Here is a 72089-nt window from a genome sequence, read left to right on the forward strand (position 1 = left end):
CACATGTGAAACCTCAAAAGGGAAAGTGAACTGGTTTCCAGACCAAAAAGCCTTTCTGGAAGAACTCAAGGATGACTTTAAAAACCAAATTAGGGAGGCAAAAGAAAAAATGGAAAAAATGGAAAAAAATTCAAGGAGGAAAACAAATCTTTAAAAGGTAAAATCAGTGAAATGGTTAAGGAAAATCAGAATATAAATGGAGAAAATGTCTCAATTGAAAGTAAAATCAAACAAATGGAAAAAGAGATAGAGAAGATAAAGGAAGAAAATAAAACACTAAAAATTAGAATTGGGCAAGTAGAAGCTAATGACTCTATGAGACATCAAGAATCAGTCAAATAAAATCTAAAAAATGAAAAAAAAAATATATGAAAATGTGAAATATCTGATTGGAAAAACAACCGACCTGGAAGACAGATCCAGGAGAGACAATCTAAGAATTATTGGTCTACCTGAAAGCTATGATGAAAAAAAGAGCCTGGACAGTGTCTTCCATGAAATCCTTAAGGAAAATTGCCTGGAAGTCCTAGAGCCAGAGAGTAAAATTGTCATTGAAAGAATCCATTGATCACCCCCTGAAAAAGATCCCAAATTGGAAACTCCAAGAAATATTATAGCAAAATTCCAGAACTACCTGATCAAGGAGAAAAATCTGCAAGCATCTAGAAAGAAAAAATTCAAATATTATGGAACTACAGTCAGCATCACACAGGATCTTTCAGTTTCTACATTAAATGACAGGAGAAATTGGAATATGATATTCTGAAAGGCAAAGGAGCTTGGATTGCAACCAAGGATCAACTACCCAGCAAAACTGAGCATAATTTTCCAGGCAAGGAGATGGACATTCAATGAAATAAGGGAATTCCAGAACTTCCTGAAGAAAAGGGCAGAGCTCAATGGAAAATTTGGTCTCCAAATACAAAACTCAAGAGAGACATAAAAAGGCTCAATGGAAAATTTGGTCTCCAAATACAAAACTCAAGAGAGACATAAAAAGGTAACCAGGGGGAAAAACCCAGTTAATCAATAAGGCTAATTAGTTACATCCTTATATGGGATTGTTTTTTATATATGTTTTATATATATATATATATATATATATATATATATATATATATATATATATATATATACACATATATATACATATACATATGTATATATATGTATATATACACACACACACATATATATATGTATGTATACATACATATATATGCATGTATATGTCAATCTTGAGAATAGTATACTTATTATGACAATTGAATGGGATATTCAAAGACTGTGGATATCAGTACAAAATAACCAATATAACGATAAAAATATAATTAAGAGATATAAAGGGATAGTTCTGTGGGAAGAGGTCAGAAGGTAGTTGAAAAGGGTAAATTACATCACGTGAAGAGGCACAAAAATACATTGTAGTAGAGAGAAAAAAGGGGGGGAAGAAGAGCAGTATTTGAGCTTTGCTCTCATCAGATTTCGTTCAAGAAGGGAATAAAGTACCATGATAAGTATGGAAATCTAATTTGTCCTACAGACAGTAGAAGGGGAAAGGGGAAAAAAGGGAGGGGGTGGTCAGAAGGGAGGGAAGAAGCAGCAAGGGGAAAAGGGTAAGATAGGCAGGGGAATCAAGAGGGTAGGTAAACTGAGTAAGTCTGTGGTCAAAAGCAAAACTGTTGAGGATTGGAAGGGGAAAGGGAGAAACAAAAGCATAAATGAGGGGGAAATAGGATGGAGAAAAAGACACAGATAGTAATCATAACTGTGAATGTGAATGGGATGAACTTTTCCATAAAACGGAAGCAGATAGCAGAATGGATTAAAAACCATAATCCTACAATATACTGCTATGAGAAACACATTTGAAACAGGGGGATATGCATAGGGTAAAGGTAAAAGGCTGGAGTAGAATATATTGTGCTTCAGCTAAAGTAAAAAAAAAAAAAAAGCAGGGGTAGCAATCCTAATCTCAGACAAAGCAAAAGCAAAGATAGATTTAATTAAAAGAGATAAGGAAGGACACTACATCCTGCTAATAGGCACCATAAACAAGGAAGCAATATTATTATTTAACATATACTCACCAAGTAGTATAGCATGCAGATTCTTAGACGAGAGGTTAAGGGAGTTACAGGAAGAAATAGACAGCAAAACCATAATAATGGGAGACATTAACCTCCCCCTCTCTGAACTTGATAAATCTAACCTAAAAATAAATAAGAAAGAAGTTAAGGTGAACAGAATTTTAGAAAAGGTTGAGATGATAGACCTCCGGAGAAAACTGAATGGCGATAAAAAGGAACATACTTTTTCTCAGCAGTATGTGGCACATACTCAAAAATTGACCATGTGCTAGGACATAAAATCCTCACGATCCAGTGCAGAAAGGCAGAAGTAGTCAAAGCATCATTTTCAGATCATGATGCAATAAAAATTATTTGTAATAAAGAACCATGGAAAAATAAGCTAAAAATTAATTAGAAACTAAATAATCTAATCCTAAAGAATAAGTAGGCCAAAGAACAAATCCTAGAAACAATTAATAACTTCATTCAAGAGAATGACAATAATGAGACAACATACCAAAACTTATGGGACGCATCAAAAGCAGTTCTTAGGGGAAGTTTCATATCTCTAAATGCTTACATGAACGAAATAGAGAAAAAGGAGATCAATGAATTGGGCATGCAACTGAAAAAGCTAGAAAAAGAACAAATTGAAAATCCCCAATTAAATACCAAATTAGAAATACTGAAAATCAAAGGAGAGATTAATAAAATTGAAATCAAGAAAACTATTAAATTCCAAGTGAAACCAAGATCTGGTTTTATGAAAAATAACAATGAAAGTGAGAAAGTTTTGGTCAATTTGATTTAAAAAAAAGAAAGAAGAAAATCAAATTACCAGTATCAAAAATTAAAAGGGTGAATTCACCTCCAGTGAAGAGGAAAATAAAACAATAATTCGGAATTATTTTGCCCAATTGTATGCCCATAAATTTGACAACCTTAGGGATATGGATGAATATCTACAAAAATATAAATTGCCCAGGGTAACAGAAGAGGAAGTTAAATTCCTAAATAACACCATCTCAGAAAAAGAAATTGAGCAAACCATCAATGAACTCCCTAGGAAAAAATCTCCAGGGCCAGATGGTTTCACATGTGAATTTTATCAAACATTTAAGGAACAATTAATTCCTATACTTTATAGACTATTTGGGAAAATAGGTGAAGAAGGAGTCCTACCAAATTCTTTTTATGACACAAATATGGTACTAATACCCAAACCAGGAAGAGTCAAAACAGAGAAAGAAAATTACATACCAATTTCCCTAATGAATATTGATGCAAAAATTTTAAATAAAATGTTAGCAAAAAGATTGAAGCAACTTATCATGAGAATAATACACTATGACCAGGTAGATTTATCCCAGGAATGCAAGGCTGGTTCAATATTATGAAAACTATCAGCATAATTGATCATATCAACAACAAAACTATCAGATGCAGAAAAAGACTTTGACAATATACAAGACCCATTCCCTTTAAAAACATTAGAAAGCATAGGAATAAATGGAACTTTCCTTAAAATTATAAATAGCATCTACCTAAAACCATCAAAAAGCATTATTTGTAATGGGGATAAGCTAGATGCATTTCCAATAAGATCAGGGATGAAACAAGGATATCCATTATCACCCCTATTATTCAATTTGGTACTAGAAATGTTAGCTGTAGCAATAAAAGAAGAAAAAGAAATAGAAGGAATTATAATAGGCAAAGAAGAAACTAAAATATCACTTTTTGCAGATAATTTACTTAGAGAATCCTAGAAAAATCTACTTGAAACAATAAACAACTTTAGCAAAGTTGCAGGATATAAAATAAACTCACATTAATCCTCAGCATTCCTATACATTACTAACAAATCCTAACAGCAAGAGATAAAAAGAGAAATTCTATTTAAAGTTACTGTAGATACTATAAAAATATTTGGGGAACTATCTGCCAAGACAAAGCCAGGACCTACAGAACATAATTACCAAACACTTTTCACACTAATAAAGTCAGATCTAAATAAATGGAAAAATATCAGTTGCTCATGGTTAGGCTGAGCTAATATAATAAAAATGACAATTTTACCTAAATTAATTTATTCATTCAGTGCCATACCAATTGAACTACCAAAAAATTATTTTATGGAGCTGGATAAAATCATAACAAAGTTCATCTGGAAGAACAAGAGGTCTAGAATATCTAGGGAATTCATGATAAGAAATGCTAGGGAAAGTAGCCTAGCCATACCAGATATTAAACTGCACTATAAAGCAGCAGTCATCAAAACTACCTGGTACTGGCTAAGAAACAGAGTCATGGATCAGTGGAATAGGTTAGGTACACAAGATGTAGCAGTCCATAACTATAGAATCTACTCTTTGATAAACCCAAAGAATCCAGCTTCTGGGCTAAGAATTTACTATTTCACAAAAACTGCTAGGAATATTGGAAAATGGTAGGGCACAAACTGGGCATAGACCAATATCTTACACCATATACCAAAATAAAGCCAAAATGGATTCATGATTTAGGAATAAAGGCTGATACTATAAGCAATTTGAGAGATCAAGGAATCGTTTACCTGTCAGATTTATGGAAAAGCAAAGAATTCATGACCCAACAAAAGACAGAGAGCATTACAAAATGCAAAATGGATTTTTTATTATGTTAAATTGAAATGCTTTTGTATAAAAAAAAGCTAATGCAACAAAGATTCAGAGGGAAGCAGAAAATTGGGAAGAAATCTTTACAACTAGTATCTCTGATAAAGGCCTCATCTCTGAAATATACAGGGAACTGAGCCAAATTGATAGGAATAGAAGTCATTCCACTAATTGCAAAATGGTCAAAGGATATAAAGAGGTAGTTTTCAGAGGAAGAAATTAAAGATATCTATAGGCATATGAAAAAATGCTCTAAATCCCTACTGATTAGAGAAATGCAAATCAAAACCACTCTTAGGTACCACACCTCTCTTGTCAGATTGGCTCAAATGACAAAACAGGAAAATGATAAATGCTGGAGAGCATGTGGGAAAATTGGAACACTGTTACATTGCTGGTGGAATTTTGAACTGATCCAGGCATTCTGAAGAGCAATTTGGAACTATACCCAAAGGGCTATAAAAATGTTCATACCCTTTGACCCAGGAATACCACTTCTAGGATTATATCCTAAAGAGATCACACAAGTGGGAAAAGGACCCATATGCACAAAAAATATTTATAGCAGCTCTTTTTGTGGTAGCAAAGAATTAGAAATAAAGGGGATGCCCATCAATTGGGGAATGGCTGAACAAGTTGTGGTATATGAATGTAATGGAATCCTATTGTGCTATAAGAAATGGGGAAGATACGGACTTCATAATAACCTGGAAAAATCTGCATGATATAAGGCTGAGTGAGTGGAGCAGAACCAGGAGAATATTACATACAACCATAGATATATGGATTCTGTGATGACTAACCCTGATAGACTTAGCTCTTCTCAGCAATACAAGGTTCAAAGACGACTCAAAAGGACTCATGATGGAGAGAGCTATCTACATCCAGAGAAAGAACTATGTAGACTGAATTCAGATTGAGCCACACTGTTTGCTCTCCTATTTTTTTTTCCTCTTTTTTTGGTTTTGTTTCTTCTTTCTCATGATTTATTCTATTGGTCATAATTCTTCTTTACAACTTGACTGTTGTGTAAATAAGTTCAATGGGAATTTATGTGTAGAAAATATATCAGATTCCATTCTGTCTTGGTGAGGGAGGGGGCAAGGGGGGGAAGAAAATCTGGAACTCAAAATCATGTGGAACCGATTATTATAAACTAAAAATAAAAAAAATCTTAATTAGAAAAAAAGAGCCTAACTGTAATGATTAAAGAGGTTTGAGAGAAAAAAAATGAAAAAAGATATTGAGCAAAGGATAAATGAGTGCTCTCTTTTTCTCTCTACATATATGTGTATATACACACACACACATATATATATATATATATATATATATATATATATATATATATATATACATATATACATACACACACATATGCACACACATCCATTCAACCATCCGCAGGACCAGGTGTATTTACAAATGAATTCTTCCAAATACACATGGAACAAAATTTTCTAATACTATATATACTATTGAAAAAATAGGTGAAGGATTCCTAACAAATTATTTGCATGACACAAATATGATTTTGATACCTTAATCAGGAAGAGCAAAAACAGAGAAGGAAAACTATAGACAAATTTCCTTCATGAATGTCTGTGCAAAAATTTTAAATAAAATCCTAGCAAGGCATTTACAGCAATATATCACAAAGGACATACCCTATAACCAGGTGGAATTTATGTCAGGAATGCAAGGCTGGTTTAATTTTAGGAAAACTATCAATGTAACTGAACATATCAATAAAATTCAAGAAAAATCATATGGTTATGTCAACAGATACAGAAAAAGCCTTTGATAAAACAAAATACCCATTTCTACTTAAAACACTAGAAAGTGTAGAAATAAATTGTGCCTTTCTTAAAATGATGAATAGTGTCTCTTTAAAACCAAGAGCTAATATTATTTGTAATGGAGATAAATTTGAAGCCTTCTCAATAAATCAGGCATGAAATGAGGATGGCTGTTATCACAATTATTATTCAATTTTACACTAGAAATTCTAGCTATAGCAATAAGACAAGAAAAAGAAACAAAAAAATAAAAAAGGCAATGAGGAAAAACATTATCATTCTTTGCAAATAATATGGTAGAGAATGAATTTAAACACTAATATAAAAAATTAACAACTTCAGCAAAGGTGCAGGATATAAAATTAATCCACCTAAATCATTAACATTTCTATAAATTACCAACAAAACTCAACAGGAAGAGATAGAAAGAGAAATTTCATTTAAAATAACTGCAGAAAATGTAAAATACTTGGGAGTCTACCTGCCAGAACAAACCTAGGGAATATATGAATACAATTACAAAACATTTTTCACAAAAATAAAGACAGATCTGAGCAAGTAGAAAAATTGCTGGAATTGCTCATGAGCAGGTGAAGCCGATATAGTGAAAATGACAATTCTATCTATCAAGTTACTGAGTGACATAAAATCAAACTCCCAAAGAATTACTTTTTAGAGCTAGAAAAAAGAATATCAGGGGAATCGATGAAAAAAAATGAAAAAAAAATGGCCTTGCAATGCCAGATTTCATATCATATTAAAAACAGTAATAATGAAAACTATCTGGTACTGGATAGGGAATAATGTGATTGATCAATGAAATAATATACAATAATAAATGACCATAATACTATTGTCTTAGCTTTTGGGGTAAAAACAATCAACAACAGAAAAAAAAATTGCTTAGAAACCTAGAAGGCAGTTTGGCAGAAAATAGGCATTGACCAACATTTCGCACACTACACCAAGATATGATTAAAATGGATAAATGTTTTAGACTATAAAGGGTGATATAAGTAAATTGGGGGAGTATTGGAAAATGTACTTGTCAGATCTATGGTTAAGAGAGAAGTTTATGATTAAACAACAGAGAAGATCATGTGAAATAAACTGGATGATTTTGATAACATGAAATTAAAAAAATAGCCTTTGCACAAAGAAAACTAATGTAGACAAAATTAAAAGGAAAACACGAAATTGGGAAAACTTCTAGCTAATGCCTCTGAAAAGAGCCATAGTTCTCAAACATATTGGACACTAAGCTGATTTCATTAAAAAAATAGACATTCCCCAGATGCTAAATGGTCAAAGGAAATGAACAGACATTTTGCAAAAAGAAATAAAAGCTATTAATAGTTAATAATATTAATAGCTAATAATATTAAAATATCTGAATCTCTACTGATTAGAGAAATGTAAATTAAAATAATACTTGGTATACCACCTCAGACCAATCAGACTGACTAACAGAAAAGAAAAAGAAAATGACAAATACTTGAGAGAATTAGGAAGTGTTGGGACACCAATGTGATGTTGGCCAAATTGTATCCAACCATTCTGAAGAAGGATTTGCAACTATGCCCAAAGGGCTATAGAACTGTGCATTTGACCCCAAAATACCACTACTATGTCTATATTCCCAAGAGATCAAAGTAAAAGGGAAAGTACCTATTTGTATAGAAACATTCATAGCATCTCTTTTTCTGTTGACAAAAAAACACAACTTGAAAATTGAGAGGGATGCCCATCAATTGAGTAAAGGCTGAACAGTTTGGTGGTGTATGATTGTGACAGAGTGCTACTATACTGTAAGAAATGAGCAGTATGGTTTCAGAAAAAGCTTGAAAGACTTATATGAACTCATGGACAATGAAGTGAGCTGAGCTAGGAGAAAATTATACACAGTAATAGCAATGTTGTAAGTATGAGCAACTATGAAGACTTAACTACTGTGATCAAGACAATGATCCAAGACAATTCCAAAGGCTTCATGCTGAGAAATGTTATCCATCTTCAGAGAAAAAACTGATATACTCTGAATGAAGATTGAAGCATAGTTTTAAATCTTTCTCACCTTTTTGTCTATTTTTGATGATATGTCTAATATGGAAATATATTTTGCATAGCTTCACACATATAATCAATATTAAAGTGCTTACTTGCCTTCTCAAGTAGGGGAGAGGTCAGGAGGTAAAAAGGGAATTTGGAACTCAAAATTAAAAAAAAATAAAAGTTTTACATGTAATTGGCAATATCTAATGAAAAAAATATATTGAAAATACAATAATGGTAATAAAACAGGACTCATTGGTAATTAGAACTTAAAGATCTGTCAAAAAACATTTTTGAGTGAAAATAGTTGAGAAAGAAGATGGGATATTACATTGAGGAACCCAAATGAAAAAAATGCCCTGTTGAAATGAAAATCATTTTTATTGTCTGTAAAAGAAAATGATTCACAATACTAATTATTGTTTTTATTTAGCACATCTTGGGATTTTTCCTTAACTTCAAAATAATTCAATTTTCAAGAATATTGGAACCAGCTGTATTTGGCCATAAGTTAATCAGAGCTATGTAACTCATTTACCATCTTCATCTTTCATTGTCTAAGTCAAACAATTTATAGAGAGACAATATAAATTAAAACAAAAAACCAGGAATGCTATCAATGAGTTTGGAAGTTTACATTTTGTTAGTGTGAGGTCAGTGCGTGCTGTCACTGATGATCGAGTACTGAGTGACAATCTTTAACCCTGAAGGATACCTGACATGGCTTTAGTTGTTGAGTGGCGTGGCCTTATTTTCACCAAAAAAGCTTGGGAAGTTATTTCATCTTACTTTTTAATAAAAGTTTTGTGAATATAGAGAATTCTTTTCAAGTAGAAAGAATCAGAATTACTGCCCCAACAGATGGTATTCTACAAAGCCATGATGGATGAGTTGGAGTGAAAGGGGTTTATTTCTACTAGTAAATGGAGATTTAACACTTTCTACCACCATTCCTATCACCCTGCCTAATCGCCCATAACAATAGCTCTAGTTTTCTGGCAATAGTAAAGACCTTTAGTGATTAAAAATATTTTTTCTTTATTTAATATGAGAAGAAATGGAGGTGGTTTAGCTAGTCTTTTGCTACAGTTGGGAAGCACTAGTTTTTTTCTCAGTCCCACAGGGTGCTGACATTTTAACCCACTTATCTCTGATTTATTCAAGTTCTTGACAGAGCCCAAAGAAGGATGCATTTTGCCTGAAGGATCTATAGTTAAGGCAATTTGACATATACTTTTCCTCTCTTAAGGGGGTGATTCCAGCTGTACAGCTGGCATTTCATGGTTTGGTGGTCATCAAGATTATTTCTCCAACAGTCACTGTGTTAGCCTCTGCAAGATTTCAAGAGAACACAGAAAAGGAAAAATCACATTGTATACAAAATCTTAAATTGGCAAAGCATTCTATGAATATTATATTTAGGATTTCAATCTGAAAGGTTCAATCTCTGATCAGATATTAAAGGAAATATTGAAAAAATGAAAAGCAGTGCAGGTAGCAACATATTTTTAAGCATATTAGCTAGTAAAGTTTGAAAATAATGCTTACTTTTTATGTTTGAGTTAAATGTTTTCATAACACTTTGAATATACTTCTCATTTGAGCCTCACTAAACTCTATGAGGTATATAAAAGTGCTACTATAACTGCAATAATACTAATGATAATAATCAATAATATTATTTGTAATAGCAGGCATTTATATAACCCTTTAAAGTTTGTAGAACAATTTACATAGAATATTTCATTTGAACCATCAATCTAAGTAGTAGTATCCTTACTTTACACTGAGGATACTGAGGTTCATCCTATATAACTTTCTGCATTCCAACCTGCCTCTGTATCCATTATTCTAACCATCATGCCAAACTTCCTTTAAGTGCCATGTCTATGGTCACATGAACTAAGAGGTAGGATTTAAAGCCAGGCCTATTTGATTCCTGCCCCAGCACACAAGCCATGGATAATCTACCTCTAATCTAAAAGTGGAGAAAGTAGAGTGACATCTTTTTCACATTGCTATAGAAATTAGGGTGGTATCCTTTAAAGTTAAAAAAAATATTATTCCTTTCTGTCATTCTTTTAGGACCACAAAAATAACACCTAGCCTAGCCAGAAGGCTTTTAAAAAATGCATTTAACTGTCCACCAAATAGCTGAACATAGTTGGGTTTTTTTTTTGTTTTGTTTTTAGATATTCTGATAAGTACACACACTTCAGCTATTTAGTATTTTGCTAATGGCCCTAAAGTGACAGGTTATATCCATATATGATTCAGTTAGCCCTGCTTTGTTTTGTAGCCACAGACTACATCTCTAATTCTAGGCAGTTGGTCTCACAAGAGGGCTTTAGATCAGGAGGGGATAAAAGGAGAACCTGGGTCTGGGTGAATCACCCCCAGGACAAAGCTAGTTTAAGCCAACAACCTTTGGAAGGAAAGTCAATATCATCCTGTTTGCAACAATGGGAGCATGTATTAAAAACAATTTAGTTATAATTCTTCTAATTAATTAATTAATTTTTAGGTTTCAACTTTTGCTTTTAAAAGATTTTGAGTTCTAAATTTTTCCTCACCCCCTCTACTCTCCCCCTCCCCAAGACGGCATGCAATCTGATATAGGCTATACATGTATAATCATATAAAACATTTTTAGATTAGTCATGTTGTGAAAGAAGAATCAGAACAAAAGGGGAACAACCATAAGAAAATTTTAAAAAAGAAAGAGAAAATAGTATGCTTCAATCTTCATTCAGACTCCACAGTTCTGTGTCTGGATACGAATAGCATTTTCCATCATGAGTCCACTGGAATTTTCTTAGATCATCGTATTGCTCAGAAAAGCTAAGTCTAACAAATCTGTTCATCACACAGTGTTGCTTTTACTGTGTACAGTGTTCTCCTGGTTCTGCTCACTTCACTCAGCGTCAGTTCATATAAGTCTTTCCAGGATTTTCAAAAGTCCACCTGCTTATCATTTCTTACGGAACAAAAGTATTACACTACATTCATATACCACAACTTGTTCAGCCATTCCTCAATTGGTGGGCATCCCCTCAATTTCCAATTCTTTGCCACTACAAAAAGAGCTACTATAAATATTTTTCTACATGTAGGTCCTTTTCCATTTTTTTCTGATCTCTCTGGGATACAGAACTATTAGTGGTATTGCTGGGTCAAAGGGAATGCACAGTTTATAGCCATTTAGGTATAGTTCCAAATTGTTCTCCAGAGTGATAGGATAAGTTCACAATTTTAACAATGCATTAATGTTCCAATTTACCCACATCTCCACCATTTATCATTGTCCTATTTTGTCATGTTAGCCAATCTGATTGGTGTGATGTGGTACCTCAGAGATTTTTTAATTTGCATTTCTCTAAAAATAGTGATTTAGAGCATTTTTTCATATGGGAGTTTTAATTTCTTCATCTGAAAACTGCCTATTAATATCATTTGATGATTTATCGATTTGGGAATGATTGTACTCCTATAGATTTGACTCAATTCTTTACGTATTTTAGAAATTATGCCTCTATGATAGACACTGGCTGAAAAAAATGTTTCCTCCCTTTTCTTTCCCCTTTTCCCTCCTACTTCCATATAGATTGTGATAATTTTCTATTATCACCTGAATGTGTATGTTATTTCCTCTTTGAGCCAAATTCACTGAGTAAGGCTCAAAGAATGCTTGCACCATTCCCTTCTTTCCATTTACTGTTGTAGGTCTTTGGACATCTTCCTGTGATGTAATTTACTCTATTCTGCCTCCCCCTTTCCTTTTCTCCCAGTACAATCCTTTTTTACACCCCTTAGTTAATTATCATCACATCAAATTTAACTTATTCTCACATGCTCTAAGTATACCCTTAAATTCCCTAATAGAGATACAGTTCTCAAGAGTTATGAGTATCATCTCTTCTTGTAAGGATGTAAACAGTTTAACCTTATTGAATAACATTTTTCTTTCCTCTTTACCTTTTTATACTTCTCTTGAGTCTTGTATCTGAAGATTGAATAATCCGTTCAGTTCTGTTTTTTTTTTTAATCAGGAAAAAATGAAAGTCCTCTATATCATTGAATGACCATCTTTTCACCTGAAAGATATTTGATTCTTGGTTGTAATCCAAGCTCCTTTGTCTTCCAGAATATATCCCAAGCCCTGTGACCCTTTAATGTAGAAGCTGCTAAGTCCTGTGTAATTCTGACTGTGGTTCTATCATATCTAAAAGGTTTCTTTCTGGTTTCTTGCAGTATTTTCTTCTTGGTCTGATAATTCTTGAACTTGGCTATGATATTCCTTGGAATTTTCCTTTTGAGGTCTCTTTCAAGAGATGATCAGTGGAATCTTTCAATAACTATTTTATCCTCTGGTTCTAGTATGTCAGATCAGATTTTCTTGATAATTTCTTGAAAGATGCTTTCCAGACTCTTTTTTTATCATGGCTTTCACATAGACCAATCATTCTTAAATTATTTCTACTAGGTCAGTTGTTTCTTCAATGAGGTATTTTACATTTCTTCTATTTTTTTCCATTCTTTTAATTGTGTTTGATTGATTCTTGTTGTCTCATAGAATAATTAGCTTCCACTTGCCCACTTCTAATTTTTAATGAATTGTTTTCTTCAGTTAGTTTTTGAACCTTCTTTTCCATTTGTCCAATTCTACTTTTTAAGGAGTTGTTTTCTTCAGTTGATTCCCACCCCTACTCCCCAATTTGGCTAACTGTATTTTTAAGGAATTGTTTTCTATATTCAATTTCTGTCCTTTTTTTCCAAGCTGTTGAGAGTCTCTTGAATATATCTTATTTCTTTCCCCAATTTTTCTTCTACCTCTTTTATTTGACTTTTAAAATCCTTCTTGAGCTCTTTCAAGAAGGTTTTTTGGGATTGAAATCAGTTTATATTCTCCTTCGAGGTTTTGGATTTGGGTATATTGACAATGTTGTCCTCTTCTAAGTTTGTGTTTTGATCTTCCCTGCCACCATAATAATTCTCTATGGTTAGTCTTCTTTTTTGCTTTTTGCTCATTTTGTTTGCTTATTTTGTGGCTTTTAATGTTGAGCTCTCCTGTGGGAGCACAGGCGGCACTGTCCTAAGCTTCTTTTACTGGAGTTCAGGGGCCTGGTCACTAGCTTTGTGCCCTGGTTGCCCCGTTGCTGGCTGCTGGAGGCTATAGGTGTCTGGCAGCTTACCTGGTGCTGACCTAGGAAACATGTGGTGGTATTGGGTGTGTGCTGAGGCCAGGTGGGGTTTTTATGTATTTCCTCTGGGTTGAGCTGAAGCACAGGGAGGTTGGGCTGCTGGAAGATGCCTGCCTGTCTGGAACTATGCTGAAGCTGTTGGAGGAAGCCTGCCCACCTGGTGCTGCACTAAAGGACAGGGAGGTCTGCTGCTGGAGGAGGCCTGGCTGCCCCTGGTGCAAGTGGTGGTTCTCTGAGCTTTAATATGCCAGCTCCTTGGCTGTGCTAAGGCACTTGGGGTGGGGGTTCCTGGTCTTGGTACTTGCCTGCTCCACTGCTCTGGAGCTTAGGATCTCCTGCTGGTTTGCTAAGGTGGAGTCTGCCGCGGGCTTGCTGAGCTGCTTCCTGTGCTGGACTGTGTTCTCCTCTTACCTGAGGGATATGGACTGTATTTGTTGATCCTCTAAGTCTCCTGGATCAACAGACTGGCCCCCCTGCCCTGGACCTCTGGTTCCACTATTCCAGGACCTGTTTCTTGGGGAGTTGTTTTATGGGTGTTTCAGGGATAAGAATGGGAGAGCAACAGGAATCTACCTCTTACTCCACAATCTTGGCCAATATAGTTATAATTCTTACACATCTGTTTATATATTTTGAGGAATTTTCCCTATGATTTAAAAATGTGCCTGCCTCAAGTCTTTGACTTAAAGTCAACGGGAATGTGCTTAGGGTCCAAGCAACAATTTATGAATTTGGAGCTGGAAAGCAATTAAGAGGCACCAATTCCAGTGCATTATAGATGAAGAAATGAGGCTCAGAGAATTAAATAATTTGCCTTCAGTCACTGAGTAGTAATTGACAACTCTTAGATTTGAACAACTTTAATGATAATTCTTCTACTCTTTCCACAGTATTAACTAGTATATTTCCTTTATGATAAAGAGAATTACAATGAAAATAATGAATTTATTTCATATTTCACCAAGTGAAGTCATAGGATGGAAATGTGGACTTTGGACAAAAAAAATATACTATACATGTTCCAGCACACATAATAGAAATTTAATATGCACATTCACATTTTTCTCTTCAAATTACTCTCAGGGGAGGGGGGCTTATGCACTTGTTCCAATGAAGCTTCCTTGCTTAAAGAATTTTGGGAACTCCTCTTTAGAATTTGTTTTCAGGCCCCTGTAGTGAGGGTAACCCAGATCTTGCAATATCTCCATTAATGATTGACACATTTTATCTATATGTCTAGGAAGGGAGTGTCTAACCATCCCATGTCAGTGTTTCATAAACTCAAGGGGATATTCCCTTTGATTTAAAACTGCAATTACTGATGAATCATATGGAATGGATAGAGGGAACTTTTTCTGTTCATTAATGGGGGTGAAACTAGAAGAGCTTATGATATAGAAAGTTGTTGCCTAACTTTGGAGGAAAGAACTGAAAATAACACTAGTAAGAAGGCTCATGATTGGGAGAATGCTGTCTCCCTGAAGAAGAGGTAGTAGTTAGGGTTTCAGAGACATCTTATGAGATTTTTCTCTTGACAGTGCAGTCTTTCAGCTTTGATTCAAACTGTTCTTCAAGCCTGAATGTGGCTTTTTTGAGATGATATATTGTTGGGGAATATAGAGTCTTCTCTACTTCTCTTCCTGTAGAGGACTCATCAGCAGTCTGTTTGTTTCATTTTTTGCTTTTTAATTATTAAGGAATCCACAATTAATGAGGGAACTATGAAGAATGTCTAAGTTAGGATGATGCCTCAGATGGAAACATTGTTTTTTCTGACCAGGAATTTGAAAGTTAAAAAGTGATCCTTAGTCTACAGGCATTAGTTAACTGGGGTCCCACCTCTATTCTATATTCCTCTGGGGGAGAAGAGCTGCCTTTTCAAGAAAAATCATTAATTTTCACAAGGGCTCAGAAACAGAGGGATCTCTCCTATGCCAACCTTTTGTTGACAAAAGTAAAAATTATTACTGTTTTTTTTCCCTCTAGATTGATAATTGGGTATGTGATGACTTGCATTTCTAGAATAATAATAGCAAAAAGTCTCTAAATTTAAAACTAAAAGCAAAACAAAACAGAAACAGTGGTAGATCCCAGTTCTCCTTTTATGAAAAATACCTCCAGTGAAGACTACATGAAGGCCAAAACCGAGAATTTCAACCTTGTGTCCACTAGCAGCAGCCAGGAAAGAATTCTTCAATGAGGAATTGTCCTGGAGGTAAGAACATGATGACATCATTGGAAGATGATCACGGCGTTGTAGCACTGGAGACATTACCTGACTTTGTAAAGACCTTGGTCACAAGCGTTCCCCACATTTGTGTACTTTCAGGTGTGTACTCTAGTCACATAAATTCCTTACATGTGTACAGTCTTTTCACACAATTTAATCCCTTCATATATGCTCCAAAACATGTTCTTTATTTGTATATACTCTTCCTGCTACTTCCTAATCCTATGCGAATTACTTCCTGCTTTGTGACCCTATGTGTTTTGGCAGGGAAGGACACCCTGTTTTTATGGTAGAAATGTTGTATTATTTGCTTTCTATATCATTTTATTAAATGCTTTTTGCTGACTAATAAGATAAAAATCATATCTCTGGGGGGGGGGCTTTTGAACTATTGGTTTTTAGTAGAGGCAGATGTATGGAGTTCTTCACACTTCGGATAACTTTTCTGGGAGATCAACTTGCAAGTCAGGGAGAGGTTGACCCCATGTTATATGTTACCATAAAACTTGCATACCTTTTCAAGTATTTACTGAATAAGGGCTCTTGTCATTAAAAACAAACTGGAAGCTGCAATTTTACTTCCAAAGAGGTCTGGATTTTAACCTCTGCCAATGAGCTGTAACATGATGGATCATAACCATACAATTAATGCAGCTCACCTTCTTTCTCAGATTTTCAAATTTTGATATTTTACTTAAAAAGAGAATTCAAACTACGGAAAGTGCTTTAAGTCTGTCAACATTTTAAAGTTGGGTAAATTTTCCTTCTTTGCAGAGGCAACAACAAAAAAAATAGGCTTGGCAGTTCAGAGATTTGAAACAGCTCAGTAGGTTAACATAATAACTGCTCACCTCTGAATATGTGGCCTCAAATTCTGTATTAGTCACCAGGGGAAAATGAATTTAGTGATCTCATCTGGATGCTATTTTAACATATCACCAACTTACTTCATCATTTGACATGATGGCTGGTGTTTGCACTCTAGCTTGTTAGAGTATGAAACTACCAAAGGTCAAACCCAAAATTCACACAGGAGAAAGTTCTTGAGCTATGAATCATACTTCCTACACAATAACCTTCAATATTTCAGCTATGTCTATTAATAGTGTGCCTGTACATCATCTTATGACAATGTATAGATTAGATTTACTGGAGAGAGCTGGGGGAAAGAAAGGAAGTGAATACAATATTGCATTTTGGAGCAGTGTGTCGAATTTTAAATCTGGAAGGTAACTCAGTGATCTCCCTTTGACTAGAAGAGGAAATTAATGCCTAGTGAGGTGAGACATCTTGCTCTATATCACACAGTTAGTTACTGGCAAAGCTGAGAGTAGAATCAAGGTATCCCTTTCTGTTGAATGTTAACTCATTGAAGTAAGAGATATTTAATTATTTTCTGTCCTCCAGACCTAGTACAGTGCTTGCCACATCACAGGTACCTGATAGATGCTTATTAATTTGTTGACTCTGATTCCTGTTCACTATGCCACACTGTATTTCAACAGTATGTCATCATTAGAGAATTCCATTTAGTTCCATAAATCCTTATTCTGTACCTAGTATGTTTTTTACTCACGTTCCCTTTGGGAAAAGTTATTCAACCTATTTGGATTTCCAGTTCTTCAACTGGATTAGAGGGCATCTGATATCTTATAAAGTTTCAATATATATGATACTATTTAGAGACCACTGGACTAAACATCTTGTTAGCTACCAAGGGAAAATACAAAATGTGTTTACAAAGTAAGAAGATGAACTGGACAACTGGTGGTCAAAATGCAGATAATTCCTAGAAAGAGGCTTTTGAATCTATTTTGTTAGTTATTTAAATTTGTCTGGGTTTGTGACCTGAGGAGAGCTCTTTGTTAACAGAGTAGATGTTAAGTGATGTCTTATCCAATATTATTTAGGTTTAATGATTCCTAGGTTCAGGTGATATTGAACTGATTTCAGGCCCTGATTTCATCACAGAGACTCTCTAAAGACAACCCAGGTCACTTAAATGAGACTAGCTTAATCTTCCACTAAAACAAAAAGAATGAAAAGCAAAATAAAACAAAAAATAAAACATATTGCCCAGATGCAGCTGGACAAGCAATTCTTTGTGTTATTCTATCAGTATCTTGTGTAGGTGTTACAGATGGATAATAAAATGGTCCCTCCCCTGATGGGAGTCAATTAAATTTGGAGAATTTTACTTTTTTATTGAATCTAAGCTACTCTGTGCCATAAAACCCATCTTCAAAATAAATACTCTTATAGTGATGTCATGTGATACTGGCTTATTGGACAATACAATCTCAGAACAATCAAAATTGCATGCAATATCCAATATCCATAGTGAGAACATGAGAAGCAACATCAATACAGCCTACCTCATCAAATATATGGGGAAAAAAGGGCTGTTCATACAGCAAAGAAGTAACAGATGAATATAACAAATGGCGGAAGAGTCTGTATTAAAACCTTCAGTATGTTGAGTGGATAAGTGGTTGGGGACTCATGGAAAGACAGAGGACCATATTTTCTTTTTCTCTTTTTCCTTTTTATCTTTGCATCCTTCAAGAATAAAACAATTTCGTACTCGGTGGGGGGGGGGGGGGGGCTTCATACATGATTTTCAACTGAATTGCCAGCTAAATATATTGATCTATGTCTTTTGCTTATCTCCAAAAATGCTTTTTTTGCTTCAATAATTAAATACATAAAATTGAATATGTACTCATGCATTTTATCTCATGGAGAAGGTTTCTTCATTCAATTATTTATTTATTGACATTCTCCCAAGTGTTGCATTTTTTATTATTTTATAATTTCTTTTATAATTTCTGTTAGTTTCAGATAAAAAGAAAAATTATCCAAACACAGTTAAGACAGATATTGTGGAGACTGTTTTGCTCAGAAATAAGAATTTTATTTCTTCCCCTCTAGAAGTGAATTGGTTTTAACTTGAATTTTTTCCCCATTCATTTGGGTTTCCAAATATTTTCTCTGCAATGAATCTATTCCTGAATAAGTACATGTTAATGTGACTTGAGTCATTCACTTTTACTATCCCATCCTATTCACCTGCTACTTGCTCTACAGCTAGACTCTCATCACCACCACACCTCAGTGGTAAAAATGATGAATTTAGAGTCAGAGGACCAAGGTTAAAAACTTGGCTCTGACCCCTTCCTCTTGTTATGACTTGGAGAAATCCTTTAATATCACTGGGGTTTTCCAATTGTTCAGTTTCTTCAGTTTCCTCATAATTCGTTAATTGGATCGGATGACATTGCAGTTCTCTTCCATCTCTAAATCCCCATTATTATTCTTTACATTCACAATAACACCTAAGCATAAAATGCCATACATTAAATTACTTTCATGTAACCAACTTTTCACTTTGTAGTCTTCCAATACTTAACTTTCAGCTACTTTTTTTCTTTTTTAGGCTTACAGAAACTCACTGAAAAATATGAACTTCAGATAGCTCCTCTATCAAGACCACTGGGTTGGAGAACTAACTGAATCATACCCTGAACATTTATGGTTTGAAATTTAGCATTGTCATCAGCTAAAATAGGATTAGCGCAAAGATACCACATTCATTCCTTTGTGACAAAAATAGAATTTGAAGTCTGATGTCCAAAAAGCAATGGATAATATGTTAACCTACTGAGCTTCTTCAAATTGGTAGCTAAAGAAAGAAAAAAAAGTTAGGTCACTTCTGAGGGAAATGAACAGTGAGTTCAGTTCAATGACTAACAGTTATCTCAGGATATGTGGAGGTAGGAAGATATTACAGATTATTCGAAGAAGCGTGAAAGAAAAGAAACTCACATTCTAGGTGCCATAGTAGGAGGCATGAATGATTGCTGAGTTTGGAATCAGAGTACCTGGCTTCAGATTCAGGATCTGATGCATAATATCTTTGTGAACTTAGGCAATCAGGTTTCAGTTCCTTCATCAGTAAAATGAGGGTGTTGGCATGTGTGATCCCTTCTGGCTCCAGATCTAAGATCCCATTATCTACTCAGGATATGAAATCTAAGAGGAAGCATGGTATCCTGGATACAGTGCTAGATTTAGAGTCAGGGGTACTTAGCTTCATTTCCCATGCTCAATAATAGCCACATGATCTCAGGCTAGGTGCTTAATCTCTCTGGTCAGTTTCTTCAATTCTGTGTAGCCCATATAGGTTTTATACACGCCCATGTGGGTTTCTCTAAATGAGATAAATACCCTTGCAGGGAGACTTTGAGAGAGATCTCAGTAATATTACCCATTTTCTCCTGGGGAAATATTGATTTTTGCCTGGAGTGGAACAGATGGAGCCATGATCCTGGACACCCTTCTCTCTTTAGAGAGATATGCTGGATTCAAAGTGTATCTGTCTGAACCCATAAATGTTGCTAGTCAAGGGAAATAATTTTTATTTAGGTTCAAGCCACTTAAAGAAGAAGGCATACCACAAACCCTTAAAGGCTTTACTCCTTCCCATATGTACTAGCTATTCCTAAACCACCTCAAACAGTGAATAGTGAAAAAGCCTATTTATCCAAGCCTATAGCAAAAATATATTAGAGAAATGATGCAGATTTTAATATGCAGACAAGACAAGGCAAATAAACTCTTCCACTAAGAGTGATGCCTTAGTTTAACCAAGAGAAAGTCTTTGATCTCACTGAAGGAAAAAGCCCTTAAAGACTATGAAGGCAAGTTATCAGGGACAAATTGGGCATCCAGCTTTCTCCTATGTGTCTGTCTGCCAGTCTTTTCTCTCCCTGGAGTCTTGACCCATAGGTATTAAATTGTAAGCTTCTTCAGGGCAGGAACTGTCCTTTGACTCTTGTATCCTCAGTCCTTAACAGAATGCCTAATAGGTGCTTGATAAATGTTTCTTTACTGACTAACTCTAGAAACAGTAAGAAATAAAAAGGTCTCTCTTTTCTTTAGGGTCTTATGCCAACTTTACCCCTCATGTAGACAGCAGGTGATTGGCGGAGTGATCATTCCCTCTACCAGTGAGGGTAGTTTTGAGCAAATGCTCTTGTCTTGAACCCAGAATTACATGTAGAATGAAGAGGTTGGACTAGAGGTTGGTCTTTAAGATCCCCTGTAGTTCTAGAGCTATGATTTTATGTGAAATAGCAAGTAAAGTTGAATGCAGCTGATAACCACATATTTTTTCCTTCATTAATTCAGCAAGAGTTTATTACATGCCTATGATTCATGAAACAATGTGTTAGATTAGAAAGACACAAATTGAAACAATTCCTGTTCTTAATGTCCTTAAATTCTATTTAAGGAACCAGTGTGTCATGGGGGAACCAGTGTGTCATGGGGGAAGCAGTGTTATTCAGTCCGGGGGTGGGTGGGTGGGAACAAACTAACAAGTAAAAAAAAACAGCCTCTCTCTGGAATTAGAGACTCTTCTTTCAAATTTCCTCTGATGTTTTCTACCTAGGTGACCATGCAAGCAAGCAATTTAACCTGTCTGGTCTTCAATTTTTTCATCTGGGAAAGAAAATAATTTTTAAAGTCCCTTTCAGCTATAGACCTTCAATACTGTTTACATATTTAAGAAAATAAAAAAAATATATGCAAAATGAGAATAAAATACTTTGTTGGTATCACTAGCAACCCAGGGACCAGAAAAGAGTCTTATGTAGGAGGTGGTGCATGAGCTAAGCTTGTGATTTTAAGTGGAGGTGAGGAGGGAGTTCATTGGCTATGGCTAGTGTACTACTGGTGGCTCCACACAAAGCCCAGCTTTTGTCTGCTTTAATTCAATATGGATTTTCTCTGGAAAATAAAATATTGGCTCACTTCCTCAAGTACAAAATGTAAGAGAAATATTTTAATTTTAACCTCCCCTCAGTGACATTGACCCCTGGTACCCCCTCCATTTTATAAATTATTGACAGAGCATCAGGGAAGATTCAGATTGTGAAACAGCTAATTGGCCCCTCTGGTCATTTCTCAACAGCCCTGAAAAGTTCATTGGTTAAAGATAAAGGCTTTTGCTGAGATACGGACTCAAACATTCCCAGAGTTGGAACAAGTTGGTATTCTTTATTTGCTTTTTAAATACATCATTCCAAGGCCAAGCCTCAGCAAGGAATTATGAAGTCACAATATTTGCTTACTAAAGAAATTTGAGGGGAAGGGTGTTGGTTTTTGTATAGAATTGAACTTGAAATGTGTATTTTAAAAGCCAAAATAGAGCTTAAATGGGTTATAGAGTTGGGGGGAACCAATGTTGATATGGATAAAAATTAAGATATTAGCAAAATAGTGTATTTTAAAGCATTTTCTTAAATATGTGTACATAGGCATGATTTTCACATATGTTTACATATATGTATATGTTAACTATATGTGGATCATGATTCTGGCTTTTAAGGTAAAATTACTTGACCCTGGAAAAATAGTATTTCTTTACAAATTAGCTCACTTTTAGATGGAAATGTTCATCCTTCATAGCTGCAATACAATATGAAATAACTTTCTGTCATTTTTTATACCTCTTTATTATTTGGCCAAATTATTGAGTTCAGACATTGGACTTGTTTTAGTTTAATCAAAAAAATGAAAATTGGATGATCAAAACTGACTCATCCACATTTAATACTTCATAATTCTGTAACCTTAAAAATTTTTTTACTGACATATATGTAATTCTCTATAATTGAAGTTATAAAATCAAGTTTAAATCAAGTGAGTGGTTTTTATAGTCAATATCTACTGCTCAGTATTTTCTCATTTACAGAGAACAATTTGAAACTAAATAGACAATTGAGTTAACCAGACCAAACCAAATTTTTTGGTAAGAACTTTATTCCTCCTTTTTTACAAAATAGGCAACTTTTTTCATTCACCGACCAGGTGTGTGTGTGTGTGTGTGTGTGTGTGTGTGTGTGTGTGTGTGCGTGCGCACGTGTATTTGTGAGCATAAACACACGCATGTAGTAGGTCAGCTAGTCTCTTCCTTTGTCCCATGGCTGCCATAACATCAGCTGGTGCTAATATCTTTGTGTACAAGAGGGCCACAGACTCGGAAAAACAACCATCACCTTTCGGGGGCGTGTCAGCTGACATTTGTTATATTGTGAGAAACAGAAAGGAAGACAGAGAAAAAGCTATACAAGAGGGTAGAAAGATGGAGAGGGAAGTTACCCTAAGCTGTAATCAAATAACAGACCAATTGGTTCTTTTACTCTAAGACAAAAAAGAAAAAAGGAAATCCATAATTATCCATTCACCAATCTTTTAAAATCTCCACATTTTGAATCTTTGAATAATAATTATGATGTGCCAAATAGAAATACTTGAAGTATAGCTGAAGGGGGTAAAATGTTAATATATCTAAAACTGATTTCATTTATTAAAAATGTACTGTTTAATAAACTCAAGAACATAAAATATTTGAGGAAGACTCCCCGTTAAATAAGAACTTCTGGGACCACCAGAAGAAGTCTGGCAAAAATAGGTTTAGACACACAGGTTTCACTCTCTACCACAGCTTCTAAATGATTTTGACCTGAATTTTAATGACTGCATCTTAAAAGCAGTAGAAGAAAATTATATCAGATATTTCTCCCAGCTTGGACATTGTAGAAAGATAGTCTCCACTGCTGGTGGAGCTGTGTGTAAATTGAATTATTCTAGCCATTCTCAAAAGTCACTGGATTTATTCTAAGAAGGTGACTGAAATGTTCCTACCCTTTGACCCAAAGATCCCATCGGTAGTTATAGGCACCAAATAGTAAGTAACAGAGAAATCTTACATACATTAAAATACTTATGGCAACACACTGTCGTAATAAAGAACTTTATACAAAGTAGATCCCCATAGTCTGGAAGGTGTCTACACAAATATAACGAAGTATATAATTTATTTGAGGGAAAAAAATGTCCATTGTTGGAGTTAGGGATTCAGTGCATCAAATGACAAAGAATATCCATAGTTGGGCTTAATCTTAGTGGGCTAGAAATCCACTGAAGTTCACTAGGATAGGTGGACACACTTTATGTCAGCAGGCCCAGCAAACATTTCTGCAGTATCAGCATTGTTGGGGATATGCGTGTATATGTATGCACACATGTACATGTATTAAAGCCATGTGTGCATGTATAAACAAATATGTGTGGTAATACATGGTCCCACATTTATGTGGCTAGTTTGGAATATCATAAACTGCCTTGAATCCCTAATGACTAGTCAACTACTTGTAAGAATCCATATTGACTAAGAAAAATAATTTATTAAAGCAGCAACATCAATCCTTACTTAGCTTTCTCAACACTTACAGAATCACAATATGTTCAACATTTCTCCCTTTTTGCTGTAGTTTTTATTTGTATTTTGACTGAATGCATTTCACCTTTGCCTTACTAGAGCTTGTTCTGTTATTTATCTTGAAATAATTAATTGTTTGAATGGGATCACAACCACGAGGTTTTAATTAAAACAGAGAAATTGAAGTAGCAGATCATATCAAATGGTTTTAAATGGGGGGTCAGGTGGAGGGAATAAGAGCCAAGATAAGTTTTTGGGTGTTTGTTTCTAAAAAATAATGGTTGGTTTAAGGCAATAGTGACAAAATATTTCCCTTGAGACGGAACAGCTGCTAGCTATCATTGCATCTTTGACTATTGCAATCATTCCCCAAAGAAGAGGGATGATCTATAATTGACTTAATTCTATAGGATATACCTCCTATACCTGTTAGAAATGTAGGAAGAAATACTATAGTATAGTTTTCAAGAACAAAGAAAGAATGGTTTACTAAGCTTAATCTCTATATCATTTATTTCAGTGCATTATATATGCAAATATATATATATATATATATATTATATATCACAGAGTACATAATTTTAAAGAAACACACAGAAAAGGTGAACGTGTGATTAAAAGGTAATGATCTGCTTATTGGAATACCATGTTATTCCTCATTTCTTTTATTATCATAGATTTAAAATTGAAAGAGACTTTAGATACCATTACTTCTTCCCTCTTTTTTAAACAAAAGAAGAAATCAGAGACCCAGACAGATGAAATGCTTTGCCTGAGGTCACAGAGTTGTTTTGAGGGCCTTGTAGGAACGAAACTCAGCACTCTTTCCATTTTACCAAATATTCTTTTTAATTCTATGATGTTAAATATTAGATATTTAGTCATTTGGAGTCAATCATGGAGAAAATAGTTACTTTTATTAGTAATACTAATCATTTACTGTTTTTCTATTTAAGTACAAATAAATTATTCAGGCAATCATCAACTCCAACTTCTTGTTTTCCAGTTGTCACTATTAGAAACATGACTAGGAAAGAGAACTGGGGTTCCAAATTCTAAACCAATTGCCAACATTTTTATTATATCATAGTCATAGTTCTAGCTCAGCAAAATGATTGCTGAAATTTTGAGTATGTGACAGATGATTATTTTTTAGAGACATATGAAGGGATATGGGAATTTGTTGTTTTCTTTCAAGACATTCAACTTTGAGCATAGTGGAGCATGTCTTTACCAACCAGAGATCTGGTAGTAGTTATGTATAAAGGTAAAAATAAAAGCTTTGGACCATATGGTGATATGACCATTGGGTCAGATCATTGGTGTCAATATTTCTTGAATTGTTCAGAATTAGTCCTACATTGAGGACCACTGAAGCTTTAAGGAAAATGATTGCCTTGGTTTAACTAGAGTCAGAGATTAAAAAAAAATGTCAGGCTAGATAAAGCCTGAAAACATTCTAAACTATGGTAAAACAATAGATTTTTGTTGAGAGTTATGATGGATCTTCCCCTGAAACTTCGCCATGCATTATAACACATTCTTTACCATTGAATTTTGCCTTAAAGTAGAATCACCAAAAGTCGATAGATTGGTTACAAAGGGGATGGGAAAGGGAGGGGAGGGGAAGAACTATTTGTTGCATTTCAAGGAAAATGAGAATGGGATAGAGTTGAGGGATGCTTTGATTTTTGATAACACATTAAAAAAAAATAACCTTTTTCTAGTTATAGTTGACATAGTAATGGTCCTCCTGCCCTGAACCAACATATATTTTGAAAGTGTACTAGCTAATTCCCAGCTCAAAAAACATCAGTCACAGTAGCAATCTTTGCTTTCTCTCTTGAATTCTGGAAAAGGGTGTGTGTGTGTGTGTGTGTGTGTGTGTGTGTGTGTGTGTGTAAGGCAGTGATCCTGTGCTTGTATTGGTGGTAGACCAATGGCCTGGAACAGGGCACATTGTTCAACTTAAACCTTAAGGCAATGATATCAAATTCAAATAGAAATGGAAACTTGTGGACCACATATCGACTTAGAAATCCACAAATTAACAATGTTTTTATTGTACTTCTTAAATTCATTTTTAAACATTTCACAATTATATATTAGTTTGGTTTGGACAGCCCTCAGAGTTTTGCAGGCCTTCAGTTTGACAGTTCTGCCTTAAAGGACTGGTTTTATGTCATGATAATTGCTGTAAATGATTTTTTTCCTTATAAAAAAGGTCTTACTCCATTTAGTTTTTAGTGTTTTTTAATCTTTATAGTTGTAAAACCTCAAGTAGGTCCAATTTAGTGTCATTGAGAGACGTTTGGAAACCATTATGCTAGGGTGTGTTATTTAATATGACATGGGTCAGTATAGGACCCTATCCATAGGTGTATATGATTTGAAATACCAGAAGACCATTTATATAATATTGTTTCTCCTGTAAAATTGTCATGAATGAAGCATAGAATTAGTCAGTTTCTGCTACATAACCTTAACACACACATACATACACACATACACATAGAGAAAATAAAAGAATTATAAGAACATTTAATAATAATAATAATGATAATGAATATTGTTAATATAATTATTCTTATTTTGTAGCATGAGACATTTCAAAGAAATCTATAAATGTAGTGACTAGACTTGTGATTCTATCATTACAGAATATTCCCAGAAGAAGAAAATTCCTGTGCTGATACAAATTGGCATCTTACTGTTTTAGAGAGTCACCTAGATCCCTTCTGGCCACATATGGACTTAGAAAACCATTAATTGACATTTTTGTGTTATATTTTATTTATTTTGTAAAATATTTCCTAATTATACATTTTTTTGTTTTTTTGGCAAGGCAATTGGGGTTAAGTGACTTGCCCAAGGTCACACAGCTAGTATATGTGTCAAGTGTCTGAGGTCAGATTTGAACTCAGGTCCTCCTGACTCCAGGGCTGGTGCTGTATTCACTGTGCCACCTAGCTGCCCCTCCTAATTATACTTTAATCTGGTATAGGTATCAGTGCAAATTTGGTGCTGTTTATAGCCCTCCAGTCTAGAGTTTGATACCTCTGACCTCAAGCACTATATGATTAAGTGACATTCCAAGGGTGACATAACTCCCACCCCACCCCCCACCCATGGGATTGGAACCTGATTCTTCCTGGCTCCTAGACCAGCTCTCTATCCACTATGCTAGAGTGCTTCCCAATTATATAAATAACTATATTTTCCCCCTCATATTACTTACAAATGGCTAAGTATTATAACATAGATCATTACAACTTAGTAATTGGGCAGTGAAAGATTGTCAGATTTTTTTACAATTCTGAGGCATCTTTGGGAAATATGCTGACATTAGCAATCCACAAAATATGGATAACCCTAACCAGCAATTAGAGAAATTACTGAGTGTCTCCCTGTATAGTAAAGCAACTATTTTATGAGATCCAGATGCTTCCTAGGTTTATGTGCATAATTCCACAATTGCACAGGATGCAGGGCTCTTTTTTGTTTGTTTGTTTCATTTAGATCCTTTGAGGAATAGCATACTTTTCCACCCATAATAGGCAGCAGAGTATGAAGCCATAAATTAAAAGTATTTTAAATGTACTAATCTCATTATTGTTCACTTCTGCAATCACCTTACTGCTTCCAAAGACAGCAATTCAAGACATCATTACAAGCGCCTTTTACTTTGGTGTTGAATACATAGAAATCTATGCAGTGTTGTTGAAGATTATCTGCTATGCTATAAAACATGCAGGGAAATTTAATCAGATGAGATTAGAGATATGTTCAAGGCAGATTGATTTGTTTATGTCTTTTTTGGAGGGCTAGCTTTGGGCAGAGTAAGTACTATGATGTGCATTCATTTGATCATATCAAATGATAAATATAATTCTAATTTCCATAGTATGAACCTTGAGAGACCATAGGACAATAAATTGAGAGCTAGAATGGACCTGAGAAGGGATTGAGCCCAGCTCCCTTTATTTTACATGTGAGGAAATTGGGCTTAGTAGATATTCAGTGATTGTCCCTCAAGGGTGGAGGAACACACTGCTTCTCTAGGAAGGCCCCCTCCACTTTTGGACAGCTTGAATTGTTAGAAAGTTATTCCACTCACGAAGTGTAAATCTGCCCAGGCAATTTCTACCCATTGATCTACTCTTCCCTTTATTTCTTAGACAGCTCAGGTTCCCTTGGACTTCTTCCCTCTGAGTCTTTAGTTCCTTCAACTAATACTTTTGTGACATGGACTCAAGGCTCTCTACCTACCATCCTGATTGTCTTTCTCTTGATACTCTCCAATTTATCATTGTACTTCTTATAGAGAAGCACTCAGAGCTGAGTACAATATTCCAGAGCTGGTCTGATGAAGCCAGATTACAATGAGATTGCTACCTTACTGGGATATTGCCACATCCATATGGCAGTAAGGTGGTGCAGTGGATTGAGCATTTAGCTTGGAGTCATGAAGACCAGAGTTCAAATCTGGCCTTAGGCACTTACTAGCTGTGTAAGCATAGGCAAGTCACTTAACCCTATTATCTTCAGTGTCCTCACCTGCAAAATGGGCTGTTGAAGGAAATAGCAAAGCACTCCAGTATTTTTGCCAAGAGAACCCCAAAAGGGATCACAAAGAGTCATACATGACTGAAACAGCTGAACAACAATCACCTCCCTATTTTACCTTTTTAAATGCAGCCCAATATCCCATTAGATTATTAAGCTACCACATTATACTTTGGAATCATATCTTTCTAGTTTTGCAATTTGTATTCTTTTCATGAATTCATTCTACATGGTGATGAGATTTAAAAAAAATAATCTTAGAGGTAAGAATTAGCTTTGAGGAGCCCTGGCCTTAGAGTCAGAATTCCTGAGTTTATTTCTTCTTGGTCAAATGGGGATAATGATACTTATAGTATCTTTTTTCTAAAGTTTTCATGAGAAGAAAACATTTGAATAATATATAATACTACGTAAATATGAATCATAGTTATTAGCTAAAATTCATGAATGCAGGATTTTTTTTGAGATGCTCTCTCCCAGACTATAATTGTAGTGGCCACTAATGACACTCATTATTGACTGACAGAGGAGGTTTGAATCTCTTTGTTTTTAAAGTGGGCCGATTCTCCCTCCTTAGATACGCTGGGGCCACATCTCCACCCTCTCTTGCTCCCTGGGACTTTTCATAATTGTAGTGTACTTAGTCTGTGAACCTGATCAACTTTATTTCTATTGAAGTTCAGAATTCCTGAGCTCAAGAGATACACCAGCCTCTACCTCCCCAGTAAGAGGCATGTACCACCATTCCTAGCTTTTTCTTAATTTCGTAGAATACACGTAGCATGAATAAGACATACTAGTTGGCAGTCTAGCTGAAAATAACTTTATGCTTCTAAAATTTCACATTAGCAAGAAGAATACTTAGAGCAGGCACCAGTCGGTTTAGGGAACCACCCACTTATATTGAATATTGACTCTCTTTCTCCCTCTCTCATTCTCTCACTGTGCGTGCGTGTGTGTGTGTGTGTGTGTGTGTGTGTGTGTGTGTCTCCCTCTATGGCTCTGTGTGTATCTCTCTCTCTCTGCATGTGCGTATATATGTATGTTTGTATATATATATATATATATATATATATATATATATATATATATAGATATAGATATAGATATAGATATGTATACAGACACACACACATACTCACACATATGGGTAATCAGTTCCAGGGGGACTGTTGCTTTCTATATTACCTGATTTAGTGGTTTCATATAGTAGCAGTATATAGTCTCTACAAAAAAGGGACTTTTTTAAAGAATGGAAAATCTTGAGGGAATGAGGGAACTGTAATATCCAATGATCAGCTCCACTTTACCCTTCTATTTAAAGGTATACATTTCCTTCTGAGTCATTATCTCTCACACTAGTCCAAGGGTGATAGGTATGACTCTTCTGCTTTTCTAAGAGAGTGAAAACACCTGTCTACTGTCATGTACCACCTACCATTGATAAGTGGTAGGGTAAAAAACTAGGGCAGGGTAGTCTGTGCTCTTATCCAGGTAAGGTAGTTGCTGCTAAGAATAATCTATTCATGTCAGTGCCAACAGTACTAATGTTTAGAATAGCAGAATAGGGCAGAAACACAGGAATTGACAAACTGATTCCTTGGCAACCTGAAAAAGATAATATTACACCAAAATTCCGAGACTTTCTTCCTTGTAGAATCCAAATCCTTCTATTTTATCACTATACCAATAAAAATGCAGCAGTCATCCTAGAGGACTATAACAAATATACCTGCCCCTCCCTCACTCCTCACCCTGTGGGCTTTATTGTATTGAACCATTAACTGTATGCTTGCAACATTTGTGGTTTGCTGCTTCATAGTAGAAAAGCTCTGTGTACTCAGGGATATAAGCACAATAGGTGATAAGCAATTTAGCATGCAAAGGATAAAAGGAATAAATCAGTTACCACCTCCCCTGGAATGAGAAAAGTTGATCTTATATAGAGCATAAGTGCCATTCATCTCTTGAACCCCTTGCTAGCTGAGGTTCACATCAAATGGTTAAGGAAATAATAATTGTGAAAATGTGTCTTAAAGAACTATTGGTCACTGTGTTACATACCACACAGAAACCATAAATCATATAGCCAAAGTCTTTAATGAAGACAAAATAGGAAGGAAGATAATAAGAAAAAAATCATGTTGTAGGATAATTTTCAATACATGGATGATTAAAATGCCTCTTTAAAACTTACATGTTGTTGAAGAGACTTTCTCTTCTAACTGATGGATATGGTGGGGAAGTCAGTGATTCCATACTTAGCTTAAGCTTGATCTCATTAGATAGCAAAGAGATGTATTGAAATTCCAGACATATGAACATTTTTTTTGCTCATTTCAGTGTCAATAATTCTGAGTTTGAGTATACTACTGTAGATTTGTATATGTGATCTATCTTCTTTCTAATTCTGATCAAATCTTCCCTGTGTCTTTTCTATCTTTGTCAATCACTGTGACCCCTGTTTTGCTCATCAAGTCTTCTGCCCTTCGTGAGACTTCCCATGAATGTGTCCTCACCTTGTGATGGCATTGTTCTTTATCCAGATATATAAGGTCCTGAGAAATGAAGTACAGAGGATTTCTCTCAGTGAGCAACATCCTCTGTGCTCTTTGTGTTCAAGAATATAGGAATAGTAGGTTATAGACAATTTAGTACAAAATTGAGATATAGGTTAGTCATGGGAAATGAAGACATTGGGACTTTCCTCCTTAATCATATCCTCTTCTCTAGTTACAAAGAGTAATAACAGCCCCAGTAACTTCAGCAGTAGGATCGACAACAACAATGGAGTCCCTGTAAATCACAATGAGTGTAAGAGCACAACTAAAGGTCTACGTAATAAAACATCTATTTTAATTTTTTTTTGCCCAAGAGTACACATCCCAGATGAATAGACTTCAGGCATGATATATGTATTTAGAATTGCATACAGCACAGTGAAAATTTGTTTTGCATTTGAGTACATAGTATAAACCATCACAGAGCAAAGATGCAAAAAGAGAGGTCACATGCAAATACATAGGAATTACATATCCCAGTACCAGTTTTGAACCAATAGATAACCCATCCTGAATGTCATTGTCTTGAGTCCCAGAGTCAGCTGGTATAGGTAGCATTAGTTTTCTTGGGACTCTAAAACTACAATATGTGACAAGAAACAGGTTCAGAATTCATCTCTTAATTGATTCATCTCAGAATTTATCTCATAATTTTGGCAGGATTCCCCTCAAAATTAGTGGAACCTTTGCCATTAAGTGGCTCAGAGAAAAAATGCATAGTGACCCAAACCACTGGAAGTGTTGGTGAATTTGGGAGGCTACAGTATTTTAAAAGACTTTGGGAAACATGAGGAAAAATTATTAAAGATATTAATTACCCTAAATTACATAGAAGGTATTTGTTGGTAGGCAAGTGCCATTTCTTCAAAGAGATATAAAACATGTGAGTAACTTTCTCATCCAGGAATGATCATTGACCTGAAGCAGACGGAATTGCTAGTTATCTCGTTAAGTTAAAATAATTTTAGAAGGCTGAAGATTTTCTAGGATTTGGTGGCTACTCTCAGGAATTTGTAAAAGATTATAACATTACAACAAGACCTCTACATGGTGTCATCCATTTGTATGTTGTTGAGAAACACTAAAAATATTTGGACAACAAAGGGCAATCTGTCATGAACTCCCTGGCATGGTAGATTGGAGTTGGCATGGACAAGAAATGTGAGGCAGTCAGTCTTTCCAAACTTGGTTAGCTGCCTCATATGTGTGCTACCACTGGCCTTGACTGATGATTCCAATCTACCCTTTTTATTACCCAATGTCTGTGTTTTATACTGGGCATAATTTTACACCAAGAGAGTAATGGCTAGCAGAAACCTATTACACTTACCAGCAGTAGATTAGCTGATAGATTGATTCTCTTGTCACAATACAGAATTATTCAATCTGAAGTGATCTATCAATGATGTATTGTAAGACTATGAACATAGCTCTAGCACCAAGGATATACTATATCCTTAATCCTCACTGATGTAAAGGTCCTATGACTTCAGATGGAAAGCAACCAGAAAAAGTTGGTAAAGCAGGAATTAAGTTATTCTAGGGCCCCTGTCCCTGACCTCACCTCCAGTTCCCAATGACAAATTTATCTTATTTAGATTTCATCAAATTAATTACAAATTCCTCTCTTGAACATACATAATAATCATATGTCAATCACTTATGCAGTTTCTGTAGAAAACAATTTGTTCTTTGGCTGTACTTCACACTGCTGTTTCCAAAAGTGGATTATTTTGACCTCTGCTTGCAAATGCCTTTGGTTTTGGGGAGGAGACAATGCATGCTGAATACTTTTTCCCAAGAAGGCTTATTAGCCTGACTCTTTAAATGAGATCCAGTTGAGATGATTTGGCTGTTTGGGGGCAGGGGGGGGAGGTGTCTCTATGGGATATACCAGAGGAAGTGCATTGGAGCAACATGGACACATTTTCTCACTTCCTCTTCCTTGATCTTTCTACTTGATTTCTCTAGTTCCCAAGCAATCATATTAATTCTAAGTAATTAAGGAAAATCCATTGTGTGGAGAAATAATGAACTAGAATCATTTGGAACTGTATCACTTCCCTGATTTCTTGGGTTTGTCTTATGCTCTTGCTTTCCATGGTCACTGCTCTTTTTATTACCTTTCTAAATCAGGCCCTATATCCTGAGGGTAATTTCTGAGTGTAGTGAAGACATCAACTTTTTCTTGTTCATTCCTCATCATTCAACAGCAAACACTCATTAAATTGGGGTTCTCTCTGTATTACTGCTTTAGACACTATTCCTTTGGATATATGTCTTGTTTCTTATATTCTCAGGATAGGACAGATCCTCTGGTCTTTCTATCTTTGGGTGATAGAGCTGGAATTGTTTTGAATGGGTCAGTGTGGCAGCTAGAAATGAGAATTAGCTCTATACTAGCCTGGTTAGACTCATTTTTGAGTATTTGATTTGTCTCTAATAGCAAGTAAAAGCTACTACAGAAGGGAGAGAAAAAAAAAGTTTAAGTTTTTTACGTCAAATGATTGTATTTTCCTTTTGGAGTATAAAAACCAAAATGACTGTTGATAAGCAGATAAGATGCACTTAAAAGTTTTTCAAAACTCAAATAAAATTGCTGTTGGATATAAATACATATATATATATATATATATGTGTGTGTGTGTGTGTGTGTGTGTATGTATATGTGTGTGTGTGTTGTATATATATATATGTGTGTGTGTGTGTGTGTGTGTGTGTGTGTGTGTCTGTTGTATAACTCCGGATCTAAAAGTTCATTATACACATATATATGTAGGAATAAGGAATAGGTGTAGATTTGTGATCTCTTCAATGCTTGCAAATCTGTAAAGAGGGAATTCCCAGTAACAATTCAAGTCAACACCTCTGCAACTTAAAGGGGCAGAAATGGCTTTAAGTCTCTAAGACAATTTTTATTGTGTTCAGTCATGTTTGACTATTTGTGACCCCTTTGGGGTTTTTTTGGCAAAGATACTTGAGTGCTTTGCCATTTCCTTTTCCAGCTCATTTTGTAGATGAGAAACTGAGGCAAACAGGGTGACTTGCCTGGGTTCACAAATCTTGTAAATGTCTGAAGACAGATTTGAAACTCAGGTGGATGAGGCTTCCTGAGTTCAGGTCCAGCACTCTTCCCTATGCCACTTAGTAGCCCTATTTAAGATAACAATATTGTCTTAATTGGTTGAAACTTTCAGAGATTAAGTGATTTCTACAAGGTTACACAGCCAGGCAGAATCTGAATCTAGACCTTTTTGGATCTGAGGCCAACTCTCTTTCCTTTCCCTCTACTGTTCCCCATCCCTCACACACAGGATACACATACACATACTTAATTTTTTATATACTGATATATTAAATATATAGGATAATGCATATGGGACTTATATTTTAAGGGTTTTCTTTTAATTTCTAAATAATTTTTAGTTGAAAGATTTTCTTTATCCTTTTTTCCTTAAAAAAAATTATTGGTCAATTTTGGTAGCCTATTTCCTAAGCAGAAATATTTTAGATTGTTCTTCTCAAGTAATTTGTGAGTTCTTTATAAAAGTAATGCCTAGATTCATTAGACATGCTTAGTGGATGGCAATCAGCAGATTTTCTGCCAATTCAGGATATTCAAATTTAGTGCAATAGATGGTTTCTGAAACTTTTAAAAGAAGTCTTCCGTAATTCTTTATTTTATGCCGCTATTTAAACTGAAGCACTCCTGTAAACTCAGTAGTTGGAAAGTGCCTTTTTTCCCATCTATTCTAGACTCCAGATTCCTTCATTAGGGCACTTTAACATTTAGGCATAACTATATATCTAGCCCATTGCCTTTTAGTGACACCTGCTGGGACATGTAGGAGAGAAGCATTTGAAAGCCTCTTCCTCTTCAGCTGCCTGTCCTTGTCAGATCCCTGAGTCAGCAGCACACTCTGTATTTCACAGAGAGACTTGGACAGCTCAGGTTTGAAAATTTCCCCATCCCTTTGGGGCAAGAGCTTTCCAGCATCCTCATCATTACTAAAGGAGAATGACCCACATGCCAGCATGACAAAACTCCAGAAAGTGATAGAAGCTTCATTGTGAGCTTAAATCCTTAACTGGAACTCAAACTGCCAACACCAATGAAAAGAGGAGTTGTGCATTAAGGCAGGAAGTCATTAAAATAATGAATTGCCTGGCTAGGTTGTGTGCTTCTTTCCCATTTATTTAATGGGGAAGATTTATTATATCCACAGTTTACAGTTTTTGAAAGAACATTTACATTTTCACATAAGTAACCATCATCAAGTTCCATTTCTGGGCAAATCATAGGCAACAGACCAGAGCTCTGCTTTGAGAATGTTTTTACCCCCAGTGCTTAGTAAAGTTCATGATTTTGTAATTAAAAGAATATAAACCAAGCTTAAATATACTTTGCTTCTTGACTGTGATTATTCAATTATTTTAGTCACTCATCTGTTGCTTTATTTTCTAGAGGTATTTGTCCTTCCATTCTTGTAATCATTTTGTTGCAGCTTTTTGTTCTGGGCCTTTTGTGTGTGCATCTTTTCATAATAAATATTTATTGTCACTTTGTGAGGTCATGATTTGCCTAATTAAGTACTGACTTGAACCTTGTAGTTTCTGAGTTTGGAGCCAAATCCAAGTTTTTTGGTGTGGAAATTCATTTACTCATAACCAGAAAGGATTACCTGTTACTTTTATTTTTTTTTAATTTTTTCTTTTTTTTCCTTTTTTTTTTTCCTTTTTTTTTTGGAGGGGGGAAGGCAGGGCAATTGGGGTTAAGTGACTTGCCCAAAATCACACAGTTAGTACGTGTGTCAAATGTCTGAGGCCAGATTTGAACTCAGGTACTCCTGACTCCAGGGCTAGTGCTCTACTCACCTAGCTTCTAGGTACACCACCTAGCTGCCCCCTGTTACTTTTATTTTAACAAAAAAGGAGGAGGATAAGAGATACCTGTGTAAGAGCCAATCAGCTTTATTTATTCGAAACAAGATACTTTTCATTGAAAACCATTTCGGTAAGTTGTTTTTTAGTCATACATAATGATGTCATTGCTATAGGGAAATTCTTTCACTAAAGCAGATCAGCACCTACAGTTCAAAGTAGAATCTTAAATATACATAGCTACCTGAGACATTTGGTGAGCACCAAAGCAACTTTCCAAGGTTGTAGAGTGTGTATCAGAGATGGGATTTGAAATTCGCTTCTTCTTGACTCTGAACCAGTGGTGGGATTCAGCTGGTTCACACCGGATGGGTAGAACCAGTACCTAGTTTTAGGTTTATTTCCAAGAACCAGTTGTTAGCAGGGGTGGTGCCTTGGCTTGGTTCCATGGAGAACCGGTTGTTAATTCATTTGAATTCCACTGCTATTCTGAACCTGGCTTTCTGTTCATTCCTTTGGGCTGCCTCTAGTTAGATCAGGTAAGAAGAAATTAACTAGAATCATAGATAAAAATTGGGCTTGTAAAGTAGAGGAAATGAGGGGAGAGGAAATCAATGAGCTTTGTGGTTTATCTACTCCTCAGCCTCCTAGATAGACACCAAGAAGCCTACCTTGGACACAAGGTGATTTTTCTAGCTGATGCTGAGTTACACCTGAGGTTCTGATAAACCAGACCTTCCCCCAAGCTCACCTCCACCCACCCCACTAAGCTACTAAGGCTAAGAGGTTCTCCACCCCTGCATCCATGTACAGTCCTCAGATATCCTTTCAGGTCTTCTTTTCCTCTTTGATATTGCTCTTAATATCCATTTAAGCCTCTCATTTCAGCTGTATAAAAATGAAAGTAAGCACAACCAGAGCCTGAGAGAGGGCTTGGAAGCATAAAGTGATTGCTCAAGACTATAGGAATTGTTCCATTTGAAACAAGGTAGAAGGTTTCTTATTAATTGCCTCCCCAAGATATACGGCAAATGCCTCCCCCTTCAATTCCCAATCAACGTAACATACTTTTGTTTATCTCTAAAAGTTTTATTGGTACTTTTAAATATCATTATTGTCACTTCCTAATATTTCTCTGTCCCCCAAAACCCTTTCCTTATGTCAAAGGATTATATACTTAAGCAAAACAATACATACTGGCCATATGTGGAGGTTTTAAAAACTATATTAATCAGAATTCTGAAGTCTTTCACTGTTGTTTCACTTCACATTATTATGATCATTGTGTATATTATTTTCTTGGTCCTGTTTAGTTTAGTCTTAGCTCTGACACATATAGCATTTGGATTGTTTAATAACGGTATTTGATCAAGCAGAGGAAACAGCAAAAAAAGATTTCTGAAAGGAGGCTAGAAAAATATGTAAGTGGTTTAATTTTTTGAAAATTATAACATTTTAGTTGAATTTGATCAACTGAAAAATGTTTTTTCAAGCTTTAGATACTAAAACAAGGAAGGGATTTTTTAAAAATACGGTTCTCTACTTTTATCCAATCATACAGTATCAGTGAACTCCCCAATGTAATTGTCTATCCATTTGAAATTAGCCACCCAGACTCAAATGAGTGTTCCAGATACACATAACAATTGACATTTAGCAAATAGTAAGCACTTAATAAATGTTTGTTGATTGATTGGTTGAAAATATGGCTTCAAGACATGGTCTCTGTACTCTAGAAAATTCAAATTTGAGAGTGAAGATAAAAAAAAATATATCTATAGAAATAAGTAGGTCTTCAAAACTGTTCTGTAATTCTTTTACAAATATTGACAGGTATTTCTCATTTCAAACAAAAAAATAAAACCTTTATCCAATTTTGCTAGCATCTTCTATTTCTTTAGTTCCTTTTAATAATAAATTTCATATAAGAGAAATTTAATGGCCAGCTAGGTGATGAAGTGAATAAAGTATGGAGCCTAGAGTGAGGGACCTGCCCCTGCTATTCAACTGTGATCTTTTTCTAAAATGTCATTAATGGCCTGATATTTATGAAGTCTGCTGACATTTTGTCAGGCATTGTTTTTTATGCTCCTACAGTACTTAACAGAGAGACCACCACCTCTACCCTGAAACTCTTTCCTTTCTTGGCTCCCATGACTCTAAATAACCCCAGTAGAATTCCTACCTTCTTGGCTGCTTTATTACCCTCTCCTGTCTTGGCTTCCCTCTCTTCCCATTCCATAATTCAGATGTCCAATGGGTATAGTATTCAGTCTCCAGTCTTCAATTTTTTGCTCATTCTTTTCTTCCAAAGTTTCAACTATTGTATTGTATTGTAGAATATGAGTAAGAAATTGACATCTCTGGGTTTGCCTTTACTCCTAAACATTCATCCTTCATTTTTAACTTGCTGTTGATCATTTTTACTTAATTCATACCTCAATTATCCAAAACTGAATTCCTCATCTTTTTAACAGAAAACTAGTTCCTCCTTTGGATTTCCCTCTTTCTGGCAATAACGCCATCATTCGTCCAGGCTACCAGAGATGAAACACTGGAATTAGTTTTGGACATGGCTCTCACTCATCCCACTGACAAGTTTTAGTCAATAAATGATTATTCTCCTATTGTAAAAAAAAAGAATGACCGTATATGTTATAGATCTAGATTTTGAAGGAATCTCAAATGCGATCCAGTCCAACCTCTTATTGCATACAAAAGGAAGTCTAGAAAGGTTAAGTGACAACATGTAGCTGCTATTAGAGGCAGGATCTGTTAGACTGAAATGTGAAGTCCTTTGTACATGGGTATTACAGGTTCCAAATTTACCTTCTACTAATTTCCTAAAGGAATTCTCTATTGCAGTCAACCAAGAAGATTCCTATTAGACTGCCATTGCACCTCCACCTCAACGAATATTCCTTCTGTTTGCTCTCCTTGTAACGCATTCTCTGCTTATCTAAATCCTGTTTTTCTTTGCAAGTCTGGAACCACTGCTCTTCTGTGAATAGTTCTTTAGCCAGTAGAAATATAAGCCAACTAATAAAATGTAGTTGATCCTGTGAACTAGTCTAACTCTTATGGGGAATGATTTAGTAAAAAAAGAGTGGAAGAGTAAATAAGTCTTATATGCCATTTGAATGAATAATTCCATCATGAGGCATATACTTCAAGGAAAGCAAAGCATGGGGACAAATACCATGGATCCAAAATATTCAAAACAGCAAAAAAAAGAAAGTCTAGAAATAAAGACTCATTGATTGAAAATAGTGGGACAAATTAATGTATAGTATTTTACTCTAAGAAATGACAAATATGATTCATTCAGAGAAACTTTTGAAGGCCTATATGAACTGGCACAGAATGAAGTGAGCAGAATCAAGAGAATAACATCCTCCATGACTATAAAAATCATAAATCAAAACATCATTAAAAGATCAAAATCAGACTTGATGTGATCACTCTGTATACAAGAAGCCTGAAGATACCATCTCCTTTTCTCCTCTTTGTATAAAAGCGGTAGACTGCAGGTATTATAAGAGGCATATGTTACAAGATATGACCCATGTATTAATTTGTATTTTAGTGTTTTAATCCAGGAGTAGTTCTATTGGTGGGTCTGTGATGTCAAAATAAAAATATATTGATAAAACATTTAATATTAATGAATAATAATTTCCATGATTAACCTTAGCCTTTTGTTGTTGTTGTTCAGTTGTGTTCTCTCTTTGTGATCCCACAGACCATAAATGGCCAGGCCCTTCTGTCCTCCACTCTTTCTCAAAATCTGTCCAAGTTCATGTTTCTTGTTTCCATGACACTACCTGTTTATCTCATTATCACCTTTTCTTTTTGCCCTCAATCTTTCCAACATCAGGGTCTTTTCCAATGAGCACCATCTTCTCATTACATAACCAAAGTATATAGCTTCAACTTTAGCATTTGACCTTCCAGAGAATAGCCTGAATTAATATCATTTAGTATTGGCTGCTTTGACCTCCTTGCTTTCCAAAGGACTGTCAAAAGACTTCTCCGACACCACAATATGAAAGTGTTGATCCTATGGTGCTCTGCTTTTCGTATAGTCCAACTCTCACAGCCATACATTACTGCTGGAAAAATCATAGCTTTTGGGGCAGCTAGGTGGTGCAACGAGTAGAGCACCAGCCCTGGAGTCAGGAGGACCTGAGTTCAAATTTGACCTCAGACACTTGACACACTTAGTAGCTGTGTGACCTTGGGCAAGTCACTTAACTCCAGTTGCCCTGCCTTCCCCCCTCTAAAAACAAAACAAAACAAAAAAAAAAAACAACAACAAAAAAAGAAAAATCATAGCTTTGATTATGTGGACATTTGTTGGTAAGGTGATGTCTCTGCTTTGTAGTACACTATCCAGATTTGCCATAGCTTTCCTTCCAAAGAGCAAGAGTCTTTAATTTCATGACTGCATTCACCATATACAGTGATCTTTGAACCCAAGAATATAAAATCTGACATTGCTTCCATTTGTTGTTTCTATTTGCCAGATGGGACCAGTTGCCCATATCTTGTTTATGTCAAACTTCAAGCCAGCTTTTACACTTTCCTCTTTATGCTCATCAAGAGGCTTCTTAATTCCTCTTCACTTTCTGCCATAAGAGCCATATCTATATATCTGATATTCTTGATATTTGTCTCAGCAACCTTAATTCAAGCTTTTGATTCGTCCAGCTTGGTATTCTGCATGATGTACTCTGCATAAAAGTTATATAAATAAGGTGATAATACGTAGCCTTGTCACACTCCTTTTCCAATGTTAAACTAATCAATTGCTCTATGTTCAGTTCTAATTATTGCATTTTGGCCTGCACACAAGTTTCTGAAGAAACAACAAAATGAAGGAAGGTAGAGACTAATATAGTTTTGTCAGAATAACTTGCTGGTCCTAATAAGCACTCATTCAATAACCCAGAAGGTGACTCTACACATGAATGTCACCAAATGGTCAAAATAGAAATCAGATTTATCATATACTTTGCAATCAAAGGTGGAGAAGCTCTCTATAAACAGTTAAAACAACACCTGGGACTGACCGTGGATAGATCATGACTTTCTTATAGCAAAATCCACACTTACATTGAAGAAGGTGGGAAAAATCATAAGACCATGTAAGTATGACCTAAATAACATCCCTTATGAATATTAAGTGGAAAGGATGAATAGATTTAAGAGATTAGATCTGGTAGATTGAGCACTTGAAATCAATAGACAGAGGTTTGCAATATTGTACAGGAGGCAGCAACCACCACCACAACAAAGCATTACAAAGAAAAGGAAGAACAAGAAAGCAAAATATTTTTCCGATGTTGCTTTATAAATAGTTGAGTAAAGAAGGAAAGTGAAAGGTGAAGGAGAAAAGGGAAATGTATACCCAACAGAATGTTGAATTTCAGAGAAAAGCAAGGAGAGATAAGATGGTTTTCTTAAATGGGCAATGCAAAGCAATAGAAGAAAACAATAAAATGGGAAAGACAAGAGATCTCTTCAAGAAAGTTAGAGATATTAAGGGGATATTCCATGTAAAAATATGGGCACGATAAAAGACCCAAAAATGGTAGGCATTTAACAGAAGCAGATGAAATTAAGAAGAGTTCATAAGACTACACAACAGAACTATATAAGAGAGATCTTAATATCACCAATAACCAAGATGGTATAGTTGCTGATCTAGAGCCAGATGTTCTGGAGAATAAAATCAAGTTGGCCTTAGAGTGCATTGCTAACAATAACACTGGTGGAGGTGACAGAATTTCAGCTGAACTATTTAAAACCCTAAAAGATGATGTTAAAATGCTGAACTCAATACGGCAGGAAATTTGGGAAACTCAACAGTGGCTACTGGATTGGAAAAGTTCAGTTTACACTCTAATCCTAAAGAAGGGCATTTTCACAGAATTGTTCAAATTATTGAACAATTACATTCATTTCACATGCCAGTAAGGTTATACTTAAGATTCTGCAAGCTAGATCTCTACGGCCAAGATGGCGGCTGGTAAGCACGGACTAGAGTGAGCTCCGTACCCGAGTCCCTCCAAAAACCTATAAAAAAGGGCTCTGAACCAATTCTAGAACGGCAGAACCCACAGAACAGCAGAGGGAAGCAGGGCTCCAGCCCAGGACAGCCCGGATGATCTCTGGGTGAGCTCTATTCCACACGGAGCTGGGAGCTGGGAGCTGGGAGCTGGGAACGGAGTGGAGCAGAGCCCAGCCTGAGCGGCGTGGACGATCCAGGCCAGAAGCCGGGTGGAGGGGGCCCTAGCGCCCTGAGTATGTGAGCTGCGGCAGTTACCAGAGCCCTCGACCCACAAACACCAAAGACTGCGGAGAAGGTTAGTGGGAAAAGCTGCGGGAGTGGAAGGAGTTCGTGGTTCGGCTTCCAGCCCCAGGGGCAGCGGAGGTGGGGCAGCTACAGCTGTTGTTACTTCCAGCTCCAGGCCCACCTGGTGGGGGGAATTAAGTGGCGGATCACAGCAGGGGTGCACAGCCTGCCGAAGATCTGAGCCCAGTCTGGACTGGGGGTCCTTGGGGAAGGAGGAGTGCGGCTCTGACAGAGCTGGCACCTCCCCCCCAAACGTAGAACATAGAACTCTGTAATCTACAAGCAGTCATACCCCACTGAAAAACTCAAGGGTCAAGTTAGTTGGTTGGGAATATGGCCAGGACGCGAAAACGCGCCCAGATTCAGTCTCAGACTTTGGATTCTTTCTTTGGTGACAAAGAAGACCAAAACATACAGCCTAAAGAAGACAGCAAAGACATAGAGCCTACAACCAAAGCCTCCAAGAAAAACATGAACTGGCCCCAGACCATAGAAGAACTCAAAAAGGATTTGGAAAAGCAAGTTAGAGAAGTAGAGGAAAAATTGGGAAGAGAAATAAGAAGGATGCGAGAAAACCATGAAAAACAAGTCAATGACTTGCTAAAGGAGACCCAAAAAAATACTGAAAAATACACTGAAGAAAACAACACCTTACAAAATAGACTAACTCAAATGGCAAAAGAGCTCCAAAAAGCCAATGAGGAGAAGAATTCCTTGAAAGGCAGAATTAGCCAAATGGAAAAGGAGGTCCAAAAGACCACTGAAGAAAATACTACTTTAAAAATTAGATTGGAGCAAGTGGAAGCTAGTGACTTTATGAGAAATCAGGATATTATAAAACAGAACCAGAGGAATGAAAAAATGGAAGACAATGTGAAATATCTCCTTGGAAAAACCACTGACCTGGAAAATAGATCCAGGAGAGATAATTTAAAAATTATTGGACTACCTGAAAGCCATGATCAAAAAAAGAGCCTAGATACCATCTTTCAGGAAATTATCAAGGAGAACTGCCCTGATATTCTAGAGCCACAGGGCAAAATAGAAATTGAAAGAATCCATCGATCGCCTCCGCAAATAGATCCCAAAAAGAAATCTCCTAGGAATATTGTTGCCAAATTCCAGAGCTCCCAGATCAAGGAGAAAATACTGCAAGCAGCCAGAAAGAAACAATTTGAATATTGTGGAAACCCAATCAGAATAACCCAAGACCTGGCAGCTTCTACATTAAGAGATCGAAGGGCTTGGAATGCGATATTCCGGAGGTCAATGGAGCTAGGATTAAAACCTAGAATCACCTACCCAGCAAAACTGAATATCATGTTCCAAGGCAAAATATGGACTTTCAATAAAATGGAGGACTTTCAAGCTTTCTCAGTGAAAAGACCAGAACTGAATAGAAAATTTGACTTTCAAACACAAGAATCAAGAGAAGCATGAAAAGGTAATCAAGAAACGGAAATTGCAAGGGACTTACTAAAGTTGAACTGTTTTGTTTACATTCCTACATGGAAAGATGATGAGTATGATTCATGAGACCTCAGTATTAGGGTAGTTGAAGGGAATATGCATATATATATATGCATATATATATGTTTATGTATATATATAAGTGAATGTGTATGTATGCATGTATCTATGTGTATATGTATGTATGTGTATGTATGTGTATATATATATATATATATATGTAAAAGAAAGAGAGCAGACACAGGGTGAGTTGAGGATGAAGGGAAGATAGCTAAAAGAAATAAAAAGAAATTAAGGGATGAGAGAGTAACTTACTGAGAGAGGGATATAGGGAGAGATAGAATGGGGTGGATTATCTCCCATAAAGGTGGCAAGAGGAAGCAGTTCTAGGAGAGGAGGGGAGTGGGCAGGTGAGGGGGGAATGAGGAAACCTTGCTCTCATCAGATGTGGCCTGAGGGGGAATACCATACATACTCAGTTGGGTATCTTACCCCACAGGAAAGAAGAGGGAGGAAGATAAAAAAAAAAATAAAAGGCAGGGGGATGAGGGAGGGGAGGGCAGATGGGGGTGGAGGTAATCAAAACAAACACTTTGGAAAGGGGACAGGGTCAAGGAAGAAAATTCAATAAAGCGGGATGGGTTGGGAAGGAGCAAAATGTAGTTAGCCTTTCACAACATGAATCTTGTGGAAGGGTTATACATAATAATACATGGGGGGGCCTAGGTTGAATTGCTCAACTTCTTAGGGAGGGTGGGTGGGAAGGGAAGAGGGAAGGGAATTTGGAACTCAAGGTTTTAAAATCAGATGTTCAAAAACAAAAAAAACTTTTTGTATGCAACTAAAAAATAAGATACACAGGCAATGGGGCGTAGAAATTTATCTTGCCCTACAAGAAAGGAAGGGAAAAGGGGATGAGAGGGGAGGGGGGTGATAGAGGGGAGGGCTGACTGGGGAACAGGGTAACCAGAATATACGCCATCTTGGAGTGGGGGGGGGAGGGCAGAAATGGGGAGAAAATTTGTAATTCAAACTGTTGTGAAAATCAATGCTGAAAACCAAATTTGTTAAATAAATAAATTGCATTAATTAAAAAAAAATAAATAAATACTAAATTTAATTTATACTTTAAAAAAAAAAATCTCATCTCTACAAGAAGCCTCTCAGAATCTTAATCTTAGTTCGCTGCCTTTGAGATTAGTTCCAAACTATCCTGTATACATTTTGTTTGTGTATCACATGTTGTCTCCCCGTTAGTTTATAAGCTTCTTGAGATCAGAGACTGTTTTGGTCTTTCTTCCTATGCCTAACATACCTGGCACATAGTAGGTGCTTAATAAATACTTGTTCATTTGAAAAAAAAACAAACAAACAAAAAAAAGATTCTGCAAGCTATGCTTTAGCAATATGTGAGCCTAGAATTACCAGAACAGGCTAGTTTTCAAAGAGGGAGAGGAACAAGAGACCAAATTGCCAACATTCACTGGATTATCTAGAAAGCAAAGGAATTCCAGGAAAGAAAAAACACAAACTTCTGCTTCATTGAGTAGACTAAAGCCTTTGGCTGTGTTCATTTTTTTCTTTCTAATGCACCACAACATTCAACTCTAGTAAATTCAACCCTAGGAATTTAGCATATGCTATCAAATTTTGTTATCTGTCTTCTCTATAAGACTATACAGTCTCTTCATATTTCCGAATGGGTAATACTCCAGGTAAAACATTTCTTGGTGTCAGAAAACCATAAGTTCAAATCCAGTCACAGATACTTACTAGCTCTGTGACCCTGGACAAGTCATTTAACTTCTATCTCAGCTTCTTTATCTGTAAAATAAGTATAATAATATCACCTTTCTCCCAGGACCGTTGTGAGAATAGAAAAGAGATAATATTTGCAAACCTTAAAGCACTATATAAATGCTATCTATCATCTTAAACTCAACTATTACTATTATAACTATTTGAGGGATGGGGCTTTGTAACTCCATGATCTAAAATGTAAGAAGGACTAAATAAATGTTGGTTATCAGGAATGATGACCTAAGTACTGAGCAGATGTATCGGTTCAGGGATTATGTTGGAAGGGGAGGAATATGTAGGATTAACAAGGGAGGTTTTTAGTGGAAAGGGATCCCTTATAGACAAAATATCATAAAAGCTGAATACTCAATAATATTTGTTGTTAACAAAACCTATGATAGACATATATACATATGAGTAATTATGTACATATGTAAGTATATATATATATATACATATATATGTATGTATATGTATGTGCACAGACAAAGTCAACAGAGGGAAATCTATCTGTGTGTATGTAAATATGTATTTATGTGTATACAGAAATATATGTATACATACTCATACATACACAATTGTGTATGCACACATACATATATACACACATATACATATATGCTACATAATTTGCTATATGCATGGGTGCATGTACCCTGTTTTTGTCTGCCTCTTTAAACTGTGAGCTCATTGAGATGTGGAAGTGTCTTTTGCCTTTATTTGTAAGCCCAGTGCACAATGCCTGTAAGTCCCTTACTAGGTGCCAGTTGACTGACTAAGGAACCGAAAATGATCGAAAAGAAATGTTAGATAATTACAAACACACACACACACATAGAGGAGAGGAAAAGAAAGAAATAACAATTATTTTTAATGGTATACATGTGACAAATACATATTATTGTTATAATAAATTTTATTTTAACCGTATGGTGTGGGATACATCTAAAGATTATATAATAAAGAAAAAGTAGAAAGTGATTTAGATCTATTTAGGTATAGTGAAACTAGACTAAGTAAGAGTCAGGAGCCCTGGATTTTGATTCCACATTTATCATTAATTAGTTATGACACTGAATAAAGTTTCTTAATATCCTCCCTCTGTTCCTTCCCTCCTTTCCTCTCTCCCTTTTTTCCTTCCTTCTTTCATTCCTTCCTCCCTGTCTTTTCTTCTTCCCTAATTCATCTCTTTCTTTCTTTCAGTGAATGGTATGTAGTCGGAGAACAAAGGCTTGACAATTTTTTTAAAAATAGCAATATTTAAAAATACCTATAAAGAAATTAGAATTGAATCCTCCTACCTTGGGGATGGAGATAAAATAATATATTTGTAAGTGTCTTTTTTAAGGAAAACTTTGGAGCAAATATGATTTGTGAAGGAATCTGTTTCCAGAGTTCAATTTAGCAATAAATAACTGTGTAAAGCATGGCAGCATTTCAAGAATCTTTGAATATTTAGGGTGAGAAATTGTTGCATGTCAACTCAGCCTTCCTTTGGTATGAATTTTTTTTTTGCCAATTATTTATTTCCTTATTGGAATCAACCTAAATATAGTCAACTGTCTATCATCTGACATGGCTAGGGAAATGAGTTGTTTTAGTTAAACAAATATTCAGGGAAATCCCAAATTATCATATTCACCAATTTCCATTGAATTAGAAAACAAGAAAAGGCATCTTACTCTGAAACTCAATTGAAACATACATATACATACTCCTACACACATACACATACACACATACACATATATGTGTGTATATATGTTTATACACACACACACATACACACACACATATATAATATTTCCCCTTTGGTGATTCAGGAGGCATGGCAGAATGCTTTGATACATTTGGAAGTTCAAGGAGAAAAATAATTAATCATTGTACTGTTAGGTGGACAGAAAGGCTGGTTTATATAATGTTGAACAAACAAGATTTTTCTGCATTTCCATCTTACATTTAAGTTGCTCACAAAAAGCAATGGATTTAATTATTCTAGCTAGCCTCAGTCATTGTTTCCAAATCAGCATATGTGAAACTTGTTTGACATTATCCCATCAAAACAGAAATTCTGAGGTTTAAGTCTCCTTTCTGTATGAACAAATACACAAACACAAATTTCACCAACTGATTATTTTCAAATACCTCACAATTCAATTAAAGCCATATTTAGAGAAATTAATCCTCTCACTTATTGGGACTCCTGGTGAGATCCATCCTCTGCTTTTCTCCTGATGTGGATATTGTTCATTGCTTTCACTATACACAATAGAAAACACAATCAGCTCTACCCTTCTGATGTCTTTCATTAGGAGCTGCAAAGCTCAGAAATGGGAAAAAAATCATCTTAGCTTACCTAGTTGGCATTTTATTAAACATTACAAATCTCTTCTTTAACTTCTAAAGAACAACAGAGAAGACCTCTATGTTGTTGTTCTTCGTCCTGTCTTTTCTCAAAAGGGGGAGAAAAATCAAAGACCTAGAAAACTGACTTCCCATAGGAATAAATCACTTTTGTCAAGTCTTGTCATTTATACACATGCACATATTGGGGAGTGTGTGTGTGTGTCTCTGTGTGTGTGTGTGTGTGTGTGTGTTTTGCTTAGAAACCCACTTCTTTGGACTAGTAAATTCTTTTTCCTCATTTTTCCTTCTTAGTTTCTATTTTAGCAGGGTGATGAAGGGTTTTGGTTAATCAAATGTAGATACTCATATCTCCTGATTTTTAATAATGGCATTTATATCCCCATGGAGTTACCATCGTAAATGAAGTAAACCAAGAATTAGATGTGAGAGAACAGAGCATTCTAGGCATGGAGAAGAGCCAGGGAAAAGGCATTGAGAGAGAAGATAAAATGTCATGTGCCAAATGGCACACAGGAAATATAGTTAAATGGTAGTGCATAGAGGGAAGTGAAATGTAAGATTGGAAAGGTATGAAAGTGTCAGATTACAATGTGCTTTAAATGCCAAACAAAATAGTTTCTATTTGATCCTGGAAGTAATACAGGGCCACTGGAGTTCATTGACTGGAGGGTGGCAGTGACTTGCACTTTAGAAATATCACCTTGGTAGCTGAGTGGAAGATGAACCTGATTGGAGAGAGACTAGAAGCAGGAAGGCCAATTAGAGGGTGTTAGTGTAATCCAGGTGAGAAACAAAGAGAATTGTAACCTAGGGTTATAGTTGTGTGACCAGAGAGAAGAGAATGTGTGCAAGGGATATTATGAAGTTAGAAACAACAAAGTTTGACAATGGATGGGATTTGCAGGATGAAAAAAGTGTGCAGTTGAAGATAAACCCAAGGTTGTTAGCCTATATGATTGATTAGATAGTAGTACTCTTGAAAGTAATAGGGATTTTCAGAAGAGGAGAGAGTATGAGAGAGAATGGTCTTGAGTTCAGTAAATGAAGGTCCATTTTACATTTAAATCCATTTCCACTCTACATTGCTGATATCAGGATTAAATGGCTCTGAACTATCCTTTTGAAAATTCTTCTTTTTAAATGAATATAAACCCCATTCCCTTGGGTTTGAAATAGCTACATCTTTTGTCTTATTGTACTTGCATAACACTGACTGCTTGGTGTTTGATTGTGTGATGAAAAACATTACACCTGTACAAATAGAATTGGTCTTCAGTGCAAACTAGCATATTTTTGCTTTGTGCTTAATGATCCTACAGTTTACAAAAGAATGGAGTCACATTATTGGCTTTAAAATTTGTCCTTTCAAAACTTCAAATAAGATTTGCTCAATCTTTTGTAAAACATATGGCTTAAAACTCAAAGATTCATTGTGGGGAAACTGCCAGGGAGGTAGGCAAAGAAGACTGTATGAATCACAGATGATTGTTCTGAAGCAAGATTTATTGGGTGATCTCATATGCCCTTTATAATTGTTTTCTCTAATTACACAAATTCATAGTTTTGAATGGAAGGGGGATTTTTAAAGTCTTTGGAAATAAAGTCTCTTACTATATGTGTATTCACTTATTCAAAGTGTTGCCAATAAAAAAAACATTTAAAGGGAAATTTAGAATGAAAATAAGTGAAAAAGTCAGCAAGATACCATATAAAATTCCTGAAAGGAGTAAACCACATAATTCTGTTAAAGGACAATAAGAAGCATTATTTGAATGTATAGAATTTGTCTAATGCTTCCTGTTTATGCACTATTATGACTACATAGCATGTGCTTTATCCATAAATAACTCCCATTTATATAAAACTTTAAGTCTTCCAAAGCCTTTTCCTCATGTTAAGCCTATGAGGCAAGAAGTGCAAGTATTATTATTTACATTTAACAGTTTAGTAAACTGAGGTTCAACAGATTTAAGCTGTGCTTTTTAACTAAGCCCACCTTACTATGCAACATGACTTCCAAATCTTAAACTTCTTTTACCAAATAATATTTGGCCTCGGAGGGAAAAAAATCAGAGAGGGAGGACCTAATACTGCATGATGGGAATCTACCATAGACTGATTCCATTCTCCATAGTCATTATATTGAGCAGTACCCACCTTTGTGACAGGCATCAAGGGTTCCTCTCTTTAGGAGCTAGAAAAGTACCTTCAGTCAGTCCACAAAAAAAAAAAAATTGTGAGGAAAAAAATAAATCTGAGTGAGATTCTTAGGAATTTATATTTCTCTAATATAGGCACTTCCAACCTTCCTAAACCCTCTCCCCATGTCTGAGAGTTAGAATCTTAGATTTACAGTGTAAAATGGAACTCCAGACTTTTCACCATTGTGTGGAACATTGACCAAATCCAATTTTTCTGCAATGCCTGAACCCTCCACAAATTTACATGGTCTCAGTTTGAACTGGAAGGAAATCTTGAAGTAGAATCCCAACTTCCAAACCCTACTATCTTCTAAATGTTTCTTTTCCACCCATACACTCTAGATCTGCTATCTTCCACCATGTCTCCTCATCTTAAGCTCGTTCTTTTTTTTTTCTTTTCTCCATAGAAATTAATTCTCCATAAGAAATGACAGGCCTAAAAATGACCCCTTGTACAGAGAGAGTTATTGTTGTGTTTATCTGAGGGTGCGGAAGGTGATCCTCTCTTTTGAGGGATCTGCTGGTTGAAAGACCCAGGAGACTTATAGATAGACTTTTGAAACTGTATCTTGATAATTTCATTTGATTAGCTGGATAGCTATTCCAGTCTTGAAACTGACTAGCTGCATGGTGCTGGGCAAAATATTTCCCCTCTCTTGGCTTTAGTGCTTTACTCATAAAGTGAGGGCAAAACTAGGCTAGATCATCTCTAAGATCCTTTGCAGCCATCTGAGCATATGAACAAATCCAGAGGCTAATCCTCATATGGAGAGATGTTTGTAAGTTTGCATAATGAATATTTTCAAGTCATTTCTGATCCTTCAAAGAAAGAGATGCCTTTGTTGCAGCAATTTAGTTTTGAAATGATCACACGCTCTCTTCTTCATAATCCTTAGGCACAAGTAGATAAACCTGATTTTGAAGCAACTCAGCTAATCTGATGCAAACTTTCCCCCACATTATTTTGCATAGAAAGGCATTTATTAATTAGAAGAGCACAGCCCCATTCTTGCAAGCATGGGAATTGCCTTTAGTGTCCTCCAGAATAAATTCCCTGGCTTTGCAGGATAGTATTTCCTTCAATTTGACGGGTCACAGCGGGGAATTTGACAATTAATAAATCATACAAGCCCACATAGTTATTGTGTTGAAAGATTTATTACGGAGGGAACATAGTTTTAGTAAATAACTAATTCTGTCCTTCCTACATGCAGATCATACCAGTGACCCACCAACAATAGATTATGTACTTGGAGTTGTTTTTTCAATAGTAAGTCTCCATTGGTTGGATCTTGTCACAGATTTTCATTGTTATTATATCCCTTCTGGTCAAAACACATATTGGTAAGATTGTCATCCATCTAGGATTGAAGTTTTAATCTCTTATTGAAACCAGCTTCATCTGTTATTACAGAACAGGGAAGTAAAATAATTCACTCAGAAAACCCAACTTTAATATTGTTAGACGTATGTTCTAGACAACTATAGGTACCTCAACATCACAATCTATGGAATAGCATCACTATTTTTTTCATTTGCCTTATTAATATTTGTACATTTCCTAACTCATTAAGAATTGGTGTTTATAGCAGTTGTGACTTTTATGAAGTTTTTTGAAAAAGAATCAGCATAATTACCCCTAAAATGTTTATAAATTTACACGTTTTATTATTCTAGATACTGAGGTTTTATGTATGTCTTTAAAGTGAATTGAAGTCCTACCTGTAATGGCAAGTAAAGTGTGACTTCTTGTTTTGCTCTTTTTTCTTTTGGTGTTCTAGTTCTTCTCAGCACTAAAGTAATCAAGTGCCTTTGACTGAGACTTCCCTTTGTTTGAATCAAGAATCTTTGATTAATTGAGAGTCTTTGATAGCCTGCTTGAGTCACAAGAAAGCCTAAGCCACATGAGTTTGAATCACATCGTTGTGATGCTCTCTGTGGGCTGACCCCGAAGAAGTGTGCATATACTCTGAGGTTAGCATTTTGCTTTGCAGGCTCACTCATTGGATGAGTGTTCATATGATTTGGCCAGACAAGACTCTGAGTACCCATTAAAGAGTGCCTCCAGCTTTGAAAACCCAGATGTTGGTGCTTCTCTCTCTGGTAACTATTTATGTACGTATTGCTATGGACAGACAGAAGCTCTGTCTGATGATTTTGTGTTATTTGCTCTGTTTATACAATTTCTGCTTGGAACTTCTGTGTTTTCTCTGAAGTGCAGGGTGCTGACTTTTTCCCCTGAACTATGTGGATGATGTATCTATGTTTAATTAAAGTGAGATTGTAAACCCCTTAAAGTTACTTTCCTTAGAAAAGCAGATCAAAGAATCTGTACTAGCAGACTTCCTGTGTGCTAGTGTTGCTGGCCTTACAAAACCACAGTAGCTACAAGTAACATCGTTGATACCTTGTCATGATTCTTCTGTTTTCCTAAAGTTATTCACACCAATTAGTTAATAAATACTTATTAAATTAGTACTATGTGCCAGGCATTATGCTAAGTGGTGAAATTTATAAATAGGTTATCATAAACATGAATTCTCAGAGGTCAGTTTGGAATCAATAGACCTGGATTCAAATATAGTATTGCCACCTAATAACTTTGTGACCTTCAGGGGAGTTATTTAACCTCTTTAGCTTTAGTTTCCTCATCCGCAAAATAAGGGGATTAGAGTAGGTAGGTGCTAAAGTCCTTTTTTCTCTCTAAATCTGTGAAGCTATGAAACAGTTGAATAAAGTCCTATCAAAAAGTGTATCTCATTTTTGAAGTCTAGTTTAGCTTATGATTGCAAGGCTCATTATAAAGGCTTGATATTTCCTCAGATTTTGGCCCATGGGACATGAAAAAAAATGCAAAATGACCTCCTGTTCTGTGAGGTTGTCTTCTTTCACAGGCATGACAAAATAATAGAAAGGTAGAAAGGCTACTAATGATTATACAGATTTCAAATTATTTATGGACATAGACTTTAGCTATATATGATATCCTTCTTCGATGACTGAGTGGATATGCTATTGGAGGAACTGAATCATTTCAATCTTCCAGTTCTTCTTGAGAACAGAATGGAATGGATAGTACATGAAACATTTTTAGTAAGACAACCAATGACATCACTACAACCTATGTATCAATACTATTTCAAATGATAAGGAGGCAATTCTGCAAAGAATGGTCTAAGATCTTCTAGATCAATTCAACATATCATTTGATATTTGGTAATTTCAGTGTAAGGATGGACTTAGAGAAGCATGTTGGAAAACATGGTGCAAAAGATATAAGAGAAATCCAAGTCTTGCTGATTTTATGGAAAAATTTTATGCATATATATTTATGTATGCTATGACTATGTATTTTTTGAAGGATTAGGGAAGCCTGCAAATGAAGAACACCAAATAGGATAATAAAGATAATTTCCTATTTATTAAAATATAATGAATTTTATTAAAACTAGGTACCAATTAGTGCAAATAATGAAACTTCTATTTGAATTTACACTATTCAAAATTTTAATTATGTAAATATAGTCATTGGTTCCAGCGCAATGGAAATATGCAGTGCAAATTTAAATTGTGTGACCTATGTCAGGGGATACATTATTTGCATTAAACAGGACTACTTATAGTTGTAAATACGGGAGTCATTTCTAAATTAGCTATTGATGGGCAGTCAGATAGCTAACTTAATTGGCTAAAGCAAATTTAGAAGAATAAAAAGTTGACTTCATAAGGTAATCAATTAAAGTTACTCTTACCTGACATTTATGTGGAAGCATTTATATGGAAGCTTTTGCATTGAAAAAATAGAAGCAGATTTAAAAACCAATGCTGACACAGAATATATAACATATTTGTAAAAAAAAATTGTGATCTAAATCAACTGTCAGTGATAAAACTAAAGTAATTTAGAATCCAACTCAGCCAGTTTGACTTCTTTGTCAAAGAGAAAGATGGCAGCCAAAGGTGACAAATACTTTGCATATAAATTAACTTTAAAATGTTACATAATAGTATGACAAGAAAAAATGTATGACAAAATTAGCTAATAAAACAGGGAGAAGCAATAGAGGAGAAAAATACAAGTTTGAATGAATCAATGAGAGATACAATGAAGCCAAGATATGAGGGCATTTAAGAAAGAAACTGATAGAACTATGAATCCTAAAATTGACTTCATCTGTATAGAATTTTTCATCATTCTTTTCTCCTTCAACGACAGTGAAAACATCATATTTAGACTCTAACAATAGTCCCTAAAATATAGCATGATGAAGTCAAAATAGTACTAAAGAAAAGATGTTAGAAGAACAGTTAGACTAGAACAAGTAGAAAGATAAGAGGTCCATACTGCAGATACCACAATGGTAGATGATTCTTAAGGGATATGAAAGAGGAGAGAATTCCAGATAACTTTGGGAAATTATAAAATGTCATTATTTTTATTAATAGTTATAAAATTAAGAAACTACTAATAAACTCCCTATCCACATTCCTGTTTTCCAATCTCTGCAAAATCTTTATGAGAATAATCTACATGTAAAACAATAGTATCTTTCATGAAGATTTGAGAAGGCAAAAGAAGTTTTGCAAATTACACTGTTTAGCAAACTCTCTTTAAATGTACACTCTTCATGAAGAAGAACAGTATCCCAACTGGAGTTATTGTGTATTGACTAGAGCACAAGCATCTCATTTGGCTAAGCAAACTAAACTATTGCCGTAAAATAAAACAACATAGTATATCCTATGAATATGGGAAAACCATAAAATTCTTTTAAAGAGGTAACAATAGAAATAAAAGAAATCATTTATTAGGTGTTTACTCTATACAAATGACTGTACTTTGTAACAGAAGGGGGTGGGGTTGTAGCATGCTATAAAACATGGTCAGACTTAGACTCTAAGAAAATCACTTTGGCAAGTTTATAGAGGATGAATTGTACAGGAAGGTTTCATTTCAATTTTTGTTGCTGTTGTATCCACTTACACAGCTGTCACTATCCTGCATTTTGTTTTCTTTTTTCTACCAATTCATAGATACATTCTTTTACTTCTCTGTCATCTTTATAATTATCATTTCTTATGGCACAATTGTATTCCATTATATTTCTGTATTATTCTGAGTTTAGCAACTTACTGACTCTTATTTTAGAAAGCATTGCTATAAATATTTACACATATATAGGAATAAATGAAACTTTTTTGCATTGATCCCTTTAGGCATATACCTAGTAATGATGTCAAAGGACATGAACATTTTTGCCTTTTTTTTTAGCATAATTCACAATTGCTTCCAAAAGGTTTTGACAAATTCACAGGCCCATTGACAATGGAGCCTGTCTTTCCACAACCACCCTGACATCAACCATCTTCATTTTTTTTTTCATCTTTGCCAATTTATGGGTATGTTGTAAAGCCTCAGAGTTGATTCATTTTGCATTTCTATTATTATCAATGATTTGAGAAAAAAAAAACATTTTGTGCAGCTCTTAGTTTGAAAACCTTTTGATAATTTTTATTCATATCAGATGAATTGATTTTTTTTGTGCCAAAGCTTTTCAACTTCATTTAATCAAAGTTATTTAATTTATTTTTATATTTTGTGATTAGCTCTGTCCTTTGGATAAAATATTTCTCCTTAGCGATAGCTGTAGAAAGTAGTTGGATTTAGTTTTCTCTCTCTCTCTCTCTCTCTCTCTCTCTCTCTCTCTCTCTCTCTCTCTCATGCGTACACACACACACACACACACACACACACACACACACACACACGGATAGAGACAGAGAGATGGAAAGAGAGAGAAAAGTTAAGACAGTTACAGAGTCAGAGCAAATGGCAGACAGAGATAGACGCACCTTTACTATGGCTATTTTCATTTGTTTGATGAGGTACTATAGTAAATTAAAATTTACCAGTATGGGCCAAGCCTTGTAGTGATGTGTCATGTTTCACATTAAAGCAATACTAACGTTCTACCTCTATTTCTATATGGTGGTAAGACATGAAATAAAACTGTTTCTGAAGAATTTAAAGTTAATATCACACAGAGGGCAATGTCAAAGTAAGTGGTCAGCATGATCAGGCTGCAACATATAACAAATTAAGAATTCTGAAAAACAGGAGTAAAAGGTGTCATCAAGAACCAAAGAAATCTATGGTTAGAAGGGATGCCTTGGTCATGTGTAGAGATCCAAGAATGACAAGTCGACAGTTACTTTCTCTGCTTTGTGTATGGTTATTTTGAGTAATTTATATTTTTGTACATATCCTCTATCTTATCATTTTTCGGCTCTGTTTGTATATAACTGTGCATTTTTGCCCTGTTTTGCTTTCATTTTGTTCCTTTGTTTATTTTGTTAATTAGTTTTTTCTCTTACTTACTTTTGAATCGGTTTAGCCATAATTTCATCAGTATTGTTCACGTTTTGCAAGAGTATGCTTCTAGTTTTGTTTATCAGTCCAATAGGTTATGACTATATTTGCCTCCTTGAAACTTTGGCCAATTGCTCCTGGTTGTCTTTTCTGATCAAAAAATATGTTTTATCTGTTTTTCATCTGATAGCCCTTCAAATATTGAAAGATAGTAATCCCATTTCTCTGAGTCTTCTTTACGCTAAATATCACTACTTCTTTTAACAAATACTTGACCACCTCTTGTTCCTTTTCAATGTCCTTGTTAAAACTGTAACCCACAGTATTAAATACAATACTCCTCAAGTGGTGTGATGAGGACAGGAAAAAGGACTGTCTGGTCAGTATGTATTCCTGAAAGCTCTGCTTCTCAATGAAGCTAAAAATAATTCACATTAGTTTCTTTTAGCTACCACCACACTGCTGATTCACATTGTCCTCATCAGTAATTATAAGAGTCATTATTATACCTATTTGGGTATATATTTGTCTCTCCTACAAGAATCAAGGTACTCTGATGACAGAGACTACATCTTGTTTATCTTTGAATCTCCCTTAACACTAGTCACTTAGCAAATGTTTTTTGGAATTTATTTTTATCCAGTGAATATACTTTGTATATCCTTTAATCTGCATAATCCATAATCTATAAACTCTTGTTCCCTTAAAGGAAGAAGGTTAGTCCCCATCCTCTCAATATGAATAACCTGGGGAGTCTGTCCCAGCGCAGAGACTGCGGCTCCTGGAGCAACCAGCCCAGAGGCCTCCAAGCCTGGGAAAATGCAAGGGCAGCAGAACAAATCAGTCATGAACAGCAGAGAAATCCAGCCAGCCTGTCACTCTGGGAGGTCGCTGGGTGTGCAAAATGCCAGAGCAGGAGCAGGCCCAGGGCAGAAGTAATGGCTACTGCTATGGCCGATCAAAGTCCAGGCCTCTCAGCCCAGGATGGCAGTCTGTCAGAGTGCAAAGCCTGCAGCCCGTGGGAGCAGCTAGCACCAGAGGCCTCCAACCCACAGTCTAATGGTTTGAAACTCACCTTCCTGAACTTCTGGGAGCCATGAGGTGCAGGTAAAAGGGCTCGTGTCGCTCCCTTGAATAAACCAAAAGAATAATACCTCAGGAGAAATAGAGGAGACAGAAGGTTGGATTCAGTAGGAAGAGAAGTGGGGGAGAGGGCCCTTATTGTGGTGGTGGAAGGAGACTAGTGCAGGAAGAAAGATGTCCCAGCAGCCCTCATCTCAGCAGAACAATGAGAGTAACTAAGCCCCAGGGGGTGGAGCTAACTAACATCAATGCCAGGACCCCAGACTTGGCTTTGAACAGCCAGGGGAAGTGGCAGATACCAACACAGACATGAGCTGAGACCACCCATTCTGTAGAACAGTCCTGGGGAAGAAGAGACTCCCAGCAGCCAGACCACCCCTCCCCCATACCTCATGAAACCAGAGGCCATAGAACATAAAGCTAGATCCCAACACAAGAAACTTGGGAGAGAGCCCTCTGAGCCCCAGAAGCAGAAATCCACTACAGAAACCAGGAGGAAAAAATACCATGAAAAAGAATAGCAAGAAGCCTTCAAAGATGATTGATTCATATTATGGAGACAGGGAAGATCAAAATACCAATTCAGAGGAGGACAGTAATGACACTATACCCACATCTGAAACCTCAAAAGGGAAAGTGAACTGGTCTCCAGACCAAAAAGCACTCCTGGAAGAAATCAAGGAGGACTTCAAAAATCAAATTAGGGAGGTAAAAAGAAAAAATGGAAAAAAATTCAATGAGGAAAACAAATCTTTAAAAGGCAAAATTGGTGAAATGGTTAAGGAAAATCAGAATATAAATGGAGAAAATGTCTCAATGAAAAGTAAAATCAAACAAATGGAAAAGGAGATAGAGGAGATAAAGGAAGAAAATAAAACATAAAAATTAGAACTGGGCAAGTAGAAGCTAATGGCTCTATGAGACATCAAGAATCAGTCAAATAAAATCTAAAAAATGAAAAAATAGATGAAAACATGAAATATCTGATTGGAAATACAACTGACCTGGAAGATAGATCCAGGAGAGACAATCTAAGAATTATTGGTCTACCTGAAAGCTATGATGAAAAAAGAGCCTGGACAGTATCTTCCATGAAATCCTTAAGGAAAATTGCCTGGAGGTCCTAGAACCAGAGGGTAAAATTGTCATAGAAAGAATACATAGATCCCACCCTGAAAAGGATCCTGAATTGAAAACTCCAAGAAATATTATAGCCAAATTCCAGAACTACCAGGTCAAGGAGAAAATACTGCAAGCAGCTAGAAAGAAACAATTCAAATATCACAGAACTAGAGTCAGGATCACACAGGATCTTTCAACTTCTACATTAATTGATGGGAGAAATTGGAATATGATATTCTGAAAGGGAAAGGACCTTGGACTACAACCAAGGATCAACTACCCAGCAAAATGAGCATAATTTTACAGGCGAGGAGATGGACATTCAATGAAATAAGAGAATTCCAGACCTTCCTGATGAAAAGGCCAGAGCTCAATGGAAAATTTGATCTCTGAATACAAAACTCAAGAGAGATTTAAAAAGGTAAATGGGGGTAAAAACCCCTAGTTAATCAATAAGGTTAATTAATTACATGCTTATATAGGATTACTTTGTTTTATATGTGTTTTACATATATATATGCACATATATATATGCACATATATATATATATATATACATATATTTATATATATGTATGTCAGCCTTGAGAGTAGTATACTCATTATGACAATTGAAAGGGATATTCATAGACTGGATATCAGTATAAAATAACTGATTTAATGATAAAAATATAATTGAGAGATAAAAAGAAATGGTTCTGGGAGAAGAGGTAAGGGCATAGTAGAAAAGGGTAAATTACATCAAATGAAGAAGCATAAAAACATACTGTAGTAGAGGGAAAGAAGGGAGGGAGATGAGCAGTATTTGACCTTTTCTCTCATTGGATTAGGTTCAAGACGGGAATAAGGTACCCTGATAAGTATAGAAATCTAACTTGTCCTATAGGCAGTAGGAGGGGAAAGGGGAAAAAAGGGAGGGGAGTGGTCAGAAGGGAGGGAAGAAATAGCAAGGGGAAAATGGTAAGATAAGGGAGAGGAATCAAAAAGGTAGGTAAACTGAGGAAGTCTGTGGTCAAAAGCAAAACTGTGTTGAGTGGAAGGAGAAAGCGAGAAATAAAAGCATAAACAGGCAGGAAATAGGATGGAGAAAAAGATACAGAGAGTAATCATAACTGTGAATGTGAATAGGATGAACTCTCCCATAAAACAGAAGCAGATAGCAGAATGGATTAAAAACCATAAACCTACAATAAGCTATTTACAAGAAACACATTTGAAACAGGGGGATACACACAGGGTAAAGGTAAAAGGCTGGAGTAGAATATATTGTGCTTCAGCTAAAGAGAAAAAAGCAGGGGTAGCAATTCTAATCTCAGACAAAGCAAAAGCCAAGATAGACCTAAATAAAAGAGATAGAGAAGCACACTACATCCTGCTAAAAGGCACCATAAACAAGGAAGAAATAACATTGTTTAACATATATGCACCAAATGGTATGGCATGCATATTTTTAGAGGAGAGGTTAAGGAAGTTACAGGAAGAAATAGACAGCAGAACTATAATAATGGGAGACCTCAACCACCCCTCTCTGAACTTAATAAATTTAACCTCAAAATAAACAAGAAAGAAGTTAAGGAGGTGAACAGAATTTTAGAAATGCAGAGATGATAGACCTCTGGAGAAAATTGAATGGGGATGAAAAGGAATATACTTTTTTCTCAGCAGTACATGGCACGTATTCAAAAATTGACCATGTCCTAGGGGATAAAAACCTCACAATCCAGTGCAGAAAGGCAGAAGTAGTCAAAGCACCCTTTTCAGATCACAATGCAATAAAAATTATTTGTAATAAAGAACCATGGAAAAACAAACTAAAAATTAATTATAAACTAAATAATCTAATCCTAAAGAATGAGTGGGCCACAGAAAAAATCAGAGAAACTATTAATAATTTCATTCAAGAGAATGACAATAATGAGACAACATGCCAATACTTATGGGATGCAGCCAAAACAGTTCTTAGGGGAAGTTTTATATCTCTAAGTGCTTATATGAATAAAATAGGGAAAAAGGGGATCAATGAATTGGACATGCAACTGAAAAATCTAGAAAAAGAATATATTGAAAATCCCCTATTAAATACCAAATTAGAAATACTGAAAATCAAAAGAGAGAGTAATAAAATTGAAATCAAGAAAACTATTGAATTAATAAATAAAACCAAGAACTGGTTTTATGAAAAAAAACAATAAAATTAATAAACCATTGGTCAATTTGATTAAAAAAAAGAAAGAAGAAAATCAAATTATCAGTATCAAAAATGAAAAGGGTGAATTCACCTCCCATGCAGAGGAAATTAAAATGATAATTAGGAATTATTTTGCCCAATTGTATGCCCACAAATTTGACAACCTTAAGGATACAGATGAATACCTACAAAAAAATGTAAATTGCCCAGGTTAACAGAAAAGGAAGTAAAATTCCTAAATAACCCCATCTCAGAAAAAGAAATTGAGCAAGCAATCAATGAACTCCCTAGGGAAAAATCTCGAGGCCCAGATGGCTTTTCTTGTGAGTTTTATCAAACATTTAAAAACATTTAATTCCTATTCTTTATAGACTATTTGGGAAAATAGGTGAAGAAGGAGTCCTACCAAATTCTTTTTGACACAAATATGGCACTAATACCCAAACCAGGAAGAATCAAAACAGAGAAAGAAAATTAAAGACCAATTTCCCTAATGAATATTGATGTAAAAATTTTAAATAAAATATTAGCAAAAAGATTGCAACAACTTATCATGAGAATAATACAGTATGACCAGGATTCATTCTAGGAGTGCAAGGCTGGTTCAATATTAGGAAAACTATCAGCATAATTGATGGTATCAACAACAAAACTAGCAGAAACCATATGATCATTTCAATAGATGCAGAAAAAGCCTTTGACAAAATATAACACCCATTGCTATTAAAACACTAGAAAGCATAGGAATAAATGGAGCCTTCCTTAAAATTATAAATTGCATCTAACTAAAGCCATCAGCAAGCATTATATGTAATGGGGACAAGATAGATGTATTCCCAATAAGATCCAGGGTGAAACAAGGATGTCCATCATCACCCCTACTATTCAATTTGGTACTAGAAATGTTAGCTGTAGCAATAAGAGAAGAAAAAGAAACTGGAGGAATTAGAATAGGTAAAGAAGAAAGTAAATTATCACTTCTTGCAGATGATATGATGATTTACTTATAGAATCCTAGAGAATATTTGTAAAAAAAAACTACTTGAAATAATAAACAACTTTAGCAAAGTTGCAGGATATAAAATAAACCCACATAAGTCCTCAGCATTCCTGTACATTACTAACAAAGCCTAACAGCAAGAGATAGAAAGAGAAATTCCATTCAAAGTTACTTAGACACTATAAAATATTTGGGAGTCTATTTGCCAAGACAAACCCAGGGCCTACATGAACATAATTATGAAACACTTTTCACACAAATAAAGTCCGATCTAAATAAATGGAAAAATATCAGTTGCTCATGGTTAGGCTGAGCTAATGTAATAAAAATGACAATTTTACCTAAATTAATTTATCTATTCAGTGCCATACAAATCGAACCACCAAAAAATTATTTTATGGAGCTGGATAAAATAATAACAAAATACTTCTGGAAAAACAAGAGGTCTAGAATATCTAGTAAATTAATGAAAAGAAATACTAAAGAAGGTAGCTAGCCATACCAGATATTAAACTGTACTTTAGAGCTGCAATCCTCAAAACTACCTGTTACTGGCTAAGAAACAGAGTTGAGGATCAATGGATTATGATAGCTACACAAGACACAGTAGTCAATGACTATACCAATCTACTCTTTGATAAACCCAAAGAATCCAGCTTCTGGGCTAAGAATTCACCATTTCACAAAAACTGCCGAGAAAATTGGAAAATGGTAAGGCAGAAACTGGGCGTAGACCAATATCCTACATCATATACCAAAATAAAGTCAAAATGAGTTCGTGATTTAGGAATAAAGGCTGAAACTATAAGCAATTTGGGAGAGCAAGGAATAGTGTACCTATCAGATTTATGAAAAAGAAAAGAATTCGTGACCCAACAAGAGATAGAGAGCATTACAAAATTCAAAATGGATTATTTTGATTATGTTAAATTGAAATGTTTTTTTTTCTTTTACCAAGTGAAACAATCTTTAACATGGCAAGTAAGCAAACTATAGAACAGCAAACATTCACTCTAAATAATTAGCTATGATTGCTCCTTGTCTTAACTTTAGTGTTCAGAAGCATGTTCCTCCTCATTCTTTGGAGCAGTTAGGAAATATTCTACTCCAACAGCTACTAAAAATGCTCCAAAACTCCATTTGAATCCTCTTGACAGGGCAGCCCACAAAGTAGCAGGTTTTCCAAAACGATCCATATATTGCCAAGCTTCATTGCGGCCCCATGGATCCCTGAGACCTTGCTTAGCCAACCTCTCCTGGACTCACTGTATTGGTGTTCCTTCTATCTTCCACTGTTTGTAATCAGAGAATTCAATTTTTTCATGACCATGTCCATGTGCCATGCCTGACAGGAATCTTGACCTCCCTGAGACACGGGAATCTCAACACCGCCCCACACGCCCCTAGCCAGAGTCCAAATTGAAATGTTTTTGTACAAAAAAAGCCAACACGACAAAGATTAGGAGGGAAGCAGAAAATTGGGAGAAAATCTTTACAACCAGTGTCTCTGATAAAGGCCTCATTTCTAAAATATACAGGGAACTGAGCCAAATATATAGGAATACAAGTCATTCCCCAATTGAGAAGTGGTCAAAGGATATGAACAGGCAGTTTTCAGAGGAAGAAATAAATATATCTATAGGCATATGAAAAAAATGCTCAAAATCTCTACTGATTTAGAGAAATGCAAATCAAAACAACTCTTAGGTACCACATCTCTCTTGTCAGATTGGCTAAAATGACAAAACAGGAAAATGATAAATGCTGGAGAGGATGTGGGGAAATTGGAACATTGTTGCATTGCTGGTGGAGTTTTGAACTGATCAGCCATTCTGAGAGCAATTTGGAAGTATGTTCAAAGGGCTATAAAAATGTGCCTGTCCTTTGACCCAGCAATACCACTTCTAGGATTGTATCCCAAGGAGATCACAAAAGTGGGAAAGGACCCATGTGTACAAAAATATTCATAGTGGCTCTTTTTGTAGTAGCAAAGAATTGGAAATCAAGGGGATGCCCATCAATTTGGGAATGGCTGAACAAGTTATGGTATATGAATGTAATGGAATACTATTGTGCTATAAGAAATGGGGAAGACATGGACTTCATAATAACCTGAAAAAACCTACATGAGATAATGCTGAGTGAGAGGAGCAGAACCAAGAGAACATTTTCTGTGATGACTAACCCTGATAGACTTGACTCTTCTCAGCAATACAAGGTGCAAGGACAATGCCAGGGGACTCGTGATGGAGAGAGCAATCTACATGCAGAGAGAGAACTATGGAGTCTGAATGCAGATTGAGGCAACCCTATGCTCTACTTTTTCCCCTTTTTTTTCTCTTCTGTTTTCCTTGTTTGGTTTTTTGTTTTGTTTTGTTTTGTTTCTTCTTTGTCATGATTCGTTCCATTGGTCATAATTCTTTTTTGCAACTTGACTATTGTGTAAGTAGGTTCAATGTGAAGTTATATGTAGAAGATATATTGGATTCCATGCCATCTTGGGGAGGGAGGGGCCCAGGGGGAGGAAAATCTGGAACTCAAAATTATGTGGAACTAAGTGTTGTAAATTAAAAATAAAAAATCTTAATTATTTAAAAAAATCAATATGAATAATCTGTATTGTATCTTTAGCGTTCCACTTTGTTTTGGGTAAGTATACATAGTTATCAAGATTAACTTGTAAATGTGAGTATCCATATTAAAATCCTTAAAAGATATCCTTATTGTCATACTAAATTTGTATGGTTTAAAAAGATTGGAAAACAAAAAATTGGTAGAGAATATAAATGATATGTATTCACAAATGTTTCCAAAAATAAATTATAAAATATGATAAATTAAAGATTGCTGCTTAGTATTTCTATTTCTATTTTTATTTTTGGTAAAATCCCTTCAGAGTTTATAAGCAATATGCTGCAGGGCTGATCAAAGCCTGATTCATATTCATATTCTCCCCTAGGCATGAAATTGATGCAGTGTTTCTTTTATTTCTTACTTTATGACCACATGGCAAGCTTCTAGTCCACATTATTGTTAAGATAGTCTTGAGAAAGGGAAAAGGATTGGATGACTCTTGATAAAGAGAAAAAAACATTCAGTACAGTAGATATGAAGGGACTGCTGTATATTCTCTTAACAAAAAAATGGACAAAGTACTTCATAGCACATTATTGTGTCCACTTTGTCCCCAAATTTTCCTTAATGGGTGGAATTTTAGAGGTACAATTTGCACCCCAAATTATAGCTAATTATACAAATGTGACTCCAATTTCAATTAGATTCATTCAGAGTTCACTTATTTGCTTGTACTTATTTAGCTTGTGCTCTTTGCTCATGCAAATCATAAAAAAGTGTTGTGAGTTACCTTTAATGGAAATGAACAAATGGATAGTCATAAAAAAAAACCTTACAAAGACGACTTTGCCTAGAAGGAAATATCCTAAATAAAGAACAATTACCCTAAGTCATTGGAATATTTTAAATAAAGATATTTGTACAAGTGGAGAACAATCACTTACCAGCTGTATTTGTCTTTCATAAGAATGCCATTCAACAGATTCCTATGACTAGCAATCTGGCCAAGTTAAAAACACAACCCTTTTTTTCAGTAGTACAATTCTAGTTGCTGTATATATAGGTCCAAATGATAGATTGGTAGGTTTTCTTTTGTTTTTTTCCTGTCTATATTATAGTAAATCTACATTTAATCACTCCAGAGTGTTGTGCAAGAAGGCAGCATATGTTCATTTTCACTCCTCCTTCCATACAAAGATAATGTAGTAAAATGAAGTGTGTTCACCTAATCATATTTTTACTGTAGAGGTAGTATAGTAGAGAGGGCAATGTATTGGGTTTGGAGTAAGGAAAGGTAGAGGTTCAAATTCTGCCTCTAATGCTTATTAACTATGTGACCCTGAGCAAGTCAATTAACATTTCAATTCTTCCATATGACTTCCTAAGACTTGTAAGAAAAAAATATCATAGATAACTTGAGAAAGAACACTTAATAAGTGCATATTGATCAATGGACATCTACGTGATTATAGCCCATGAAATCCTTTCTTTGCTTATGTCTTAGACTATTTTTTTGACTTTTGACTATTTTTGACCTTTTTCAAAGTCACTTATCTAGTGAATGCCTATAAAAAATATTATCTCAGTGCTTGACCCTTCTTTGTAAAATATGTCTTTGGAAGTATCTCCTTTGTAAAAATATGGATGATATTCTTTTCATCTGATAGGATTTAGTTGTGCTAAAAAGATCTGTATAAAAGACATTTTAGAGAAAATATCTTAGTCCAAAATAAGAAATATATATGAACGTGTGTATATAATATAGCACATGTATATGTGTATATTTGATGTGTATATTCATGTGTGCATGTATAGTACCTTAAAATTACTTTAAGAGTTTGTATTGGAGATTTGAGAAGAGCTTGATGTGAGATAGTTACTCTCTAAGGACCAAAAGCAGTAGAAATCTATTAAAACATTGAGTGTGTGTTTGTGTTATACAAGTTAATCAAACTCACCCATGCAATGATCACCTTTACTCAGGGGACTTTTGGATATATATATATATATATATATATATATATATATATATATATATATATATATATCATAGATATAGATATACAGCACTAGTCTCTTTCCAAAGCTCCAGTTATCTCTTACCAACTGCCTACAGCATAACCCAAGCCATATATATATTGTAAGCATCATAAAATCAACATATCCTAAATAGATGTAATTGTCTGTCCCCAAGCCCTCCAATATTGCTAATTTTTTCCATTTCTGTCTAGCTTTTAAGTCAGCTTCATTCATAACCTCTGAGGTAACCTTATGTCTTCCTTCTTCTTCACACATCATATTGGATAATATGAGATGTCCCATTAATTCTACCCACACAACATCTTTTTCATCAGTCCTTCTTCTCCACTTGTTTGATCACCTCCTCATTCAAAGTCCTCTTGTCTTCTTACCTAACTAACAATCACCTCTTAATCGGTGTTTCTCTTTCCAGTGTCTCTCTTCTCAGATGGATTCCTTACATAGATACAAAATTATACTACTAAAGCAAAGATGCTGTCATCTTCCTCTCTGGATCATGACCTTTCAGTGGCTTTCAGAAGACTCTAGGATAAAAATACAGACCCATTTGTTTGGCCTTTAAAGCAATCCACATTCTGGTTCCAGGATAACTTTCTGGGCTTATTGCATATTGCTGTGCCTCACACACTGTTTCATAAAGAGATTATTCCTCACATATATCTTTTTACCTCCCACCTCCAGCTCTTAGCTCAGGCTGTCACCTAGAGATGGAATGATCTCTTTATGCACCTACAACTTGAAGAATCCATGACTGCCTTTAAGGCTTAGCTAAAGCGTTACTTCCTAAAACAGGGTTTCTTGCTACCCCACTTGCTAGTGACCTCTCCTTGCCCTGGAAATTACTTCTTTTATATTTTTGTAATGTGGGTATTGGCCAAAGAGGATTGAGTCTTTACAGAATGCTCGTATTTGTCCTTCCTGGTCAGTTATATTGGATATGTGCAGTTTTCTTCCTGCCTGGTTCCAATCCAATCTGGTGAATTTATTTCTGCCAAGGGTTGCTCAGGCAGAACTAAGTAAGCATACAAAGGGTCTCTCTCTCTCTCTCTCTCTCTCTCTCTCTCTCTCGCTCTCTTGCTCTCATTCTCTTGCTCTTCCTCCCTCCTTCCCTCTCCATTTTTGCTACTTTTTCTCACCTAGAGACTAGTGGAAAAAAGCAGAAGAGCCCACAGAAGGATGGACCACTCCTCTTTTTCAATTCTCAGTTTTGGCTCTTATTATTAGTCTTGCTTCACATTAATCAGTGGTGAATATAATTTATGGTATCTATGAAAAGGAAACTTTATAAATGGGAAAAATATCTCCGATGAGTAGGAGAGAATAGCTGTATTTCTTCACAGAGAATTTTCCCAGAGTCAATTCCAAACTTACTGGGGGAAAAAATAAAGTATCTTGTAAATACTATGCATTCCGTGGGAAATGGATGAGCTATATAGAAATGGTGTTTTCGCCAGTTGCCAGCTGAAGGTTAAGTCTTGAAGTTGTTTAAAGCCATTGGTGTCATTCATCACTTAGCTCCAAGAAGATGGGATTTGAGACCATCTTGCACATTGTAAGATGAATACATGAAACCTGTAACATGAAATGTTAAGAATTTTAATCTAGAAATATATTATGAACTCATTTTTCATATCTTCTTTTGTTGATTGTGGTTGCTTACAGGTTCCTTTCTAACTTCATCTACTCTATCAAACCTCTGACTCTTCTTCTTTTACCCCCTACATGTACAGTCTCCTTGCCCTTCAAATGAGTGAGACAAGCTGATAAAGTTTCACCCAGAGAACTGTGTTTCCTTTGCTTTCCATTGTTTTATTTTACAGCATATCACTTGGCCTGAGCTACTATTGTTCAGAGGCCTATGAAGATATGGGCTGTCATAAGAACAAGCTGAATGTTCTTTCATTGTATAACATCAGATTGATTTAACCTGTTCTGGAGTTAAAGGGAGGCATTGTATTTCTTGTGATTAGATTTCTTTTGCTCAGAATCATGATGTTGCTCTCTGTCTCTCTGTCTTTGTCTCTGTTTCTCTCTTTGTGTCTCTTACTCTCCCTTTTTTTCCTTTTCTTGCACCTTACTGAGGATTGATGCCTTTCATCCAAAGCAGAGCTAACTTGGGGAATTCTGTTTTTCTAGTGTGAATCAACAAGACAGATTTAGCAGCAATGACTTATACTTTTATTCATATTGCCATTTTAATTGATGTAAATTTCTTCCTCCAGGTTGTAGGGATTGTATTTTTCCATAGTTGCTAAATACAATCAGCAGGGTGTTAACTCGATTTGGGAAAAAAAAAATTGGAATTCTCTTAATCCTACTATTATCTATTATTTTTAATGAAATTGGCTTCCTGGAGAAAATGAATTTGGCTTATATCTCAGATTATGACATTTATTTAGGGTTGGGGTTTTTGACCTTTTCTACATTATGGGTATCTTTAGGAAACTGTTGAAGCCTATGAACCCCTTCACATATATATTCACATATAAATAATGTTTTAAATGCATAAAATACATTAGATTAAAAAAAGAAAATAATAATTGCATTGAAATATACTAAATACAATATACTGATATATCAAAATATTAAAATTAGTGAGTAGAGCACAGTCAGGAGGACCTGAGTTCAACTGACCTCAGACACTTGAGCAAGTCACTTAACCCCCATTGCCCTGCCTTCTCCCCCTCCAAAAATATTGAAATTACATTCACAGACCCCAGACTAAGAACCCTTGAATTAAGGAGAATTTGTTTTGGATGGATTCCTGAAGTTAATTGTCCATCACTTACATTTATTTATCAGTTATTTATGAAGTACATTGCAATTGGTTCTTGGCAGTGTTGACAAGGACAACATTGTTGCAGGGCAAAAGCAATAGAATAATCTAGGCAGGGCTGCAGGGGTGGTATAAAGTATACATAGATAAATTTTCTCTTTTTACTTGCTGATTACTATGTTGCAGTCATTTATTTGAGTTTTTATTCCATTGGTATCTTTGAGTAAGTGAAAAGGTGTTGCCCCTTCCCCAGTACATTGGGTGGATATCATATGATGAATTTATGAGAAATCATTGACTAGATTAGCACAGGATGTCCAGGCCCAGATGGTTCTAACCTGCATTGTTGGAGGGAATATCTCTAATGACAAAATCACAGATCCTTTTGAGATTTTGAGAAGTTGTTGAATTACCAGAATAAATTAAATATCTAATAGTAGAGATATTTGACTATAGATTTGCAATGTTGGGACATTAAGTCATTCATTTGCTCAACAAAGTTCTTTTTCAGTGGTCAGTCATTGGGAAAAAAGTACCTTTTAAGACACTGTACTTATCATTGGGGGAAAAAAGATTAAAAAATGATGGGGAGAGACAAAAGTGAAATCACCCATGCCTTCAAAGAAATTACCTTATAATGAGAAATGCAACAAATGCACAGAGAATTTAAAAAGGTAAATACAGTAGAAGTCGCAAATGTAATTCCAAGAAGGTTTTGAAAATAGAGATATTTTCCCAAAATCTTTAAATTTAATTTGGAAGAACATTACCATCTTTTGATCTTCTGTTAAAATTCTTTTTTTAAAAAATTCCCTTCTGTTAAAGAGAATTTTAAAAATAAAATATAGCTCCCCCATCTGTCTCAAAGTATAAATAATTTGAGCAAAAGTAAGTGATCTTCATGCAGATTATGGTTAGGTGTATCTGCCAAATTTATGGGATCTTCCCTTTTTGTAGCATAGCCAAGCTCTCATGATTGACAAAGACAATATTTGAGGGATGATCAGTAAAATGTTACCATTGATATCACCATTACCACTAACAAAAATGCTCAAATTCTTGACTGCTGCCCTTCATCTTCATTTGAGTCTCACTCAGCCCTGTAAGTTAGAACTAGAGCATTGTCATCCCCACTTTTCCACATGTGGAAATAGAGGGTCAGAAATGTTCAGTGAATTACCCAAGGTCACACAGCAAAGATATCTGGGAGAACAAGTCTCCTGACTCTCACTTCAAGGTTCTTTCCACTCTGGTGTTCTCAATTTTGCTCGATGACAAAGCACTTATGATGGTGAACTCGAGGCTCTTGTGGGACTGATCATGTTTGTAAGAGGTTGAATTAATTTATTCTTGCCATTTACTTCTCTCTGAGAAGGACAAAATACTAACAATTGCAGCTAACAAGCTAAGGAATAGGAAAAAGGAAGGAAGGAAGGAAGGAAGGAAGGAAGGAAGGAAGGAAGGAAGGAAGGAAGGAAGGAAGGAAGGAAGGAAAGGAAGAAAAAGAAAGAAAGAAAGAAAGAAAGAAAGAAAGAAAGAAAGAAAGAAAGAAAGAAAGAAAGAAAGAAAGAAGGAAAGAAAGGAAGGAAGGAAGGAAGGAAGAGAGGGAGGAAGAGAGGGAGGAAGAAATGAAAAAAGAAACAGAGAAAGAGGAGAGAAAAAAGGAATGAAGAAAGGGAAGGAAGGAAGGAAGGAAGGAAGGAAGGAAGGAAGTAATTGTTTAATGCTATTATTACAGACTGCTTCCTAAGAAACATGTTCACAATCTGACTTGCTCTCTGCCTTCAAAATTAATATCGTGGCTTCCCATTTTAATTCCTGTCATTATGATAGTTTTAAAGTATTGACTAAAAGTATTAGCAACTCTTCAAGGAATTTCGAGGTCCCATAGTGCAGGAAATCTACTTAGCATTACAAACTGTAGAACATAAATATATTTCATTTAAGCAAAATATGTCAAATAAAGTATGTTCAATAAACAAAAAAAATGTGAAATGTTAAAAGTCTCATGTGCCCCATGTACTTGTGTGTAGGTTTTCTAGGTATGTCAATGTCTGGGAAAAGACACTTGAACAACTCCATACTTTTTTCTTAGAGTTCGTGAATTCAGGTAAAATATCTATCCTCTGTTATACATATTCTCAAAGAGAACATGTAGTTCTTACCTCATTCTGGACAACAAAGCCAAAACTGTCATTGGAATGGAGTCCTTGCTTCAGTGTCTATGAAATGATGACTTTGGAACCATTTCCTTTCATCACTCTGCACCTCTATATTGGGATGTACATCTAAAGCTTTCCTACCCCATCTTCAACCCTATTTGTAAACTCAGCTCTCATGGTCTGGCATGCATTTTTAGAGAATAGAGAAAGTCCAATCCCCTGGGCTGTCTGGGAAGGGTTTATATCTGAAAGTGTCAAATCCTAGTGTTCCT

General features: G+C 35.4%; 1 pseudogene; it reads left to right on the top strand.

The window, feature by feature from the left end:
• Positions 1-41807: 41807 nt before the first annotated feature.
• Positions 41808-45768, top strand: LOC118850899 (annotated as a pseudogene).
• Positions 45769-72089: the final 26321 nt, after the last annotated feature.

Source organism: Trichosurus vulpecula, chromosome 5 (genome assembly GCF_011100635.1).
Source record: "Trichosurus vulpecula isolate mTriVul1 chromosome 5, mTriVul1.pri, whole genome shotgun sequence".
Classification (NCBI taxonomy): domain Eukaryota; kingdom Metazoa; phylum Chordata; class Mammalia; order Diprotodontia; family Phalangeridae; genus Trichosurus; species Trichosurus vulpecula.